This window comes from Cibotium barometz, chromosome 7 (genome assembly GCF_041138505.1).
Source record: "Cibotium barometz isolate CiBa-2024 chromosome 7, ASM4113850v1, whole genome shotgun sequence".
NCBI classification, from domain to species: domain Eukaryota; kingdom Viridiplantae; phylum Streptophyta; class Polypodiopsida; order Cyatheales; family Cibotiaceae; genus Cibotium; species Cibotium barometz.
Window position 1 is genome coordinate 33,069,814 of NC_141052.1, and position 72,089 is coordinate 33,141,902.

Genomic DNA, 72,089 nt, shown 5'->3' on the forward strand with positions numbered 1-72,089 from the left:
TACATGGAAGAAATATATATCAAAAAATATTGAAAAGAATATAGATCTCTGACCTTTCTTTTCCTCTTCCATACTGTTGGAGTTGCCCTGGTGATTCTCCTGCTCTCTCCCAAACTTGAGCTGCAGCCTAGGTAACCTGGAGATCTGGCAGTGGTGGAAGTCTTCAGGCAAGTTGCAGAGTGGATGGAGTGTGTTGGGTAGGAAGTGATCAGAGGGGGAAGGAAAAGGATGATGGGAGGGTGCTGGCAGGGATGGAAGACGAGGAGGAAAGAGTGTTAATGGATCTGATTATGAAATCATGATTGGCACAATTTCCAAGGCAAAAAGTGACTTTCACACATGTCAAATTTCAAATTCCAAAAGATCTAGGTGGGACCCACACGTGTAAAAAAACGACTACATTCCACACGTGTGGTATTTATTAGCTACTTTATTTGTATTTTGCAATAATCTATTCACTCCTGTTTAATCTCTCCTAACTCAGCTCTCTTGCCTCTCTACCTCCCTACTCTACACCATCAGCATCGTGACCAGCAGCAAAGATTCATCCCCAGCACAGGGTACTCATCAGCAGCACAGCACACCTACAGATAGCTTCCAGGTCAGTAAGACACTCTATTTCCTTTTCTTCTTGTTTAATAGTATATTAGGGTAAGGTACTGAGTGATGTGATGTAGCTTAGATATTATGATAAATATTATATGCATTCCTTAGCTTTTTCCACTGCAAAGAGAAGCAGGAAGACTTTTGAATTGGGCTTGTTGAGTGAGAGCTTGATCACTTCTTGCCTTCTATAGACTCAATCCATCTTGCACCAAGTTGGAAACACACTAAAATGACTGAAGGCATGCTCTAGTATGTTGCCTCAAGATCAGGACATCGATACCATTATCAATGGAGTACAGAATATTGATAGTGGAATAAATTTAATCGTAGCCTTACAAATTGATCAAATGGATATTGATGTTGATCGTTTGGCAAGGATGGATCTTATTGAAGATGAGATCGAACCCTAACCAATCTGTCACTGTATCGTTCTAAATCGATGACATTTCTATTGTATGTGTTGTCTTTTAATTATCATCTCATATGCATGATTTATTTTTGAATATATTTCATTGTTGTGAATGCATGTAGTGGGATTGTGTAATGATATATACTGTAATGTACTATGAGATGGTTTAAAGAAAATAGTTCTTAATTTTGTAAAGGAATTCAGTTTTTCTTTGCCAAACGTGTATTAATGCGTGTATGGCAGCGTGTATAGCAGCGCGTATTGATGCGTGTATTATTGCGTGTATTTAAACGCGCTTATACACGTGTTGATAAATGCAAATATACACGCGAATTTAAATGCCAAAATACACGCGCCCAATTCTATTCAAATACATGCGCGACCATACACGTGCTCATAATTTATCGCGTGTATGAGAGCATTGTCTTGTAGTGAGAGATATTTTGAGGTTTTGAAAGTCTCAAGGTTTTGTAGTTTTTCTTTTTTTTGAAAGGTTTCTTCTCTCATTTAAAAAACAGCAAGTGTACGTATTTTAATAATTCCATGTCTACATATATATTTTAATATATAAATACATATACATATATATACATACATGTATATATATATATACATACATACATACTTATATCTATATGTGTATGTGTACATATATATGCACATACACATATAGATATAAATATGTGTGTGTGTGTGTGTGTGTGTGTGTACATATACACAGACACATACACACACACATGTGTGTGTGTGTGTGCGCGTTGTCGTGCCATGGCACGTCTATGATGTGAAATCGTGCATGTGAGGCCATCAAATACACATCCAGATGCACGGGGTTAAGTGCCATGATGAGTCATTATATGATGCCTGAGTATATATGTTCATATTGTAGATAAGGTTCAATAAGATGAGCTGAGGCTGAGCCAGGTTTCGAAGCCTTTGACAGTGTGGTGTGAATTGTGGAGGATTTTTTTTTATGCTTATGGAGAATTTCGGAGCTAGCAGATACCTTGTGCCTTGATAGGACTGTATTATGCTTGTGGTTCGACTGCTTTATTGATTCCATGAGATGGTGAATTGCTCATAAGCTGTGCCTATCATGGAAGAGTTGATATTAGCACTGAGACAGAGGACTTTATGGTACATAATGGTTGGGGTCTTGATCGTATGCTTTAGATGGCAAAATCATATGTGCAATAAGGATGCCAAATGGAGCTTCTTTTGATGAGGCGTGAGAAAAACCCTTAGCAAGGTTATGGTGAAAAGGTGTTTGATTTTATATATATATATATATGGTCAACACTCCAAAATAAAGGAAAAAGGTCAACACTCCAAAATAAAGGAAAAAGGAAATAGTAGGCGCAACGTGGAAATTCAAAATGGAAAAAAACGTATTTTCAGCTGAAAAAGGTGGTGGGGGGGGCGCCGAATTCTCCGCGGGAAAAAGAGAAAAAACCAGAGGCAGACGGTGGCGAGGTTCAGTGGGGAAAAAATTCTGCAGAAAAAAGAGAACAGTGTCCAATCGACCAGTTTTTTTTATTTCAAGAATACAAATACTGTTTGTGCCTTGTAGGTGTTAGAATTAAAGGGTAAATTGAGTACTACATGATGATATACTTTTTGGAAAAACCATTTTCAAAATCGGCGCTGAAGCGATGCTGCTCCCCGCGTTTCTCCTTCGCATAATCAGCATCGAAGCGACTTTTGAGACAAGCAAAAATAAAAAAACAAAGTGCAATTCCACTCATGTATTCAGATAAGTTTTTTCTTACTACTTTATTGGATTTAGGAAAAGGGTAAGATCCATAAATCCTTAAAGGATTTGGAAATGAGAAAAGCTTGGTGAACAAGCTAATGGTTTTTTTTTAGAACTTGATGTTTTGTGGAAAAAGGTATCCTCTTAGCACATTTAAATCACGGGAAATTGGTCTTGCTTCTGCTTGATTGAATTCTGGAAGTCATGAGCATGTTATGCCATCTTTTGCTTGTGAGATGTTAGAATATTAAAGAAGGTTTCCAGGTGACTAAGAGCTTCTTGAAATGATGGTTTTGATGGCACTGGATGTAAAGGATGTAACTGGTCACATGTATATTGGAAAAATTGGAAGGCCTTGTTATACCTACATGTGAATGGTTCAAAGGGTTTCGAGAAAAAAGTCAGTGAGTAAAGGAACAAACACTTGGTAAAGGAACAAACACTTGGTATGCAATTTTGTTCAATCATCAGGATGAATTCAAGGATGTATTGAGGTAAATCGACACATGTAATTGTCATTGGAAATAGTGATGATCAATACTCCTTGGGAAATTTTGTGCGTGAGTTTCCTTGTTAGACTTGACATTCACTCTCACAGCTAGATGTCTCATACTTTCCTGGCTGTACCGCACACATCACGACATCTTTGGTGAACCCGACGTGAAACTGCTGGGGTGAGAGTGTGGTGAAATATACAGGGAAGCTATGGCTGAGAATTCTGAGGGTCAGGGGGTTCATTTTGACCCCGGAGTTATGCAGATGTTTCAGATGTTTACCATGTACATGCAACAGCAACAAGCTGCTGAGAGGGGACAAATTTCCACGACCAAAGCATTACAATCAATTGTGAAAAAGGTGGATCAATTTGATGGGAAGGACATTACAAAGTACCTGCGCAATTATATAAAGGAGATGGAGCTAAACACAGTGACTGAGGAGGATATGGTTCGAAGTTTCGAGCTGGTATGTGTTCCTGAAATAAGAGAGCGCATAAGAGGATTGCAGACAGCACATGGTGGCAGAAATTGGGAGGAGTTCAAGCTTGCTTTAAAGGATGAATATTTTATGGAGGATTCGGAGCGAGTGACCAAACGAACTTTCTTGGAATGGGTCACAAAACCTAAAATGGGAATTTCTGCCACAGAATTGCTAAGAGAGTTTGAGAAGCGCTATTGTAAGATCCCTGTTCCCACCGAGCAACGGATTCGGGGTACTGGCAGCAGAAGTAGCGCTTCTCGCGCGGGATAGGGGTCCCACACTCGGGGCCTCGCCCACGGATATCCGGATAAGAGACTAATCCGTCGGTTGTTCCAAAACCGAACCCGGAAAAACTTTCTTAACCGGAAGCACGGGCGATTCCACCAGGATAACTTTCTACTCTAACGTAGTCAAGATCATTTCTGATCGAGATGATCCATGTAAGATTCCTCCCCCAAACCCCTTTTTGATGTCTAGTATCTTCTTCTATAATCAATCCCTCTTCAAAAATATAAAAGACTTGTTTCTAACTGTTTTAACCTAGAGAGAGAAAATATTCTAGAGAGAGAATATTCAGATTTTTAATATTTTTGGATAGAAAATTATCTCATCTTATTAAAATAAGTTCCCCTAAAACAGAAATTCAAAAAGAACTTTCCAATGTGCAATTGGAATTAATTGGAAATGTGTATAAAGGACCTTAGTCTAAGGGTCTAGATTTTCAGAAATTTTTGGATTATGGTCCAATTAAGGTTCCTATGGGCCAATAGCATCAATCCATGTGTAGGGAGGAGATAAATCCAATTTGAAAAAGAAGATACCCAAAAATGAGTAAATGCTCACATAAGATGAAGAGTTGAAAATGTACAAGGTTTATTAGAAAAAAATTATGAGCAATATTAAAAGTATGACATATGTAAGGAAGAGGAGTTCTTTAAAGGAGGTGCATATTTCACATAAGATGAAGAGTTGAAAATGTACAAGGTTTATTAGTAAAAAATTATGAGCAATATTAAAAGTATGACATATGTAAGGAAGAGGAGTTCTTTAAAGGAGGTGCATATTTCACATAAGATGAAGAGTTGAAAATGTACAAGGTTTATTAGTAAAAAATTATGAGCAATATTAAAAGTATGACATATGTAAGGAAGGGGAGTTCTTTAAAGGAGGTGCATATTTCACATAAGATGAAGAGTTGAAAATGTACAAGGTTTATTAGTAAAAAAACTATGAGCAATATTAAAAATATGACATATGTAAGGAAGGGGAGTTCTTTAAAGGAGGTGCATATTTCACATGCTTGAATGAGTTTTAAACTCATAAAAATTGAGATATTTCATCTCTCCTCTCTTCTCATTTAAGTCTAGTTCCAAAAAGTTAGCTTAACTGACCTAAAAATGATCAAATATTGACCAAACTGATTTAGAAAATTCTAGAATCAGTTTGTTTGGTTAGGAGCTCAAATTTTCCTATAAATAGAAGCCTCCCCCTTGTTGAAAAATATATAGTGTTTATGCATCGTTACTCTACTCCACCTAAGCCAAGAACTGTGAATTCATTTAATAATTCACTAGTTTTTGGAGCTTCCTTCTTTCTTCAATCCCCATTAGTGGCTCCATCAACATACTTAACCAATTGATTGGTTGGGGGCCTCTACCGTGAACAAAGAATCAAGCAATTTGTAAGGTAATTAGTGAATATTGCTCTTTTCTATAATTTCTCAATGTTTCTCTCTTCTCAACCCCTCTCAAGCTTGAGAAGTTTAATTGGTATGGTTTTTTTTAAATGCTATTGAAGTTTGAATAGTAGTGAAGAGTTACATAATTTAATAAATGCTATTGAAGTTAATCTTCATTTATGTTTAAATTCTAATGATTTTTATGTAAATTCTCTCTCTCACTCAAGAAATGGTCATACTCATGACCCGTTCTCAATCCAAATCAAGCTTTTCATAAAGCTTTTCCTTAACCCAAGATTAAGCTATGCTTGAGGCCAAATTAATGGCTTTTTTCTATGCTTTTAGTTTATGCATATTGATGATTCAATCCATTATGGATTAATGATCCAATTAGAGATCATTTTAATTATTTTCTTAATGATAAGCTTTATCCCTTAGAAAAATTGAGATTTATCAGTCATAGCAGCGGAGCTATGGTAAAATTTTTATAAAAATTATGCATAAAATAATTTCATTCAAAGCATAAAAAGAGGACTTCCTACCATATTCTAGGAATTATCATCCTAGACTAATTGAAAGAATTTCATTATAATCATGGAGAAAGTAAATTTTTATATTATGCATAAAGAATAAGTTTTTATATCAAAAGTGTTACTTTTATTATTTTTATTTACTTGCATAGAAGTATACATAATGGATAAATTTTTATATCAAAAGTGTTACTTTTATCATTTTTATTTACATGCATAGAAGTATGCATAATGGATAAATTTTTATATCAAAAGTGTTACTTTTATCATTTTTATTTACATGCATAGAAGTATGCATAATGGATAAATTTTTATATCAAAAGTGTTAATTTTATCATTTTTATTTTCATGCATAGAAGTATGCATAATGGATAAATTTTTATATCAAAAGTGTTACTTTTAGCATAATTGAATTTCATGCATAGAGGTATGCATAAGAGATGAAAATTTTATTATAAAAGTGTTACTTTTAGCATAATTGAATTTCATGCATAGAGGTATGCATAAGAGATGATTATTTTATTATAAAAGTGTTACTTTTAGCATAATTAAATTTCATGCATAGAAGTATGCATAAAAGATATGGGAAGTGATAAGATATGATAAGATGCATATAAGATGAGTTAAGATGTGATAAGATGTGTATGGGATGAGATAAGAAGTGTATGTGATAGGATAAGATGTATATGGGTTGTGATAGGGCGAGAATGGATGTGATGTAAAAGATTAGATGTGAAGGTATATGGGGTTATATAAATGGGAATGTGAAAATGGATGTATGTATGTGGATGTGAATGTAGATGTGGATGTATGTGAATGTGAATGTAGATGTGAATGTGGAATGTGGATGTATAGATGTGGATGTATGGGAATGTGGATGTGGATGTATGTGAATGTGAATGTAGGTGTGGATGTATAGATGTGAATGTGGAATGTGGATGTGGATGTATGTATGTATGTGGATGTAGATGTGGATGTGTATGTATGAATGTGGATATGGGATGTGGATGTATAAATGAGGATGGGAAAATGGAGGTAAGCATGTAGATGTGGATGCATGGATGTGAATGTGGATGTGGATGTGGATGTGGATATGGATGTGTATGTATGAATGTGGATATGAGATGTGGATGTATAAATGAGTATGTGAAAATGGAGATAAGCATGTAGATGTGGATGTATGGATGTGAATGTGGATGTGGATGTGGATGTATGGATGTGGATATGGATGTGAATATATGATATGTGATGTGAAGGAATCTGAAGTGAAGAGATGGAAAATGAGGTGATTGGATGAGTACACATATACATGGAATGTGGAATAAGTAATGTGGATTAATGAGGGATAATGTGGAAAAATGAGAGTTAATATAGAAACTGTATTTGTAAACTGTTTGTAAATGCTGTTTGTAAATGGCTGTTTTATGTCAAGAATGCTGGGGAAGCATTTTGACCGTCTTGTGATTAAGGTCGTGGAGACCTAAATGATAAAGTTGCAACTGCTGACGGAGAGTCAATGGAGGACGTCTCGCGTAGCAAGGTCGACCGAGGTCTTGACCAGCCTCGGTTCGATTAAAATGGTGAGCTTCCGGTACGGTGGATGAGGGACCAAGGAAGCGGCCTATGAGTGAAGCGCTAGGTCACCTGCGAAGGATCCTAGAGGGTGCTGACCATACGGTGCTCGGGCTCTGGGTCGCCTAGGATACCCACGCGTGCGTCAAGGAAGATATTGGAACAAGGAGTAAGAGTTGTTTTGTGAAACCGGGCATGGATCTGGTTGACTGACCTTGCTGGTCCTCAACGGATGAGTCCATGGCTCTTTTATATGGATCTGTTGGTTGATCTTGCTGATCTTCAACGAGAGTCCATCTTGATAAGTGATTATATTGCCGAGTATTATGGGCTAGGAACTATGGAAACGGCCTCTGAGTGGACAGGTGGTGAGCGTTCTAGTTGCCAATGATGCCATAGATACTCTGATGATGAAGGAATGATGGGAAATTTGAGAATCAACCGGATAAATTGGAAGACTGTGATCAGTGGTACTATGGTTTCATTAAAGGATTGTTTTAAAGTTAGCTGATGCTAAGAAAAAGGCAATTTCATATTGGGTGTGTAAGTGGTGTGCCTAATTTTATGTTTGCATGAACTTCCGGCTAGGGGGCCTTGGAACTCTTTTCCTTGGTACCCGGGACAAAACCTAACCAAATTCCAAATTGGATCCCATCACTACAGTGGTTGGGCGGTTGGCTAACCCATGGGATCGGATGGGGTTAGGCTGGACTGATGGATCCGTAAATCGAGATTTAATTTCTATTATTACGATAGATGAAGTAAATTCCGGATAGAAATTGTTCTATGGATAGGAATCAACGGCTGTGCCTCTTGATGGGGAAAAAAGCGTTGATCCCAATGATCCAAGTGCAAGTTTCTTCCTTGATTTGACCAAGTACCGTTAAAGGTGCAGTCAGATCAGTTGATCTGTAATGATCTTGACTACGTTAGAGTAAAGAGTTATCCTGGTGGAATCGCCCGTGCTTTCCGGATAAGGGAAGTTTTTCCGGGTTCGGTTTTGGAAAAACCGACAGACTAGTCTTTTGTCCGGATATCCGTGGACGAGGCCCCGAATGTGGGACCCCTGTCCCGCGCGAGAAGTGCTACTTCTGCTGCTAGTACCCGAATCCGTTGCTCGGTGGGAACAGGGGGACCTCACAGTCCAATTACATCTATAAGATACTTAGTCAGTTCAAGGAAGAAACTTGCACTTGGATCATTGGGATCAACGCTTTTTTCCCCATTCAAGAGGCACAGCCGTTGATTCCTATCCATAGAACAGTTACTGTCCGGGATTTTTTTTTTTCTATCGTAAAAACAAAAGTTTGAGTCTCGATTTACGGATCCATCAGTCCAGCCTAACCCCATCCAATCCCATGGGTTAGCCAACCACCCAACCACTGTAGTGATGGGATCCAATTAAAAATTTGGTTAGGTTTTGTCCCGGGTACCAAGGAAAAGAGTTCCAAGGCCCCCTAGCCGGATGTTCATGCAAAATAAAGCTAGTCACACCACTCACACACCCAATATGAAATTGCCTTTTTCAACCAGATTCAACCAGTTTAAAACAATGCTTTAATAAAACCCTAGTATCATTGATCACCATCTTCCAATTTATCCAATTGATTCTTAATTTCCCATCATTCCTTCATCAGAGTATCTATGGCATCATTGGAAACTAGAACGCTCAGGAGCCGTTTCGATAGTTCCTAGCCCATAATACTTGGCAATATAATCACTTAACAAGATGGACTCTCGTTGAAGATCAGCAAGATCAACCAACAGATCCATATAAGGAGCCATGGACTCATCCATTGAAGACCAGCAAGGTCAATCAACCAGATCCATACTCGATTTCAGAAAACAACTCCAACTCTGTTCCAATATCTTCCTCGACGCACGCGTGGGTATCCTAGGCGACCCAGAGCCCGAGCACCGTATGGTCAGCACTCTCTAGGATCCTTCGCAGGTAACCTAGCGCTTCACGCATAGGCCGCTTCCTTGGCCCCTTATCCACCGTACCGGAAGCTCACCATCTTAATCGCACCGAGGCTGGTCAAGACCTCGGCCGACCTTGCTACGCGAGACGTCCTTCATTGACTCCCTGTCAGCAGTTGCAACTTTCTCATCACGACCTTAATCACAAGACGGTCAAAATGCTCCCCCCAGCATTCTTGACATAAAACAATCATTTACAAACAGCATTTACAAACAGCATTTACAAACAGTTTACAATACAATTTCTATTTTAACTTTCATTTTTCCACATTATCCCTCCTCAATCTACATTACTTATTCCATATTCCATTTATAAGTATTCTCATCCCATCACATCATTTCCATCTCATCACTTCAGATTCCCTCACATCACAATCGTATATTCACATCCATACATCCACAACTATATGCGTACATTCACATCTACATGCATACATCTACATCCCTATGCATACATCCACATCCACATTCACATTCACCTCCATACATCTACATCTACATGCATACATCCACTCCACATTCACATCCACATCTATACATCTACATCTACATGCATACATCCACCTCTACATCCACATCTACGTCTATACACCTACATCTACATGCATACATCCACATCTCCATTCACATCTACATCTATACATCTACATCTACATGTATACATCCACATCTCCATTCCCATCTACATCTATACATCTACATCTACATGTATACATCCACATCTCTATTCACATCTACATCTATACATCTACATCTACATATATACATCCACATCTCCATTCTCATCTACATCTATACATCTACATCTTCATGCATCCACCCACCTCCACATCCACATATACATCTATACATCTACATCTACATGTATACATCCACATCTCTATTCACATCTACATCTATACATCTACATCTACATGCATCCACCCACCTCCACATCCACATCTACATCTATACATCTACATCTACATGCATACATCCACCTCCACATTCACACTCACATCCATACCTCTACATCTACATGCAAACATCCATATCTCCATGCATAATAATATTATTTTAATTAATCTAGGATGATAGTTCCTAGGATATGGTAGGAAGTCATCTTTTTATGCTTTGAATGAATTTATTTTATGCGTGATTTCTATAAAAATTTTGCCATAGCTCCGCTACTATGACTGATAAATCTCAATTTTTTTTCTAAGGGATAAAGCTTATCATTAAGGAAATAATTAGAATGGTCTCTAATTGGATCATCAATCCATAATGGATTGAATCATCAATATGCATAAACTAAAAGCATAGAAAAAAACCATTAATTTGGCCTCAAGCATAGCTTAATTTTGGATTAAGGAAAAGCTTTATGAAAAGCTTTATGAAAAGCTTCATTTGGATTGAGAATGGGTCATGAGTATGGCTATTCCTTGAGTGAGAGAGAGTAATTACATAAAAACCATTAGAATTTAAACACAAATGGAAATTAACTTCAATAGCATTTATTAAATTATGTAAGTCTTCACTACTTTTCACCAATTAACTTCAATAGCATTTAAAAAACCATACCAATTAAACTTCTCAAGCTTGAGAGGGGTTGAGAAGAGAGAATCATTGAGAAATTATAGAAAAGATCAAAATTCAATATACTTACCTTATGATTTGCTTCACGGTAGAGGCCCCCAACCAATCAATTGGTTTAGTATGTTGATGGAGCCACCAATGGGGATTGAAGAAAGAGAGAAGTGTCAAAAACTAGTGAATTATTAAAGAATTCACAGTTCTTGGCTTAGGTGGAGTAACATAGCATAAGACACTATATATTTTGCCTTAGATGGAGTAGAGTAACAAAGCATAAGACACTATCTATTTTGGCTTAGGAGGAGTAGAGTAACAAAGCATAAGATACTATCTATTTTGGCTTAGGAGGAGTAGAGTAACAAAGCATTAGGAGGAGTAGAGTAACAAAGCATAAGACACTCTATATTTTGGCTTAGGTGGAGTAGAGTAACAAGGCATAAGACACTATCTAATTTGGCTTAGGTGGAGTAGAGTAACAAAGCATAAGACACTATCTAATTTGGCTTAGGTGGAGTAGAGTAACAAAGCATTAGGAGGAGTAGAGTAACAAAGCATAAGACACTATATTTTTTTCAACAAGGGAAGGCTTCTATTTATAGGAAAATTTGAGCTCCTAACCAAACAAACTCATTCTAGAATTTTCCAAGTCAGTTTGGTCACTTTTTGACCATTTTTAGGTCAGTTAAGCTAACGTTTTGGAACTAGACTTGAATTAGGAGAGAGGAGAGATAAAATATCTCAATTTTTATGAGTTTAAAACTCATTCAAGCATGTGAAATATGCACCTTCTTTAAAGAATTCCCCTTCCTTACATATGTGTCATAATGGAATCATTTTAATATTGCTCATAGTTTTTTACTAATAAGCCTTGTACATTTTCAACTCCTCATCTTATGTGAGCATTTAAGGGACTCCCTTCCTTACATATGTGTCATAAAAAAATCATTATTCCCAAAATATCTCGTATTTTTAATATTGCTCATAGTTTTTTATTAATAACCCTTGTACATTTTCAACTCTTCATCTTATGTGAAATATGCACCTCCTTTAAAGAACTCTCCTTCCTTACATATGTGTCATAATGGAATCATTTTAATATTGCTCATAGTTTTTTACTAATAAACCTTGTACATTTTCAACTCTTCATCTTATGTGAGCATTTAAGGGACTCCCCTTCCTTACATATGTGTCATAATAAAATCATTATTCCCAAAATATCTCATATTTTTAATATTGCTCATAGTTTTTTACTAATAAACCTTGTACATTTTCAACTCTTCACCTCATGTGAGCATTTACTCATTTTTGGGTATTTTCTTTTTACAATTTGGATTTATCTCCTCCCTACACATGGATTGATGCTATTGGCCCATAGAAACCTTAATTGGACCATAGTCTAAAGATTTCTGAAAATCTAGACCCTTAGGCTAAGGTTCTTTATACCTATTTCCAATTAATTCCAATTGCACATTGGAAAATTCTTTTTAAATTTCTGTTTCAAGGAAACTCATCTGAATTATAAGAGATATTTTTCTATCCAAAAATATTCAAAATCTGAATATTCTCTCTCTAGAATATTTTCTCTCTCTAGGTTAAAACAGCCACAAACAAGATCTCTTATATTTTAGAAAAGGAATTGATTATAGGGGAATATACTAGACATCAAAAAGGGGTTGGGGGAGGAATCTTACATTCTACCCCACTTAAAAAACGCGAGATGTCCTCATCTCGCAACTTGGAATAATTTCGCAAGATGCACGAATATGAGACTTAGAGAAAAATTTTAATCACGATTAACCACCAAGAAAAGTCTTAAAGAGAGCAAGATTCAAAATAAGAACAAGATTTAAACTTTATTCATTCACGGGACTTATACAGTAAAGATAGAAGAACTCTTTACACTTCCATAAGCCCGTCCATCATATGGTCACAAAAGCAGTCCTCACAAGCTGCACAAGTATAGGGTAACTCATCTATGGGAATGATTCTGCTGGTTATTGCCGCACCTATCTCAGTGGTATGAGGTGATCTAACAAAAGGACCTCTGAGAGGCAAGCCAAAAACGGGGTAAAGGCATATCTTCTCATGAGGAAGAAAACATGCCAGTAAGAAGACCCGCTAAGAAAACCCAAGATGCCTTGATCTCATGACACAGTAGTATCGGGGACCCAAACCCAAAGCTTCAATAACCATGGCCAAGCGGACATTGTTATGAAAGTGTTGCTGACCCCAGGGTGTTACCCTAGTTATGTTTTGATAGGTCCGCCATTTGGTCTGCGCTACAGAAGTTCCTAGGTGAGAAAAAAGTGAGCGCTCATACTGTTCTATAAAGTCTTTCTTCACAGACTCTTGCGTCTTGAAGGTGAGAAATCATCAGGGATAAAACTAATTCCTGTTGCCAGGCCGCCATGAAGGAGATTAAGAAAGAAAGGAGATTGATGGGAGTAAGATTACTGTGAGCGACAAGTAAAAGTTATGACTTATATAAAGGAAGGAGCTAGCGTAACCTAGAAGCCAACGGTAACTTGCCACTGAAGTTTTACCGTCTTTCCATGATTTGAGTTTGACACATTTTTCTATAGAAGGCATTAAGAATTTTGAGATGAGGAGATAAAAGAAACTTGTAGGCTAAGTCACCTACTTTCATTGAATTCAGATATAAGGATCACAATATTTGGGGGATAACTTCTTATACTCCTCAAGAGATAAAGAACTTCTTTTGGGCCATACTCGAATGAAAACCAAAACCTTGGTATCCAAAACACCGATTCTCACTTCTAAACTCATTGTTCTAAATCCTTAAAATAGGCGTGACTCCTGAGAAGTATTTTAGGAAAAGGGTATTCCTTTTTTAAACAGAAACTTTCTTTTATTTTAGAGAGGGAATAATTATAAGATCCGAAAGGGATATTCTTACTCCTATATACCTCAAAGGCTGGGGAGGAATCTTACATCCTACCCCACTTAAAAAGTGCGAGATGTCCTCATCTCGCAAGGTAGAGGACAGCTCTTATTCTTAAGATCCAATTTTTATTCTGGGGTTGCTTATATTCTGGTCAACCCAACAGAACACTGGGATAAATATCCCTTATATAGAACTCATCATTAAATAACAATTCATTCAGATTATATCATTCATATCTTTAACATGATAATGGTCCATTAGACCGAAAAGTTTCCTTCGGAACATTCCTCCACACGGAAATTTCAGTCAAGCAAGTTCTCAATTTGACATCCCTTAACTTGATCTACCGGTCAAGTATTAACAGTAGCAATCTGACAGCACAACCCACTAATCTCATAGTGATTTGCTGAATTCGTTATCATCATTCTAGTTATGAATATCATCACAGGGACTCGTCCCATTCCCCCTCATTGTGGTTTCATTATATTTCAACTAATTTTTAAAAATCAACATTTTTCAATCAGCATTTTCAATCAGAATCCAAATCAATTCATTCATTCTCAAACAGAATTAGAAATCATATCAATCACATTCGAAATCATCATCTAGATAGCATTAACGCTTATAATTTCAAGTCTTAGATTTACTCGTATATACTGTCAGTAAAGAGCTGCAGTATACTCTCGGTATATACGGGTAGTCACGGCCCTTGGAATTATAAGGTAAATACTATCATGTCTAGGCCTCAAGCAAGTCAGGGTTTCTATATAATTGCGGTACTTCCATCTGAAGACCCAATTACCAAAATTACGAGTTTCAGTTTGAATATCAAATTGTATGAATTATATCACACAATTATAACCTTTTTGTGTTTCTTGATAAATTTTTGACATATTTGTCTTCTCAGTTGATCTTTATTAACCAAATGCTCTGATACCAACTGTAAGATCCCTGTTCCCACCGAGCAACGGATTCGGGGTACTGGCAGCGGAAGTAGCGCTTCTCGCGCGGGACAGGGGTCCCACACTCGGGGCCTCGCCCACGGATATCCGGATAAGAGACTAATCCGTCGGTTGTTCCAAAACCGAACCCGGAAAAACTTTCTTAACCGGAAGCACGGGCGATTCCACCAGGATAACTTTTTACTCTAACGTAGTCAAGATCATTTCTGATCGAGATGATCCAATTACATCTATAAGATACTTAGTCAGTTCAAAAAAGAAACTTGCACTTGGATCATTGGGATCAACGCTTTTTTCCCCATTCAAGAGGCACAGCCGTTGATTCCTATCCATAGAACAGTTACTGTCCGGGATTTTTTTTTTCTATCGTAAAAACAAAAGTTTGAGTCTCGATTTACGGATCCATCAGTCCAACCTAACCCCATCCAATCCCATGGGTTAGCCAACCACCCAACCACTGTAGTGATGGGATCCAATTAAAAATTTGGTTAGGTTTTGTCCCGGGTACCAAGGAAAAGAGTTCCAAGGCCCCCTAGCCGGATGTTCATGCAAAATAAAGCTAGTCACACCACTCACACACCCAATATGAAATTTCCTTTTTCAACCAGACTCAACCAGTTTAAAACAATCCTTTAATAAAACCCTAGTATCATTGATCACCATCTTCCAATTTATCCAATTGATTCTTAATTTCCCATCATTCCTTCATCAGAGTATCTATGGCATCATTGGCAACTAGAACGCTCAGGAGCCGTTTCGATAGTTCCTAGCCCATAATACTTGGCAATATAATCACTTAACAAGATGGACTCTCGTTGAAGATCAGCAAGATCAACCAACAGATCCATATAAGGAACCATGGACTCATCCATTGAAGACCAGCAAGGTCAATCAGCCAGATCCATACTCGATTTCAGAAAACAACTCCAACTCTGTTCCAATATCTTCCTCGACGCACGCGTGGGTATCCTAGGCGACCCAGAGCCCGAGCACCGTATGGTCAGCACCCTCTAGGATCCTTCGCAGGTAACCTAGCGCTTCACGCATAGGCCGCTTCCTTGGCCCCTCATCCACCGTACCGGAAGCTCACCATTTTAATCGCACCGAGGCTGGTCAAGACCTCGGCCGACCTTGCTACGCGAGACGTCCTTCATTGACTCCCCGTCTGCAGTTGCAACTTTCTCATCACCCTTAATCACAAGACGGTCAAAATGCTCCCCCCAGCATTCTTGACATAAAACAATCATTTACAAAGAGCATTTACAAACAGTTTACAATACAATTTCTATTTTAACTTTCATTTTTCCACATTATCCCTCCTCAATCTACATTACTTATTCCATATTCCATTTATAAGTATTCTCATCCCATCACATCATTTCCATCTCATCACTTCAGATTCCCTCACATCACAATCGTATATTCACATCCATACATCCACAACTATATGCGTACATTCACATCTACATGCATACATCTACATCCCTATGCATACATCCACATCCACATTCACATTCACCTCCATACATCTACATCTACATGCATACATCCACTCCACATTCACATCCACATCTATACATCTACATCTACATGCATACATCCACCTCTACATCCACATCTACGTCTATACACCTACATCTACATGCATACATCCACATCTCCATTCACATCTACATCTATACATCTACATCTACATGTATACATCCACATCTCCATTCCCATCTACATCTATACATCTACATCTACATGTATACATCCACATCTCTATTCACATCTACATCTATACATCTACATCTACATATATACATCCACATCTCCATTCTCATCTACATCTATACATCTACATCTTCATGCATCCACCCACCTCCACATCCACATCTACATCTATACATCTACATCTACATGTATACATCCACATCTCTATTCATATCTACATCTATACATCTACATCTACATGCATCCACCCACCTCCACATCCACATCTACATCTATACATCTACATCTACATGCATACATCCACCTCCACATTCACACTCACATCCATACCTCTACATCTACATGCAAACATCCATATCTCCATGCATAATAATATTCTTTTAATTAATCTAGGATGATAGCTCCTAGGATATGGTAGGAAGTCCTCTTTTTATGCTTTGAATGAATTTATTTTATGCATGATTTCTATAAAAAGTTTGCCATAGCTCCGCTACTATGACTGATAAATCTCAATTTTTTTTCTAAGGGATAAAGCTTGTCATTAAGGAAATAATTAGAATGGTCTCTAATTGGATCATCAATCCATAATGGATTGAATCATCAATATGCATAAACTAAAAGCATAGAAAAAAGCCATTAATTTGGCCTCAAGCATAGCTTAATTTTGGATTAAGGAAAAGCTTTATGAAAAGCTTTATGAAAAGCCTGATTTGGATTGAGAATGGGTCATGAGTATGGCTATTCCTTGAGTGAGAGAGAGTAATTACATAAAAACCATTAGAATTTAAACATAAATGGAAATTAACTTCAATAGCATTTATTAAATTATGTAACTCTTCACTACTTTTCACCAATTAACTTCAATAGCATTTAAAAAACCATACCAATTAAACTTCTCAAGCTTGAGAGGGGTTTAGAAGAGAGAATCATTGAGAAATTATAGAAAAGATCAAAATTCAATATACTTACCTTATGATTTGCTTCACGGTAGAGGCCCCCAACCAATCAATTGGTTTAGTATGTTGATGGAGCAGAAGTGTCAAAAACTAGTGAATTATTAAAGAATTCACAGTTCTTGGCTTAGGTGGAGTAACATAGCATAAGACACTATATATTTTGGCTTAGATGGAGTAGAGTAACAAAGCATAAGACACTATCTATTTTGGCTTAGGAGGAGTAGAGTAACAAAGCATAAGATACTATCTATTTTGGCTTAGGAGGAGTAGAGTAACAAAGCATTAGGAGGAGTAGAGTAACAAAGCATAAGACACTCTATATTTTGGCTTAGGTGGAGTAGAGTAACAAGGCATAAGACACTATCTAATTTGGCTTAGGTGGAGTAGAGTAACAAAGCATAAGACACTATCTAATTTGGCTTAGGTGGAGTAGAGTAACAAAGCATTAGGAGGAGTAGAGTAACAAAGCATAAGACACTATATTTTTTTCAACAAGGGAAGGCTTCTATTTATAGGAAAACTTGAGCTCCTAACCAAACAAACTCATTCTAGAATTTTCCAAGTCAGTTTAGTCACTTTTTGACCATTTTTAGGTCAGTTAAGCTAACGTTTTGGAACTAGACTTGAATTAGGAGAGAGGAGAGATAAAATATCTCAATTTTTATGAGTTTAAAACTCATTCAAGCATGTGAAATATGCACCTTCTTTAAAGAATTCCCCTTCCTTACATATGTGTCATAATGGAATCATTTTAATATTGCTCATAGTTTTTTACTAATAAGCCTTGTACATTTTCAACTCTTCATCTTATGTGAGCATTTAAGGGACTCCCCTTCCTTACATATGTGTCATAAAAAAATCATTATTCCCAAAATATCTCGGATTTTTAATATTGCTCATAGTTTTTTTATTAATAACCCTTGTACATTTTCAACTCTTCATCTTATGTGAAATATGCACCTCCTTTAAAGAACTCTCCTTCCTTACATATGTGTCATAATGGAATCATTTTAATATTGCTCATAGTTTTTTACTAATAAACCTTGTACATTTTCAACTCTTCATCTTATGTGAGCATTTAAGGGACTCCCCTTCCTTACATATGTGTCATAATAAAATCATTATTCCCAAAATATCTCATATTTTTAATATTGCTCATAGTTTTTTACTAATAAACCTTGTACATTTTCAACTCTTCACCTCATGTGAGCATTTACTCATTTTTGGGTATTTTCTTTTTACAATTTGGATTTATCTCCTCCCTACACATGGATAGATGCTATTGGCCCATAGAAACCTTAATTGGACCATAGTCTAAAGATTTCTGAAAATCTAGACCCTTAGGCTAAGGTTCTTTATACCTATTTCCAATTAATTCCAATTGCACATTGGAAAATTCTTTTTAAATTTCTGTTTCAGGGAAACTCATCTGAATTATAAGAGATATTTTTTTATCCAAAAATATTCAAAATCTGAATATTCTCTCTCTAGAATATTTTCTCTCTCTAGGTTAAAACAGCCACAAACAAGATCTCTTATATTTTAGAAAAGGAATTGATTACAGGGGAATATACTAGACATCAAAAAGGGGTTGGGGGAGGAATCTTACAGCTATGCCCAGCTGTCAAGGATAGAGCGTGCAACTTTGGACAGAGAAAAAATAGAGCTCTTCTTACAAGCAGCTGGGAAAGATCTCCATGAAAAATTGGAAATCCTCCTTGAGGATAAGGATACAGAGCAGGGATTAAAGAGTGATTAGAATGATTTTGAGGATGCACTCACTATGTTAGCAAAGCGGCAGCGGAGGAGGGATAAAATGGTGATGGGCTCAGCAACCCCCATAACTGCTGTCACCCGTGAGAATCTATCTAAACCAGCTCCTCCAATTCCCAAGATAGATGGGCCGATGGATGAGCTTATCAAGGGTATGCGTGACTTAAAATTGAAGATGTCCAGAATTGAAGAAAAAGGTCTACCATTGGGGCAGGCTTCTATGCAAAGGCCTCAAAGCAAAGAAGGGTTTACATATAGATGCATATGGTGTGATGACCCAGAGCATGCAAAGAAGGATTGTGCTAGCTATAAAGAAGCTCTTAAAAAGCAACTTGTGTTTTTCAAAGATGGGAAAATCCATCTTACAGAGACTGGTCTTCCATTGAGTATAAACTTTGGGAAAGGAGGGATGAAAAAGCTGGTAGAGGATATGGCTGCTAGTCATGCCATTTCTATGGTTGAGGCAGCAACCTATGGATTAAAGGTTGGTCAACTAAAGCAGGGATTTGAGAATGATGAGGATTATGAGAATGAGGATTTTTGGCCATCAACAATGGAATTAATTGCGTCAAAGAAAGTGTCAAAGCGAGCTTTGCATGAGACAGGTGATTGTATACGTCTTGAGACTCTGGCTGGGAGGAGCCTGTGGATTCTTTATCTATTCATGCCTATATTGCTAAATGCCAAAATAATGAGGCACAGGTAGAGGATAAGCGTAAAAGGGAAAATGAGGAAGGAGGGCCATCAAAAAGAGTTACACGTGGAAGTGAAAAGAAGGATCCTGGGCCATCACATATGCCTCCACAGCATAGCAGACCTCCACAGGATGTTTCAATGGAAGAAGTGCCAGCAAAAATGAAGGAGAAGGGTAAAGGGAAAAGTCCACTCTATAAGCTTCAATCTGATATTGAAGTTGCAACAGATCTCAAAAAGGTACTTGAAGAAAGGATTCTAAACAGCAGGGTGGAATTCACACTAGGGGAAGTCTTGGGGATTGCAAAGAAAGAATTTCATGATGAGATAATTGATATTATACGAAGAAAAAGGCAGTCCATAATTAAATCTATTCCATCACAAGGGGAGGAAAGCACTTCCAATACTCATGGAGTACAGGTACAGAAAAAGGAAGAGAGAGAAAATGTGGTAGAATGTAATCACTCTGCTGATGGGGCACGACAAGTGCGCTTTGTGGAAGAGGATGATGAAAAAGAAGTTCTTACAAAGAGTCATTACTCCAGGAGCCATTGGGCAAGAGCAACCACTAAAACCCTTGTCAAGATAGGTGATTTGGAAGAGCCATATGTCGCTCTAATTGATCATGGGTCTGAAATAAATCTTATGGCTAAAAATCTCTACAACAAATGTAAGTGGCCAATGGATGTGGATCATGGGTGGATGATTAAAGCAGCCAATAACTCATCTGGAGAGCTTTATGCAGCATGTCCAAATGTAAGGGTAACTATAGGGGATGTGAAGGATGATCAGAATTTCTTTGTTCAGGAGATGTCATCGTATTCCCTTATCCTTGGGCAACCCTACATTACAGCTGTAAGGATGGAAACAAAGGTTTTGGATGATGGTTCAGCATATGCAAGAATAAGGAGTAAAGATGGCGAAAAAAACTGTTCAGTTTTTGATAGTTTGCATTAATCATGAAAGGAATCGTGAGTCTCTTCGGTCACAGTCACTCCCAAAGATAAACAGAGAGTTCATGAATTACAAGGAGATGAGGGATTTTGGCCAGGTGCCATTGTAAAGCGGGATTCCAATGGTACAAGGGGAAATGAGTTCTCGCAGGACTCAATCAATGTAAATAGCTTTTCAACAAATTTTCAGGGATTCTCCAGCTATGGGTCACTGGTTTTTGTAAAAAGCAAGGATTTGAAGCGTGGCATGCAAAAACATATACAAAATGAACAAAAAAGTTTTGCGCAGTGTGGTCTTTTGGAGAAGAATGAGTTTATTTCAGGGGTGCTTGATGAGGTGTCATTTGTAGATACTATGGATGTGCTTTTTGATATAGGAAGAGCATGCTTACAGGGTGGAAATGAAATGATAGAGGTGTCATCTGTGGAGATGTATGATATAATCCAGGAATTTGAGGGGGTGGAATGTAAAAACATGAATTGTGAGATGGATGCTCATGTTGATACAAAGTACAAAACGGTTGCAAAGAAGGTGAAACCAGTTGCCTTGCCCTTGCCACCAGGAAGCAAGGAGAAGATAGATGAAGCTTCTATGCAACCAAATCTTAGAGATCCGAAGAAAATTGGGCATAAATTTACTCAAGAAACTCTAAAAGAGCTGAAGATTGGTGAGAAGGATTTTCTGTTGCCAGTTGAAATGGAATGCTTTGAGGAGATGCTTGTAAAACATGGGAAAGCTTTTGCTTTTCAGCCGCATGAGATAGGCTGTGTTGATCCAAGTGTAACAGCACCAATGGTGATCTTTACTGTTCCACATGTGCCCTGGAACCTGCGGTCAATTCCAGTACCAAAGGCTCTCTTGCCAAAGTTGATGGAATTACTAAAGGAAAAGATCAGGATGGGAATCTTGGAGCCTTCATGTGCCCCATATTCCAACAGATGGTTTACTGTACCAAAGAAAAATGGGACATTGCGCTTTATTCAAGACATGCAACTTGTAAACAAAGTCACAATCAGGAATGTGGGAGCAGGTCCAATTGTGGATGAGTTTGCAGAAGCATTTGCAGGGAAAGCTATATACTCTATGGGTGATCTGTATTCGGGATATGATCAGTTCCAGCTGGATATACAAAGCAGGGACTTGACCACAATGAGAACTCCTTTGGGATTAGTAAGGATGTGTACCTTACCACAGGGAGCCACTAACTCAGTGGCACATATGATGAATGGAATGAATAAAGTCTTACGAGACTTCATACCACAAAAGACTATGCCATTTTTGGATGATGTGCCAATAAAGGGCTGTGATGAGAAAGACAAAGATGGGGATTTGGATTCAAAAGGGTGCCGCAAGTTTGTGGCAAATCATATATAGGATTGTGACATGATTCTATCCAGGCTTGAAGAAGTGAATCTTACTTTATCTGGGCTGAAATCAGTGTTTGGAGTTGGTGAAGTGCTAATAGTGGGACATCTTTGTAGTACTAGTGGACGCCGACCTTGTCCAGCCAAAATAGATGCAATACAAAGAATGAAAGAGACATGCATTAATGTTACAGAGCTGAGGAGATTTCTTGGAGCATGTGTCTTTTATGTTATTTGGATCCCACATTATGCACATGTAGGAGATCCTCTTTATCAACTTTTGAGGAAAAATCAAAAATTTCTGTGGAGTGCAGTACATATTAAAGCTATGCGGAAGCTGAAATATTTGCTCCAATCATCACCCACTTTAAGAAAGGCAGAGTATGAGTGTGGCAGGCCTGTGATTGTTACAGTTGATACTAGTCCTACTGGGATAGGATGGGCAGTAGGGCAAGATGATGAGGATAATCATAGGTATGTAATTAGATTTGGAGCAAAGGTATTAAGCTTTCAGCAACGAAAGTATCCACAGATTAACAGGGAATTATGGGGGATAGTCACTGCTCTAAAATGTGAAAAAGAATATCTGATTGCTTGCCACTTCTTGGGATGATAGCAAGTTGTACCACTCCAGATATTGCTATGCTTAGGTGGATTGCTTATATCAAGTCACTAAATCCTGAGTTTGAGCATATTGCGGAAAAAGATAATCCAGTTGCAGATATGCTATCAAGAGCCAGGTATGAAGATGAGAAAGAGATGATTAGTGACATTGATGATGTGGGTACAAAGTTCTATACTACAGCATATGCAAAAGGGGATCATATTTGTCTATCAAATGCACTTGAGTCTTTTATTGAGGAAATATATGAAGGAGATTGGTTGCTTATTGGTCAATATTTGAGTACTCTGACAAGGCAAGAAAATTGGTCTGACTCAGAATTTAAGAGGATCCGCAGAAAAGCATATGGTTATTTCCTAAAGGATGGGTATCTCTGGAAGCATCCTAAGCAGAGGAATGCTATGCCACAGAGAGTCATATGCGATAAAGAGACTCAAGGAAAGCTTGTGAAAGAATTCCATGAGAGTCTCTGGGCTGGGCATAGAAGTGTGTGGGCCACCTTTACCAAAATAAAGGAAAAATATTGGTGGAGAGGAATGTACAAGGATATTTCCCAATATGTGGAAACATGCATAGTATGCCAAATGTACTCAAATGTGCGGCACCGTGATGGCTTGCAACCAATCTACCCACCTGCCATGCACTACAAGTGGGTAGTGGATCTAGTTACAATGCCTTTGGGAATTTGGCAGATGCGGTATATAGCACTTGCAAGAGAAGATTTGACAAATCAGGTAGAAGGGCGTGCTCTTAGAACAAAGAGTACGGAAACAGTATGCAAATTTCTCTTGGAAGATGTGATCTGCCGATATGGTTGTGTTGGGAAAATAACAGCTGATAGGGGTGAGCTAGATGTTGAAGAAGCAAGGGAATTCTTCTCTAGAATTGGTATCAAACTGTCCCTAACATGTGCTTACAATCCTGAGGGCAATGGGAAAAGTGAGCGAGGACATCCTCCAATCATTAAAGCCTTGGCTAAGGCATGCAGAGAAAGAATGCGAGAGTGGCCAAAGCTGCTACCATATGCCTTGTGGGCTGACCTTACAGCTCATAGCTCAGTGAACAGGATACATGCCTGCAGAATTGATGTATGGTCAGAAGCCAGTGATGCCAGTTGAAGAAGTAATTCTAACTTGGAATGTATTGCCCTGGGTGGAAGGATTGAGCAGAGATGACCTCCTTGCTTTACGAATAAGACAGTTGGAGAGGAGGCCTGAAGATGTAGAGCTTGCTAAAGCTCGCTTGAAAGATGCAAGGCTGAAAAATAAAGAAAGATTTGATAGTAGACACAGACTCCGGCCAAAACCTATTGAAGAAGGTGATTGGGTTCTAATGTATGATAGTAGCCTTGACAACCAATTCACTGTTCAAAGGAAATTTGCAAAAAGATGGTTTGGCCCTTACATTGTCAAGCATGCGCATGGAAATGCCACGTATACTTTGTGTGAGCTTGATGGAACAGAAATAAAGAATCTTGTGGCAGGCAAAAGAATCAAGATATTTAAAAGAAGGCATGATAGTGATCCTTTTGATTCACAAGAGGCTCAGGATGAGAGGCTTGATAGTGGTAGTATGGATATGGTTGAAGAGGAAGAGGATGATCTTCCTGACAATGTAGAAGATGAAGATGACATCTAGCTATATGTAGATCTTGATGATGATTTGGCACATACCAGAGGATGTGCAGGTTTAGAGGGGGTGGATGTCGTGCCATGGCACGTCTATGATGTGAAACCGTGCATGTGAGGCCATCAAATACACATCCAGATGCACGGGGTTAAGTGCCATGACGAGTCATTATATGATGCCTGAGTATATATGTTCATATTGTAGATAAGGTTCAATAAGATGAGCTGAGGCTGAGCCAGGTTTCGAAGCCTTTGACAGTGTGGTGTGAATTGTGGAGGATTTTTTTTTATGCTTATGGAGAATTTCGGAGCTAGCAGATACCTTGTGCCTTGATAGGACTGGATTATGCTTGTGGTTCGACTGCTTTATTGATTCCATGAGATGGTGAATTGCTCATAAGCTGTGCCTATCATGGTTGAGTTGATATTAGCACTGAGACAGAGGACTTTATGGTACATAATGGTTGGGGTCTTGATCGTATGCTTTAGATGGCAAAATCATATGTGCAATAAGGATGCCAAATGGAGCTTCTTTTGATGAGGCGTGAGAAAAACCCTTAGCAAGGTTATGGTGAAAAGGAGTTTGATTTTATATATATATATATATGGTCAACACTCCAAAATAAAGGAAAAAGGTCAACACTCCAAAATAAAGGAAAAAGGAAATAGTAGGCGCAGCGTGGAAATTCAAAATGGGAAAAAACGTATTTTCAGCTGAAAAAGGTGGTGGGGGGGGCGCCGAATTCTCCGCGGGAAAAAAAGAAAAAACCAGAGGCAGACGGCAGCGAGGTTCAGTGGGGAAAAAATTCTGCAGAAAAAAGAGAACAGTGTCCAATCGACCAGTTTTTTTTTATTTCAAGAATACAAATACTGTTTGTGCCTTGTAGGTGTTAGAATTAAAGGGTAAATTGAGTACTACATGATGATATACTTTTTGGAAAAACCATTTTCAAAATCGGCGCTGAAGCGATGTTGCTCCCCGCGTTTCTCCTTCGCATAATCAGCATCGAAGCGACTTTTGAGACAAGCAAAAATAAAAAAACAAAGTGTAATTCCACTCATGTATTCAGATAAGTTTTTTCTTACTACTTTATTGGATTTAGGAAAAGGGTAAGATCCATAAATCCTTAAAGGATTTGGAAATGAGAAAAGCTTGGTGAACAAGCTAATGGTTTTTTTTTAGAACTTGATGTTTTGTGGAAAAAGGTATCATCTTAGCACATTTAAATCACGGGAAATTGGTCTTGCTTCTGCTTGATTGAATTCTGGAAGTCATGAGCATGTTATGCCATCTTTTGCTTGTGAGATGTTAGAATATTAAAGCAGGTTTTCAGGTGACTAAGAGCTTCTTGAAATGATGGTTTTGATGGCACTGGATGTAAAGGATGTAACTGGTCACATGTATATTGGAAAAATTGGAAGGCCTTGTTATGCCTACATGTGAATGGTTCAAAGGGTTTTGAGAAAAAATTCAGTGAGTAAAGGAACAAACACTTGGTATGCAATTTTGTTCAATCATCAGGATGAGTTCAAGGATGTATTGAGGTAAATTGACACATGTAATTGTCATTGGAAATAGTGATGATCAATACTCCTTGGGAAATTTTGTGTGTGAGTTTCCTTGTTAGACTTGACATTCACTCTCACAGCTAGATGTCTCGTACTTTCCTGGCTGTACCGCACACATCACGACAGCGTGTGTGTGTGCATACACAAACACACACACACACAGGCACATATATAGATATATATATATATGTGTATATACATATATATATATATATATGTATGTATGTATGTATGTATGTATGTATGTATGTATTTATATATATGTATATATATACATATATATATGTATATATATATGTATATATATATATATATATGTATATATATATGTATGTATGTATGTATGTATGTATGTATGTATTTATATACATATATATATGCACACACACGCATGCACATACATATAGATATAGATATAGATATGTATATGTGTATATGTATGTATACATACACACACACACACACACATGTGTATATATGTGCATGTGTAGGTTTATATCTTGATATGCTACACACACATATATATATATGTATGAATAGGTTTATATCTTGATATGTTACACACACATATATATATATGTATGAATAGGTTTATATCTTGATATGTTACACACACACACACACATATGTGTGTGTGTGTGTGTGTGTGTGTGTGTGTATAGATGTATGTGTGTGTGTGTGTGTGTGTAAACACACATATATTATATCCATTTATATGGTAGCGATGTGTGGACGTAGGCTAATAATGGGCCAGGGGACTTTTTCCCACACTTTAGGATGTCTTTCTTCCGAGAGTAGGTATGCGCTCTTATGAGTGAATGTAAGTGACCTCATCATGTCACATCACTTGTAATTCACCCATTATCATCAATATATTTTGAGTGTTATGCTTCTATTTATCTCTCCTTACTTGTTGCATCTACATGTATGTGGCTACCTTGATCTTCACTCCAACAATCGATCTCATATAGGTTCTCTTGGCTCTAACCCCCTTGTCCACTTCTCCTTGAGCTACTCTTTTAATTATCTTAAATTGAGCTATCCTGCTCTTAGGTGGAGAAGGTATACCTTATAGTATGTCATTGACTATGTTAATAGAGTTTTTAAGTATTTTAGAGCATTTTGAGTGTGTTTTAGCTCATTTGTATGCTATAAGGTTTCTGCAAACATCCCGAGGAAGTATTAGTTGGAATTGTCTTTGTTCATTTTTTGTTTTTGTTTTTGTGGTACAACATTTGTTGTTTAGATAGGATCATCATCATCTTACACATCATATCTTTGAGCTCATCAATAAAGATCTTTAACAACATCGTCAACATTATCATCGATTTTTGCATTTTGGCTGAGTAACTTTTTCACACTTTTTTCACTTTGCAATCTACTAGCACAACCATCTTTGCATTTAGTTGGCATTGAAAATACCTACAAAGTAGTTGGGATTTGTTCATTTTCTGTAGTTACTTGTGTAAATAAGGGATCTCATTACACTTATTGATTGGAGTACATATAGCTTGTACTCATTAGCATGAAGCTCATAGAAATTAGCCACTTAAACATGAAAAGACTGCCAGGTGGAAGCATGTTAACTTGTTACACTTTAGTTGTTACTTAGCATGAATTTTCTAGCAAAAAATGTAAGCACTATAAATTGATATAAAGTTTTATATATTGATATAAATTGATTAAAAAAGGTCTTTTATTTCCCACATACATTCTCATAACCATCCCATCACACATACATTCTATCCACTATATATCACATCACTTCTATCCACACTATATCTTATTCATACACATCCATCCATTGTTCACCTATACGACTACCCACATCTATTCATACATTCCTATCTATCACTTCACATCCACATATTTCATGTCACATCACTTCATTTTTCATCGCATCACATTCCTTCGCATACACATCCACATCACATTCTTTTACATACATTCACATTCATTCTTTCACATACATCCACTCACATCCCATGTCATTCATTTACATCCTAATTCACATGACATCACATCTCTTTACCCCTATTCTCATTACATCTATCCATTCCTTCATTCACATCTATCTGATTCACATCACACATCTCATCACATCTATTTACCTCACATCTCATCACCTCTATTCACATCACATCTATTCATCCCTTCATTCACACCTATGTGATTCTCATCACACATCTCTTCACATCTATTTACCTCAAATCTCATCACCTCTATTCACATCACATCTATTCATCCCTTCATTCACATCTATTTGATTCTCATCACACACCTCTTCACATCTATTTACCTCACATCTCATCACCTCTATTCACATCTATTTACCTCACATCTTATCACCTCTATTCACATCACATCTATTCATCCCTTCATTCACATCTATCTGATTGTCATCACACATCTATTTACCTCACATCTCATCACCTCTATTCACATCACATCTATGCGTCCCTTCATTCACATCTATCTGATTCACATCACACATGTCATCACTTCTATTTACTTCACATCTCTTTTTCTTCTTGAGTTATCTTTCTTGAAAAGGGGGTGATATTTCAATTAGTAGTTTATTGAATTTCATTCATTGAATATTTACTTAATTGATTTTTAAATTAATCACAAATTCTAATAAGTAATAAATTAATCATTTATCTGAATATTTTGACTTCGATAGATTTCTTGAATTTTCTCTTTACAAATCGAGTGAATATGAAACGATAGAATTTTCCCTCTCAGAGTATTCACTTATTCATTTATCAAATATTCATGAAAATTAAACATATAATTAAAGAGAATCTAATTTTGATATAAAAATTCTTTATGCATCTATTTTTGCATAAAATCAATTTAATAGGAATAAAAAACAGTTAGGCAGAAGCTTCGCAGGATGGGACAAGAACAAATGCATGCCCTGAGAGAGGAAGTTGATAAGTTGTTGAGTGCAGGTTTCATTACACAAGTGGACACAGCTGAGTGGGTAAGTCCTACAGTGGTGAGTCCAAAGAAGGATGGCAGGTGGTGTATATGTGTGGATTTCAAGCCTTTGAATGCTGCTACAAAAAAGGATTCTTACCCCCTACCCTTTTTAGATGAGATTTTGGATACTGTAGCTGGATATGAAAGGTACAGTGTTTGTGATGGGTATTCAGGTTATTTTCAGTTAAAGATTGCAGAAGAAGATCAGTGCAAGATGACTTTCATTACACCTTGGGGGTGTTTCTGCTACAAAGTCCTTCCTTTTGGATTGACGAATGGGCCAGCCTATTATCAAAAAAGGGCAAATTGGGTATTATCTCCTTTTTTAAACAAGTTTGTCAAGGATTTCATTGATGATTTTTGTATATACAGCTCTAGGCAAGAGCATTGTGATAGGCTGGCTATAATTTTTCAGCGTTATGATGAGTGTGGTGGTCAATTAAATCCAAAAAAGTGTTTTTTGGCTCAACCGAGGGTGAAGATCTTGGGCCATGTTGTTTCAGAGAATGGTATTGATCCAGATCCTGATAAAGTCAAGTCTCTTCTTCTTCTTCCTACACCAATGAATACAAGGCAACTGACTGCTTTTGTGCAAAAGGTGAAGTATATGGCTCGATTCATCTCTCTATCTTCACAGTTGTTATATCCTTTACAGCAAGCAGCAAAGCATGATCCTTTACATTGGTCGAAGGATTGTGAGGTAGTTTTCCAAAAATGAAAGAGGTGTTGGGTGCTATTTCTACAATGCAAGCACCAAACTGGGAACATGTATTTTATGTCAAGCCTTCAGTATAGGTGAAGATGCTATTGGAACTATGTTGTTATAGAAGGGGAAAGAATCACATTATATGCAACCAGTCTACTATGCTAGCAGAGTAAAACTTGCTAGAGAAAGGTTGTTATCAGAGGTGGAACTTGTTATGGTTAGTGAGATGTATGCATGTAGGCGGTTCCGCCATTACTTGCTGTCTCGCCCCTTTGTGTTTGACGAGCTACACTTTTTTTGCCTTAGTTGATAAATGGCACAAATTTATCTAAAGCTATGATGAAGTGGGTGATTGAGTTGCAGGAGTTTACTTTCTCATTCTTGGTGGAAGAGAGTACCAGGGCTACCTTAGCTAATCTATTGACATATAAGGAGAGTCCTCTTCTTATAAGGAGAGTCCTCTTCTTATAAAGGAGGAGACCATCAAGAAGCCAGTTGAGGATGCAGCTGATGGTTCCTACAAGAAAAGCCATGATGCAGCCTCAGGAGGTTTGGTGCTTTATGATCCACATGGTTACCTTATTTTTAAGAAGGGTGTTAAGGTGGATGCACATAGCAACAATGAAGCGGAGTATCTGACTTTGGAAGTTGGATTGCAAATATGTTTGAGGCATGGTATACACAGGATTCGCATTCGAGGAGATGCATTGCTTGTGATAAAACAGGTGTTGGGAGTTTGGAAGTCAAAGAATATGTCACTCAAAGAGGTGTTTCAAAATTAAAGGGTTGTTGAAGGAATTTGAAGCTTGGAGTCTTAAGCATGTGGATTGAGGCCATAATGAGGAGGCTCATGAAGCAGCCCAGGGAATGTTTGGTGACGTTTTTGTTCTTAAAGCTCATGCACCATTTTATTGTCGCAGGGAGAAATTACAGGATGTTGAGGAGTTTTTGTTAACAGGGATGATTCCTGGTGGTATTGAAAAATAAAAAAAATATGGTTTCATCAGGAAAGCTGCAAGGAATGTGATGGTTGGTGATGCTTTGTATTTGAAGGGAATTGACTTGATAATGCGACGGGTACCTTGGAAGGAAGAAATCTACAAGATTCTTAAGGAAAACCATGAAGGAGCATGCGGTGGACATTTTGCCTCAAAGATTACCTTGCATAAAGTATTGCAAGAAGGTTATGTATGGAAGACAATTCTTGCTTATTATGTTTTTGAAAAATGGGGAATTGATGCTGTGGGACCGTTGCCTATTACCAGCCGAGGGAAGTGCTACATCTTGACTGCAGTTGATTACCTTTCTAGATGGGCGGAAGCAAAGGCAGTGAAACAAATTACTGCTAAGGAGGTGGCAAAGTTTGTATATCAGGATATTTGTTGTAAGTTTGGTGTGCCATTGGAATTGCTTTCTGATCAAGGTCAAGGTTTCAGAGCAGAGCTTATGGATTATTTGTGTACAAAGATGAAGATCAGTCGCAGTTTTACCACACCTTACTATCCATAGTAATGGCTTGAATGAGCATTTCAATGGTGAATTGATCAAGATTTTATCTAAGGTGACAGAGCGACAAGGCAAGAATTGGGATCTGGAGTTACTTTGCTGCCTTGTGGGCATACAAGACAACAATTAAGACTGGTACTGGTTTCACTCCATTTCATCTTGTTTATGGGAAAGAAGCCTTATTGCCTATTGAGGTGGAGATACCAGCTGTTAAAATGTTGGAAAAGCTTTTGGAAGAGCCTAAAGATGCCCTTAAAGAGCAACTGTTATATTTACAAGAAGCACAGCTGAACAGGGATAATGCTTTGAAGCATTATGAAGATATGCAGACAAGGTCATTGGAGAAGATCAACAAGAAGATTAAAATCAAAGGAATTATGAAGGATGACTTGGTATTACGTTATAATAGCAGGCTGGATAATTCCTTTCATAAGAAGTTCCAAATTAAGTGGGAAGGACCTTTCTCGGTGATGCAAGGATTTGTAAATGGTACCTATCAATTGGCAGATTTAGATGGGACTTTACATGCTTCCAGGGTAAATGGATATAGGTTGAAGAAGTATTATGCACGTTTGATGGTGATTGTACAGGATGCAGTATTTGAAGATGTGATTTCAAATGAAGGGCAGTTTTTGGATATGGATTTAGGTCTTGAAATGCTTTTTACTGCTGATCATGAATGATTCAGCAGGCTGGGGGTTGGGCAAAGTATGTCAGGCAAAATTCTGTAAAGGTGTTTTGAGTCTGTGTACATATGGGATGCATGGTATGCAATAAAACTTTGCCCTGAATGCCCTGGCAAATGTACAGACTGAATGGCTTTGCACTGAGTTAGTACATGCATTTTTCTTTGCAGCAGCTGTTTGAGACTTGAAGCTTTTATTATGTGAGCTTTCCATTTGTCAAGAGGGTGTCTTGGATGTACTGTGTAGACTTGGAATGGCCGTATGTCTCCACATCGCAGGGGGTTTGGGCATGATAGGCATGGTGATGAGACGTAGTATGTGTGTGGATTCCAATGTTCAAAAGATCTTGATGAAGGCCTAGAAAGGCATGACAATGTGGCATGGAACCACCTTTAAAATTATATATATATATAAAACACCACCAAGTGGCAAGTAACAAAGGAGCCACCTGGCGCTTCCTTTGGCTGCCAGCTTGTCCGCCAACGCGACCTTCATGAAGGTTGGTGAAAGGAAGGAGGACGGTTGCCGCTTAGACGGAGGAGACTTCGGGAGAGAGAGCTAATAGGGAGGTTAAGGTGTATGAGAGCATGTGTGGGCGTAGAGAGCCAGCATGGAGAAGGGTGTAGCCGCTCGTTGATGTGACAGCTGCTGCTGGTGACTCTGCAGAGCCGTTGAGGGTTCTCGCCGTGTGCTACGAGGCTTGAAAGGCTGCTAGAGGTGCTGTGCAGAACCAGAGGTGAGAAGATGCCTAGTGTGAGGGTTCGCGGGTGATCATAGCAGCAGGGAGCCGCCTCTGGAGGGCCGGGTAGATGAAGTGATCGCACTGCAGTGGCTAGAGAGGGCTCGTGGAGAGCAACCTGGCAGAGAGCGCTGAAGAGTTGCACACCAAGCTGAAGGAGAACGCCATGGTGGACATCGTGGGGACAGAGGAATAGCAGAGAGAGCTTGTGGAGATCATAGAAGCGTTGGGAAGCTCGTGAGCAGAGCTTTCGTGTGAGGAGCCACCGCCATAGCTCGCGGAGAGTGTGGGTTGGGCGTCCAAGAGACACAAGTTCTTACACAGCGACCGAGCGGACCAAGCTCATGCAAACACAGCTCGTGAAGGGCCCAGAGGAGGAGCAAACCAGGCTCGTGGAGAGTGCGTGGGGGACCTGAAGCGAAGGGATGCTGCAGTCGTCGACAGTAATACTCGCACTTCAGAAGAATAGCAACCGAAAGAAAGAAGCTGAAGAATAAGGAGAAGAAGACTGGGGATAGAGTGCCGAGCAGACTGTCTTGGTTGCCGGCAGGAATAGCTGGTCACCAACCAGCAGTGTGTGTGAGTTGTGTGCTGTGAGTGTGTGATAAAAGGAGAGTGCAAGGAAGAGTGGGTTGAAGCTTGTCAATTGATAAAATCTATGTGTGACCCCTTGCCAATGGACAAATAGGGTTTGTGTTGATGATATATGGATGGCTTAGCCTTGTTGACAAATAAAAGGCCTTGATAATGAGATGTGTAAGCCGTTTGAAGCTGTCTTTGTTTGGTCTCTGTGTGGTGGTTTGAGAGATTTCTGTTTCCAGCATCATGCTAGTGGTGCCCCTTGAGTTTGTTGTGTCTTCCAAGGCTGCTGGGTAGGTAGCTATAGAGGCATTTCTTCTTTTCCCAGCCTCCCGACACCGGTAGCTATCGGCATACTTAGGTGTGGCAGTTGGCATGCATTAGGAGCTCCCGGTGCATGTGGCAGCAACAACTACCAGCATATTTAGGTAGCATCTGGCATGCATTGTGAAAGATACCCGCTTGCCTAGGTAGCACCCGCATTGGGTGCTTCTACTTCATGCCAGTAGCTCTCGATGTCAAAAATTATCAACATGTATTGGAAGCTATTGGCATGCATTCAGTGCATGCTGATAGCTACAGGCATACTTAGGTAGCACGCGGCATGCGTTGGGAGCTCCCAGTGCATGTCAAGAATTAGTGGCATACATTGGAAGCTACTGTCATGCCTAGGTAATACCCATCATGCATTGGGTGCTCTTGGTGCATGCCGATAGCTACCAGCATACTTAGGTAGCACCCAACATGCATTGGGTTCTCAAGTGCCTACTCCCGCATGCATGTTGGTAGTTATTAGTATGCATTGAAAGCTACCCCCATGCCTAGGTAGCACCCGCATTGCCCGGTATGCATTGCTTTCTCCCGGTGCATGTCGGCAGCTATTGGCATACTCAAGTAGCACCCCGCATGCATTGGGAGCTCCCAGCTTGTCAATAATTAATGGCATGAATTAGAAGCTATCAGCATGCCTAGGTAGCACCCACCAGCATGCATGGGAGTTCCCAGCTTGTCAATAATTAATGGCATGAATTAGAAGCTATCAGCATGCCTAGGTGCTACGAGTCCATACCGGTAGCTCCTAGTGCATGTCAATAGTTATCAGTATGCCTAGGTAGCACCCGTTGGGAGTTCCCGATGCATGTCTACGGCTACCAGCATATTTAGGTAGCATCCACCATGCATTTGAAGATACTTGCTTGCCTAGATAGCACTCGTGGGTGCTCCCAGTGCATGCTAGTAGCTACCGGCATACTTAGGTAGCACCCGGCATGCATTGGGTCCTTTTGGTTTATGCCGGTAGCTCTCGGTGCATGTCGGTAGCTTTTGGGATGCATTCCGTGCTCTCGGTGCATGCGGTAGCTACCTGCATACTTAGGTGTGGCACTCAACATGCATTGGGAGCTACCGGTTCATGGCATCAACTACCGGCTTATTTAGGTAGCATCTAGCGTGCATTTAAAGATACCTGCATTCCTAGGTAGACTCGACATGCATTGGTTGCTCCCGGTGCATGCCAATAGCTACCGACATTCTTAGGTCGCACTCGCGGCATGCATTGGGTGCTTTTGCTTTGTGCTGGTAGCTCCCAGTGCATGTTAGTAATTATCAACAAAATGTATTGGAAGCTATCGACATGCACTCGCACTCGGTGCTCTCGGTGCATGCCGGTAGCTACCGGCAAACTTAGGTAGCACCCGACATGCATTGGGAAACTCCCCATGCATGTCTGGAATTATTGGCATTGGAAGCTACCGGAATGCCTAGGTAACACCCATCATGCATTGGGTACTCCCGGTGCATGCCATTGGCATACTTAGGTAGCACCGACATACATTGGGTGCTGCGGGTGCATGTTGGTATTTATCAATATGCATTGGAAGCTCCCCCCATGCCTAGGTAGCACACAACATGCATTGGTTGCTCTTGGTGTATGGCGGCAACTACCGGCATACTCAGGTAGCACCGGCGGGCATGCATTGGGAGCTCCCAACATGTCACTAATTAATGGCATGCATTAGAAGCTAGGAGCATGCCTAGGTAACACCCAGTATGCATTGGGCTACCGGTCCATACCGGTAGCTCCCAGTGCATGTAGGTAGTTATCGGCATATGCATTGGATGCCATCGGCATGCCAAAGTAGCACCCGACATGCATTGGGAGTTCCCGGTGCATTTCGACGGCTACTAGCATATTTAGGTAGAATCTCGCACGCATTTGAAGATACCCGCTTGCCTAGGTAGCACTCGGCATGCATTGGGAGTTCCCGATGCATGTCGACATCTACTGGCATATTTAGGTAGCATCCTTGAAGAAACCCGCTTGCCTAGGTAGAGCCTGGCATGCATTGGTGGGTGCTCCCGGTACATCCTGGTACTACTGGCATACTAAGGTAGCACCCGGCATGCATTGCATTTTTTGGGTTTATGCCGGTAGCTCCTGGTTCATGTTCGTAGTTATTAGCATGCATTGGAAGGTTCCTGCAGGCCTAGGTAGCACCCACCATGCATTGGGTGCTCCCGATGCGGAAGGTACCGCCATACTCACGTAGCACCCGGCATGGGAACTCCCAGCATGTCGGTAGTCATCTCACATCACAGGGCTCTTGCACATATGTTCACTCACCATTATATATAGACTAACTCACCTATTTCATGCTATGTTGTTTTGCTTTGATCTCAATGTAGGGCAGGAAGTAGGATTACACCTGAGTTTCAAGGACCAGACTCGGGAGAAATGTCAATGTAAAAGAGTGGTTCATCGTTGTCCTTGCTAGCTTCTTGTAGTTCCTCTTCTCTTAGGTCTAGTCCAAGTGGTATAGGGAAAGTTGACGTACCAAGCTCAGTTACCTGCTCAATATGCCAAACTCAGGTAGGTCTTTGTCCCCCTCCTCCTTGTCTTCCTCCTCCCATTCCTCATTCCCGCCGGTGCATGCCGGTAGATTCTGATGCATGTCGATAGTTATCGAGATGCATTGGAAGCTACCCGCATGCATTCGGTGCTCTTGGTGCATGTGAGTAGCTACCGGCATACTTAGGTAGCACCCGGCATGCATTGGGAGCTCCCGGTACATGCCCCCAACTACCAGCATATTATGGTAGCATTTGGCATGCATTTAAACATACATGCTTTCCTAGGTAGCACTCAGCATGCATTGGGTGCTCTTGGTTCATGCCGGTAGCTACCAGCATACCCAGGTACCTCTCGGCATGCATTGGGTGCTCCGAGTACATGCTGGTAGCTTGCACTATATGTCAGTAGTTATCGGCATGCATTGGAAGCTCCGCGCCTGCATTCGTCGGTGCTCCTAGTGCATGTTGGTAGCTACCCGCATAATTAGGTAGCACACCCGACATGCATTGGGAGCTCCCGCCGATGCATGCCACTAGCTACCGACATATTTAGCTAGCTGTCGGTGCAAGCATTTAATGATACCCGCTTGTTGCCACAGTAGCACCTAGCGGTATGCTGGACTGGGACAATGCTTGGAGAGTAAATTTTGGGAGGCAAGGTACTTAAAATGAAATCAAGCAACTAATAGAAAATACACGTGCTCTTAAATTAACCCAATATAACTTAAATTAATATAGATTAATCTAATTAATAAAAATTAATCAAAAATATGATGAAATGATAAACACATGATCTTTCCATACTTAGAGTGATCCAATTTATTTTTCCATAGATGCACCATTACAAGTACACTAGTCCCTATAGGTTTTAGATGATTCACATCAAAAATGTAATTTTACTAATTAGATTATTAATATTTACAGGCCTTCTGATAGTCTGGAAGAATTTTGAAAAAGAGATCATTAAAAATCCAACCATTGAATTTGTAATTTTTACTAACCACCACATTCTACTAATGTCTCAGTATGTACCCACTCTTTTGATTTACAAGATTAAGGATTTTAAGTGGTAGTTATTGTGGGTACAAAAAGTGGCGTATATTATAACACTTTAAAGACCTTGAAATATTTAAAAAAAATAGACAAATATCTTAAAATTTTCTTGAAAAAACAAGTTAAGCTTTATATTATGTGAAGATCTAAGGTACAAAGTGGGAATCTCATATGAGTTTATATGTAAAAGATATTAGCATTTTATGCAATCAGTTTAAATTTGGGACAGGGTGTACACATTGACTTTGTACCTAAGAAAATGAGGACTTTTGACTATCTAATGCTTAATCAAATTATGCAACTATATTTCTAACTTTGAATATGATGTTCCAACAAAAGAACTTGAAACGAAATTCCTTCATTTACTAGGAGAGATTAGCCACTAAAGGTAAACAAATGCCTGTTTTTTTACTGTTTACAGGGTGCCTGGGTGGACAAAACTGAGCACCCTGATCTTGCAACCACCCTATAACTCCAATCCAATAGCATGTAGCTATAGTGTGAAATGGTAGAAGAGTAGATATGAACCTCTACACAAGAGACCATAACATAGCCTTGGCCTCCTGGAGCCTAAACCTCCAAGCCCCCTTGAGTGTGCCCCATGCCCCTATTATATAGGAGGGTCCTAAGTGACTCTTGACTTTCCATTCCTCATGTGTGACCCTTGGATGCCTGACCCTAACCTTAACCCTTAAGGTTAGTCCTAACCCATGCTCCACTAGAGCTTGTTCCCATGCTCCCATGCTCACAAGCCTAATGTGGGTTAGCCTCCTAGTATATGCATACATAATGTGTATATAACATAGCACACATAATGTATATATAACATACTTCCCCTCTCTCAAAACATTGCACTCTTGCAATGAAAAGAAGGAGAACTGCGCTGAACAATCTCAACCGACTCCTAAGTCAAATCCTCAATTTCCCTACCTTTCTCCCTAATTTTAACCTCAGGGATTAGTCAACTACAAAGTTTCCTTTCCCTGAATTCAAGTACCTTATCAGGTTCATGTGGAACATAGGATAATTCATCGACTTCAAAGAGTTCTTGAGGAGTAACTATGTTATCCTCACCTCCCAGTTTTCCTTTCAATCTATCGATATGAAAGACTGGATGAACTCTAACAATTGGAGATAGTTTTAGTTCATACGCAACCGTGCCAATCCGATGTATAACTCGAAATGGACCACAATATCTAGGAGATAAATTCGAGCATTTTCCCATTGACAAAGTCTGAGAATCTTTAAGAACATTAAAATAAACCAACGCTCCTGGTTCAAAAGACCGAGATGAGCGTCTCCTATCAGCATAAAACCGTGCCCTATCATGAGCACTCCTGATAGAATCCCGAGCTTCGGTCAGCATTTCCTACATATCTTGCAAGAAATCCCTCGATGCATCAAGCTCGATGTCCTTAAGACCGACATCAATAGGTGCCTTGGGTTAATAACCATACAGAAGTATGCACAGACTAAAAAATAATAGCCGTAAATTTAAAACTGTTATAGGCAAATTCCATCATTGGAAGATATTTTTTTAATATGATGATTTTCTAGAGACATATGCACAAAGCATATACACTATAATCTGATTCATATGTACTCTGTTTGCCTATCAGACTACTATGGATGATCAGAGCAATTCACATTCAAAGTAACTTCCTTGTTGTAAACCATTCGGAATAAAGTAGGAAAACATGGCATTATAACAGCAGAAACTAGGGATTCATCGGTGCCCCGACATACCCACATCTGCATATGGAATAATCGACGTCTCGAGTTACCCATATCAACATAGAGAGTCTCCATGAGACACATATGTCCATCCGTAAACCTATCAGGTTGATTGTGTAAATCGCCTAAAGTACGGAACTAGAGAAAGAAATACCAGCAAAAGAAGAATCCAAATTTCCTTATCCGAACACAACAAGATAAACTTGTTTGAACTCTAAAGAAAGAGATTTCAACAAGTGAAAATGCCGACGAGATTACCCTCATCAAAACATGCAGGCTATAGATAAAAGAAGTTTATCTAGAGAATGCCCACACTATAACTTCTAGTGAATTTAGAAAATAAGATTGTCTTTGAATGTTGAGGTCAACATGCTAAGTGATGTAAGCAAAGCAACAATCTTGAGCCCAAATTATCCCATAAGATAATATATGTGAGGGATCACTAGCATCCCATACCACCATGATACCACCCATACATACCTTAACAATTTGAAACTCCCTAGTATGCCGTCTAGGAAAATATGAATAAAATCCTGTGTAAAAGGAATAAGATGGCCTTATCCAGACTTTCACATACTAAACCTGTCTCTATATACTTGAGACTACATCAAGGAATAAATCCTTCTGAGTACATCATTAGAAAAGAAATTGAATTATTGGTGCTTTTCTAATGATAACTACCCAAAACACAATAAAGTTAGGGTAGAAAAATAACTCACCTAGATAAATAAGCAACTAGGTATCCGAGTTGGAATATGTACAAGAGTGCAAGAAATATACTCCAAAATTACGTGCAAAAAACGAAGGCAAATGCTACCTTCAAAGAACATGTAATTATTCAAAAGATCAAAAGATCCTTATAAAACCATGGATAAAAGCATAGAAGCTCCTTAAATCCATAAAAACCATAGTTGATCATAAAAATCAATGCATACGATCTAATGGACATAAATCATGCCAAAAGAAGCATTAAAATTGGTGGCCAACTCATCAATCCGGAGTATATGAACATTGTGTTGTTCAAATAAAACTCCAAAGTAAGAAAGTGAAACATATGTGTGTAGCACTCTCAATAAGAAAACCCTAGACATAAGTGATCTAGGCAGAACCTGATGAGTCCATATAAAACTTGGAAAATATCCAATAAAAATCCACCAAAACAAACCGATCAACTAACCCATGATAGACGTTCTCTTAGGCTTAAGAAATTAAGCACAATCCACACTTTAATAAGTGCAAAATAAATTATCATGGAAAAGTGTCAAAGGTGAAACACACTTTGAACGTAAATTATAGCCATCAAAAGAAATTAAGGAACATGTCCAAAAAGAATGGCTAAACAATGGTAAAAAATCATGAATACATCGTTTAGAATCAATCCAAACATAAATATCCATTAATACGAGGTATAATCGTATTAATAAAACATGCGAATAACCCGCATCTATCTAATGTTAGCAAGAGAAAACGTACTTCAACATTAAATAACCCTTGCAAATATTAAATTCTCGAGAAAAAGAATTATCATGATTTTTTCCAAATTTTCTCTAATTTTATAGGGCCTCAAAATATAATAATTTTGAATTCCACCAAACCTATCTCATGGCATTCCAAACCTATATTTTTCCAGCAAATTTTTAGCAATTAAATTTTCCAAAATACCATTGATATTTTAAAAATACCAATTTTTAGGATTTCTAAAAATAATTTCTAGAAATTTCCTAATTTTTCCTGAGAATCCCATCGTTCACGAAATTTCCAATTCCGCCCGACAATTTTCAAATCCAATGAAAATTTATAATTTTAATGGATTTTTCTAATTTTTTGGGTCAAAAAATATATATTTTAAAGGAATTTGAATGGTCACGGGCGCCCGAATGGACACACCACATGTCAAACACCAACCCCACATTTTCTCGAAATTTAAAATAACCTTTGTCTAATTTTCAAGAATTTTTTGAAATTTTTAAATTACCCCGAACGCATTTAGAATACGAACGGTCAAAAAATTTCGGAATTCCAACGGTTTTCTCGGAATATGGAAAGCCAAAAGTTTTGGGAAAATGAAAAGACAAAAAAAAAATTCAGAATGTAAAAGGTCAAAGGTTTCCGGAATACGGAAGGTCAAAAGTTTTTCCGGAATTCGGAAAGCCAAAAGGTTTCGGGAAAACGGAAAGCCAAAGGTTTTCTGGAAGATGAAAAACCAAAATTTTTCAATAAAAATTTTCCAGGAATTTTCAGAGTTTTTTTAACTCAAATCTAGTAATTTTCAGTAATTTCCAGGCTTTTTCCAAGCTTTTTTTTGAAATGAATTCAAAAGCTTTTTTTAATAAAAAAAACTTTATTTTAAAAAAAAATAAAAAAAATTAAAAGCTTTAATAAGGTTTTGATTTTTTCAGGGGGGGCGATTTTTTTCGCTTGGCTACAGCGCAGCGCAACCCCCGCCCCCCGCCTGTGCGCAGAATCGTGGAGGGAGGGAGAAAAACTCCCTGCTCTCCTCCTTCTCCCTACTTTCCTCTCCCTCTTCTTCCTTCCAATCTCTTTCCTCCTCCCTTCTCTGTTAATCAAAGATTAACTTAATCTTTTGATTAACTTTTTAATTAACATATCTTAATCATAATGTTAATTATGATTAATGTTAAAAAAATCATTTTAAAGAGATTTTCTCTCGGAAAAGAGAAAGAAAAATCAGATTTGAGAGGCGGAGAGAACCCCACGCACACGAGAGAGCAATTCATGCATCAACACGCTGTCCCCTACTGAATTTCAGTAGAAATTGACAGAAACTTGATCGCATTCCCGCGGAAAAAACCCGCAAAAATGTATAAAAATACATTTTTAATCATAAAAATGCTCAAAATTTCCAAAAAAATTAGAAAAAAAATTCTAAAAATTTAGGGAATCCATTCTACAAAAATATCCACCATAAACTCTATGGTATTTTTGTAAAAAATTCCATTAATGCTCGATTTTAACCATTAAAAATAGAGAAAAAAAGCATTAACTCACGAAATTTCCCCGCAACGTCGATTCGTCCATTGAATTGTAGTTACACACGTTCCAATCACCAAATCGATGATCCACGTGCAATTCATCAACACAAATCAAAAAATAATAATATTTTATTAGTAAATATTAAAATTTACTAAAAAAAATCAACAACAATTAAATAGAGATTGCTCTGATACCACTGTTAAAACCCTAAGATCTCTCTAGATAATTGTTATGCATAAACATGCATAAATCAGGCATAAACTCAACCACCCAACCACCCCCGAGCCCAAGGGATGCACACATGAATAATAAATGAAATACATCATACCTCTACCTTGATGTCCCATACCATCAAGAGGTATAACTCCAATCCAATAGCATGTAGCTATAGTGTGAAATGGTAGAAGAGTAGATATGAACCTCTACACAAGAGACCATAACATAGCCTTGGCCTCCTTGAGCCTAAACCTCCAAGCCCCCTTGAGTGTGCCCCATGCCCCTATTATATAGGAGGGCCCTCAAGTGACTCTTGACTTTCCATTCCTCATGTGTGACCCTTGGATGCCTGACCCTAACCTTAACCCTTAAGGTTAGTCCTAACCCATACTCCACTACTAGAGCTTGTTCCCATGCTCCCATGCTCACAAGCCTAATGTGGGTTAGTCTCCTAGTATATGCATACATAATGTGTATATAACATAGCACACATAATGTATATATAACATACCCCCATGCATTTGGAAGATACTCGCTTGCCTCCGTAGCACCTGGCATACTTAGGCACCTGACATGCATTAGGTGCTCGGAGTGCATGTCAAAAGTTATCAGCATGCATTGGGAGCTACCTGCATGCATTAGGTGCTCTCGGTGCATGCCGGTAGGTACCGGCATACTTAGGTAGCACTCAGCATACATGGGAGCTCTCGGTGCATGCTGGCAGCTACCGCCATATTTAGGTAGCATTCACATGCATTTAAAGATACTTGCTTGCCTAGGTAGCACCCCACATGCATTGGTGGGTGCGTTACGGTAGCTATTGGTGTACTTAGGTAGCACCACCTAGCATTCGGTGCTTCTGGTGAATATCGATAGCTTTCGATATGTTGGTAGTTATTGGCATCCATTGGAAGCTACCCGCATGCATTCGTCGGTGCTCTCGGTGCATGCCGGTAGCTATCGGCATACTTAGGTAGCACCCGACATGCATTGGGAGCTCCCAATGCATGGCAGTAGCTACCGACATATTTTGGTAGCATCTGGTATTTAAAGATACCATGTTGCCTAGGTAGCACTCGGCAGGGTGCTCCTGGTGTATGCCGGTAGCTACCGGCATACTTAGGTAGCACCCGGCCTGCATTGGCCGGCCTGCATTGGGTGTTCCGGGTGCATGTGCTGGTAGATTCTGGTCCATGCATTGGATGCTTCTGGTGCATGCCCATAGTTAGCGGCATGCAGAAGCTTCCCGAATGCATTCGCTGCTCTCCGTGCATCGTGGTAGCTATTCACATAGTTAGGTAGCACACCCGGCATGCATTGGGAGAGCTACTGGTGCATACTGGCAGTTACCGGCCTATTTAGGTAATATCCTTCATGTATTTAGAGACGCCGCTTGCCTAGGTAGCACCTGGTATGCATTGGGTGCTCTCGGTGCATGCCGATAGGTACCAGCATACTTAGGTAGCACCCACCGACATGCATTGGGGGTACTTCTGGTGCATGCTGATAGTTTTCGGTGCATGTCGATAGTTATCAGCATGCGTTGGAATCTACCCATATGCATTCGGTGCTCTCGATGCATGCCGGTAGCTAGCGGCATACTTAGGTAGCACCCTACATACATTGGGAACTCCCGGTACATGCCAACAACTACTGGCATATTTACCGCCCCGGTATGCATTGAAAGATACCCCTTTCCTAGGTAGTACTACCCGCCGGCATGCATTGGGTACTTCTGGTGCATGCCGGTAGCTTCCGGTGCGTGTCGATAGCTATTAGCATGCATTGGAATCTACCCACATGCATTCGGTGCTCTCGATGCATGCTGGTAGCTAGAGGCATACTTAGGCTCCCGGTACATGCTAACAACTACTAGCATATTTACCGGTATGCATTGAAAGATACCCCCTTTCCTAGGTAGTACCTGGTGGCATGCATTGAGTGGTCCCGGTGCATGCCCATAGCTACCGGCATACTTAGGTAGCACCTAGCATTTATTGGGTGCCTTTGGTGCATGCCAGTAGCTCCCGGTGCACGTCGGTAGTTATCGGCATGCATTGGAAGCTACCCGTATCCATTGAGTGCTCTTAGTGCATGCCGTTAGCTTTAGGTACCCGACATGCATTGGGAGATCCCGGTGTATGCCGGCAGCTTACGGACATATTTATGTAGCATCTCGCATGCATTTGAAGATATCCCCTTGTCTAGGTAGCACCATGCATTGGGTGCTCTTGGTGCACGCCGATAGCTACCAGCATACTTACATAGCACCAGGCATGCATTGGGTGCTTGTGGTGCATGCCATTAGCTCCCAATGCATGTCGGTAGTTATTGGCATGCATTGGAAGCTACCCGCATGCATTCGGTGCTCTCGGTGCATGCAAGTAGCTACCGCCATACTTAGGTAGCACCCCGCATGCATTGGGAGCTCCTGGTGCATGCCGACAGCTATCGGCATATCTAGGTAGCATCCTGCATGCATTTAAAGATGCCTGCCTAGGTACATTGGGTGCACCCGCCGATGCGTACTAGTAGCTACCGGCATACTTAGATAGCACCCGGCATGCATGGTGGTAGCTCCCGATGCATTGGGTGCTTTTGGTGCATGGTGGTAGCTCCCGATGCATGTCGGTAGTTATCGGCATGCGTTGGAAGCTATTGGCATGCATTCCATGCTCTTGGTGCATGCCGGTAGCTACTGACATATTTAGGTGTTGGCAGTCGAAATGCATTGGGAGCTCTTGGTACATGGCAGCAACTACCGGCATATTTAGGTGGCATCCATCTGGCATGCATTGAAAGATATCCGCTTGCCTAGGTAGAACTTGGCATGCATTGGGTGCTTCTGCTTCATGCCGGTAGCTCTCGGTGCATGTCAGTAATTATCAGCGTGTATTGGAAGCTATCGATGTAAGATTCCTCCTAAGCTTGAATAATGAATAAGCTTTTATCTCAATCCCCTATAATCATTCCCTATTTTAGAATACAGGAAAATATTATTTTTCCTTGTTTTTCCCTAGAGAGAAAAAAAATTCTAGAGAGAGGTAATTCAATATTGAGACATTTTTAGATATAAAAATTCTCCTAATATCTAAAATATATTTTCTTGAAATAGAAGTTCAAAATAAATTCTCCAATGTAAATTAGGAATCAATTAAAAATGATATAAGGGGGACCTTAGCCTAAAGGACCTAGATTTTCAGAAATTTTTGGATTATGGTTCAATTAAGGTTCCTATGGGCCAATAGAATTAATCCAAGTGTTGGGATGAGATAAATCCAATGAATAAAAGAAAATACCCAAAAATGAGTAAATACTCACATAAGATGAAGAGTTGTCTAAGTACAAGGTTTATTAGCTAAAAATTAAGAGATATTACTAAAAAAATTAGATATTTTGGAGAAATGATAAATTTTTGACACCTTGGTAAGGAGAGGGGGAGCTTTGAGGTAGGTGCCTCCTTCACATGTGTGGAAGGGTTTTTAATTTAAAAAAATTGTGATATTTCTATCTCTCCTCTCTCCTGGATCAAACTGGATCAAAAGGGGAGCCAAACTGGTCCAAATCCTGTCCACCAAATTCAGTCAAACTGAAGCTAAAAAATTCTAGAACCTGATTGGACTCAGTTAGTGGCCTCCCGCACCTATAAATAGACCCTCATTCTTTCGTATTCTCATCTGTGAGCTATACCATGCTAGTATTACAAAATAAAATAATCATATTTTTTATTTTCCTTAAAAATCCTCTACTTTTGGGGAGCTTGGAGCTTTTCTCTCTCTTCAACAACTCTTGGAGCTCTCTTATCCACTTGCTAAACCAATTGATTTGTTGAGGGCTTCACTTCTAAGAAAGGAAGCAAGCTAGTCCTTGAGGTAAGAATGAATTTTATGGTTTTTTGTTAAACTTTCTCAAATGACTTCTCTTCTCAACCCCTCTCAAGCTTGAGAAGTTAAAAGATATTTTTTATATTAAAAGTGTGATTTTCATCATAAATGATTTTTATGCATAAAAGATATTTTTTTATATTACTCTTTTGAATTAAAAAAAATTTTCTTTATGCATCTCTCTATGCATAAAATAAAAATTGATAAAAATAACTCTTTTGAATTAAAAATAATTTCTTTATGCATATGCATAAAATCAAAATTGATGAAAATAACTCTTTTGAATTAAAAATAAATTTCTTTATGCATCTTGCTATGCATAAAGTAAAAATTGATGAAAATAACTCTTTTGAAATAAAAATAAATTTCTTTATGCATCTTTCTATGCATAAAATAAAAATTACACTTTTAGAATACACAATTGGTAGGGATTACTCTTTTTGGATAATAAAAGATAAAACTTATTTCACCAAATTTTAGAAACTTTTGCCATAACTTCCTTTGTATGGCTGACCATTTTTTAATTTTTCCTAACTTAAAATTACTTAAAAATTATCCCCAAATGATTTTAAGCACTCTAAACTAATCAATTTTCACTTTTAAAAGAGAAACAATATGAAAAGATTAATTCCAACAATTAGATTACTTAACTAGGATAAAGAAGGGCTGAATTTAAGAAGAAGAGAGGGGGAAAGCCTTTCCAACAAGGCATAGTATCTGTTTTTTATTTTAAGATAACAAAAAATTAGAAAACCATTAAAAGAATAAAGAAAAAGTGAGATTTCTAACTTACATGAAATTTTGGGAGCTTTCCTTTGGCTTGATGGTTTGAGGGATCTACTCTTGTTTGCAACAAGAGTGGCCACCAATTCTTTAGAAGAGGCAATAATCAAAACTTAATGAAATATTAAGAAATTCATAGTTCTTGACTCTGGGGTGGAGTAGAGTAACAGTGCATAAAACACTATTAACAATTTACAAAGGGGGAGGCTTCATTCATAGGAAAAAGTGAGCCTCTAACCAAGCAAACTAATTCTAGAATTTTCCAGATCAGTTTGGTCAATTTTTGACCATTTTAGGTCAGTTTAGCTCACTTTTTGGATCTAGTTGAAGCATGAGAGAGAAGAGATGAAAGTATCTCATTATTTGTGAGTTTAAAACTCACCCACACATGTGAAATAGGTGCCTCCTTGATGAGGGAAATTTCCCCACACTGAGGTTTCAAAAATGCATTATTTCACTAAATATCTCTTCTTTTTTAACTATTATCCTTGTGCTTCCTTAGTCAACTCTTCATCTTATTTGAGTATTTACTCATTTTGGGGGAGATTTTCTTTATTTCTTCATTTATCTCCTCCATACATTTGGATGAATCTGATTGGCTCCTCATCAGAACCTTAATTTAAAATTTTTTAAAAATATGAATCCCCAGGATAAGGCCTTTTGAATAGATTATAATTGATTTCCAATGCACCTTCTGAAAATCTTTTTGAACTTCTATTTTGGGGGAATTTATTTTAATAAGAAGAGATATTTTTCCATCCAAAATTATCCAAAATCTAAATAACCTCCCTCTAGAATATTTTCTCTCTCTAAGCCAAAATAGGTAGAAACAAGATCTTTCTTTTTTGAAGAGGGATTTGATTACAGGGGAAGATACTGGACATCCAGAGAGATTGGGGAGAAATATTACAATCACATTCGTTCATTCTTCATACCCACCACATACATTCTCATAACCATCCCATCACATACATTCTATCCACATTATATTACATTACTTCTATCCACATCATATCTCATTCATACACATCCATCCAATCGTTCACAGGTATGACTTCTCACATCTATCTATACATTCATATCTATCACTTCACATCCACATATATTCATGACACATCACATCTCTTTACGTCACATCACATTCTTTCACATACACATCTATATCCATTCTTTCACATACATCCACATCCACATCCACATCCATTCTTTCACATATACATTCACATCCATTCTTCACATATACATATACATTCACATCCATTCTTCGCTTAAACATTCACATCTATTCTTCACTTATACATTTACATCCATTTTCATCACATATCAGCCACTCATATCTCATATCATTCATCCTGATTCATCACATCTCATCACATCTATTCACCTCACATCTCATCACCACTGTTCACATCACATCCATCCATCCATTCACATCCTTCCATCCATTCACATCTATCTGATTCACATCACAACACCATATTAGTGAATTTGGGAATTTCCCAATTCCCATTTTTGGATACTTAAAAAAGGGGGACATGGATAACATGTTTGTAAGTTTCTCAAAACCCTATCATATGACCTATCGTTGGAAAGCGCTTGAAAAATGGAATCTAAAGAGCTATAAAGCGCTCATTTTGGATTAGTGGTGTTCAAGTTATGGTTAATCCAAACTTTTCCCATATTCCCCAATATGGTGTTTCACATCTTATCACATCTATTCACATCACATCCATCCATCCATTCACATCTATCTGATTCACATCACATCTATTCACCTCACATCTCATCACCTCTATTCACATCACATCCATCCATCCATTCACATCTATCTGATTCACATCACATCCATCCATTCACATCTATCTAATTCACACCACATCTCATCACCTCTATTCATATCACATCCATCCATCCATTCACATCTATCTGATTCACATCACATCTATTCACCTCTATTCATATCACATCCATCCATTCACATCTAGCTGATTCACCTCACATCACATCTAGCTGATTCACCTCACATCACATCTATTCACCTCACATCTCATCACCTCTATTCACATCACATCTATCCATCCATTCACATCTATCTGATTCACATCACATCTATTCTGATAGAATTTAAATTCTGATTGAATTTAAATATAGAATTTAAGGGAGTTCTAATTTTGATATAAAGATTCTTTACGCATCTATTTATGCATAAAAATCAACTTCAGTGGAAATAACACTTTTATAAAAATCCTTTTATGCATCTATTTATGCATAAATTTAATTTTAATGACAATAACACTTTTGAAATAAAAATAAATCTTTTATGCATCTTTCTATGCATAAAATCAATTTTAATGAGAATAACACTTCTGAAATAAAAATAAATCTTTTATGCATCTTTCTATGCACAAAATCAATTTGAATGAAAATAACACTTTTGAAAGAAAAATAAATCCTTTATGCATCGTTCTATGCTTAAAATTAATTTTATTGAAAATAACACTTTTGAAAGAAAAATAAATCCTTTATGCATCTTTCTGTGCCTAAAATCAGTTTTAATGAGAATAACACTTTTGAAATAAAAATAAATCTTTTATTCATCTTTCTATGCAAAAACTCAATTTTAATGAGAATAACACTTTTCAAATAAAAATAAATCTTGTATGCATCTTTCTATGCATAAAATCAATTTTAATGAGAATAACACTTTTGAAATAAAAATATTTTTTGAGTTTAAAACTCCACACATGTGAAATAGGTGCCTCCTTCATGAGGGGAGATCCCCACACTGAGGTGTCAAAAATGCATCATTTCCTCCAAATATCTCTTCTTTTTTAACTAATAAACCTTGGCCTTAGTCAACTCTTCATCTTATGTGAGTATTTACTCATTTTTGGGAGATTTTCTTTTATTCTTAAATTTATCTCCTCCTTACATTTGGATTAATCTTATTGGTCCACCATATGAACCTGAATTGGAGCATAATTCAATTTTTTTTGAAAATCTTGACCCTTAGACTAAGGTCCTTTTTACCTATTTTCAATTAATTCCAATTGCACATTGGAAATTTCTTTTTGAATTTCTTTCAATGAAAACCATTTTAGACACTAGGAGGATTTTTATATCTAAAGATATCTCAATTTTGAATTACCTCCCTCTAGACATTTTCTCTCTAGGCCAAAACAGGATAATTTTTATTATTATTATTTTAGAGAGGGGAATAATTATAAGATCAGAAGGGGAGGTTCTTACACCTGCACACCTTAAAAGCTGGAGGGAGGAATCCTACATCCTACCCCACTTAAAAAACGTGAGATGCCCTCATCTTGCAAAATTAGAGGAGAACTCTTTCCTTTAAGATCCAACTGATTCTAGGGATGTCTGGTGAACCCAACAGAATCCTGGATAAAGATCCCTTATATAGAACTCATTATTAAACAACAATTCACTCAGATCATATCATTCAAATCCTTATCACAATAATGGTCCATTAGACCAAAATTTCTATCTGAACAGTCCTCCATGGGAATTTTCAATTATACAAATTTTTAATTTGACATCCCTTAACTTGATCCACTGGGTCAAGTGAACAGCAATAACAATCTGTCAGCACAATCCACTAATCTCATAGTGATTTTCTAAAGTTATTAACGTCATTTGAGTTATGAACATCATCATCCCATTCATTCTCATTGTGGTTTTTCTGATCTTATAACATTTCAACCAAAATTCAGGAATCATCATTTTTCAATCAAAATTCAAATCAACTCATTAGTTCTCAACCAGAATTTAAAAATCATATCAACCACATTCAATTTCATCATCTAGATAGCATTTACACTTAAAATTTTAAGTCTTAGATTTACTCGTATGTACTGCTAGTAAAGAGCTGCAGCTATGTCCTCGGTATATACGGGTAGTCACGGTCCTTGGAATTATAAGGTAAATACTATCATGTCTAGGTCTCAAGCAAGTTAAGGATTCCATGTAATTGCGGTACTTCCATCTAAAGACTCAATTACTAATTTATGAATTTCAGTCTAATGATCAATTTGTATGAGTTTCATCACACAATTAAAAGCTTTTACTGCTTCTTCATAAACTTCTGGCATTTTTGGCTTCTCGGTTGATACACATTAGCCAATTTGCTCTGATACGAGCTGTGGCATCCCTGTCCCCACCACGTGACAAAATTCAGGAGTGCTAGCATAGCGGAAGTAGCACTACTTATGCGGGGAAGGGTCCCTCTCTCGGGGCCTTGCCCACGGATATCCGGACAAGAAACTAATCCCTCGGTTCTTCCAAAACCGATCCCGAAAAAACTTCCCTCGCCTAGAAAGCACCATAGATTCCTCTAGGATAATTTTACTCTAACGTGGTCAAAGCCTTAACTAACTAAACTGATCTAACTGACCCCGTAAGTCCCATAGTCAAATCAAGTAAAAGATTACACTTGGATCATAGAGACCAACGCTTTTTTCCTCATTGAGGCAGAGCCATTGATTCTTTTCCATAGAACAATTTTTATCCGAGATTGATTTCATCTATCGTACTCTAACAGAATTGAGTCTCAATTTTAGGGATCCATCAGTCCAGCCTAACCCCATCCATGGGATCCAATTTAGAATTTGGTTAGGTTTTATCTCAGGTACCAGGGAAAAGAGTTCCCAGGCTCCCTAACCGGATAATCATGCAAACCTAAAATTAGTCACACCACTTACACACCTAATATGAAATTGCCTTTTTCATAGAATCAGCTATCTTTCAATTATACATTTAATGAAACCATAGTGTCACTGATCATAATCCTCCAAAATATCCGGTTGAATCCTATTTTTTATTTTTTTTCTTTATCGCTGTACCTATGTCATCATTGGCAACCAGAACACTCACCACGTGTCCACTCAAGGGCCTTTTCGATAGTTCCTAGCTCATAGTAACCGGTTATATATTCACATATCAAAATGGAATCTCCGTTGAAGATTAGCAAGATAAACCAACGGATCCATATAAAAGAGCCATGGACTCATCCGTTGAGGACCAGCAAGGTCAATTAACCAGATCCATGCTCGAATTTAGAAAACAGCTCTTACTCCCTTGTTCCAATATCTTCCTCGACGCACGTGTGGGTATCTTCGGCGACCCAAAGCCCGAGCATCGTATGGTCAGCACCCTCTAGGATCCTTTGCAGGTGACCTAGCGCTTCACTCATAGGCCGCTTCCTTGGTCCCTCATCCACTGTACCGGAAGCTCACCGTTTTAATCGAATCGAGGCTGGCTCTCGTCCGACCTTGCTCATGAGACGTCTTTCATTAACACTCCCTGTGAGCTGTTGCAACTTTATCAGATTAAGTCTCCACGACCTCATTCACAAGACGATCAAAATGCTTCCCCAGCATTCTTGACATAAAACAGTCATTTTAAAAACAGGTCATAAATACACTTTCTATAGCAAACTCTCGTCTTTCCACATTGTTCCACATCAATCCTCATTTATTTCATCTGTATTCCCATTTTCATCACATCATAGTCATTCACATCACATAACACATCTATCCCAATTTCCATCACATCTCCTTCATTCACATCCCGATTCACATGACATCACATCAATTCACGTCCATCACATTCATTTACATCACATCCATTTACACCCATCACATCACATTTATGCATATCCATCACATTCGTTTATTTATACCCACCACATACATTCTCATAACCATCCTATCACATAGATTCTATCCACATTATATCACATCACTTCTATCCACATCATATCTCATTCATACACATCCATCCAATCGTTCACAGGAGGTATGACTTCTCACATCTATCTATACATTCATATCTATCACTTCACATCCACATATATTCATGACACATCACATCAATTTACATCAAACATTAGGGGAAGGTTGAGGTCTATAGGGGCCCTTTCAGCATTTTGTACTCCTGTAAGATCTCTGTCCCCACAGCGTAACGAATTTAGGGGTGCTAGCAGCAAAAATAGCACTTCTTGTGCGAGGTAGGGTCCCACACTCGGGGCCTTTCCCACGGATATCTGGACAAGAGACTAATCCATCGGTTCTTCCAAAACCGAACCCGGAAAAACTTCCCTTGCTTGGAAAGCACGGGCGATTCTTCCAAGATAAAATTTTCTCTAATATAGTCAAAAGCCTTAACTAACTGAACTGATCTGACCAAACCCATAGTATCAAAATCAGATGAAGGAAAAGATTGCACTTGGATCATAGAGACCAACGCTTTTTTTCTCATCAAGAGGCACAACTGTTGATTCTTTTTCATAGAACAAATTTTATCCGGGATTTACTTCATCTATCGTACCATAATAAAATTGAGTCTCATTTTAGGGATCCATCAGTCCACGTGGGTTAGCCAACCGCCCAACCACTGTAGTGGTGGGATCCAATTTAGAATTTGGTTAGAGTTCCCAGGCCCCCTAGCCGGATATTCATGCAAATTTAAAACTAGTCACACCACTTACACACCCAATATGAAATTGCCTTTTTCACAGAATTAGCATCTTCTAAATACAATCTTTTAATAAAACCATTGTGTCACTGATCATAATCCTCAAAATCTCCGGTTGAATCCTTATTTCAAATCATTCCTTCATTGGTGTACGTGTGGCATCATTGGCAACCAGAACGCTCACCACCTCTCCACTCATCAAGTTTCTAGCTCATAGTAACCAGCAATATATTCACATATCAAAATGGAATCTCCGTTGAAGATCAGCAAGATCAACCAACGGATCCATATAAAAGAGCCATGGACTCATCCATTGAGGACGAGCAAGGTCAATCAACCAGATCCATGCTTGAATTCAGAAAACAACTCTTACTCCTTGTTCTAATATCTTCCCCGACGTACGTGTGGGTATCTTTGGCAACCGAGAGCCCGACCACCATATGGTCAACACCCTCTAGGATCCTTCGCAGGTCACCTAGCGCTTCACTCATAGGCCGCCGCTTCCTTGGTCCCTCATCCACTGTATCGGAAGCTCACCATTTACATCAAACGAAGGCTAGTCAAGACCTCGGCCGACCTTGCTACGCGAGACGTTCTTTGTTGACTCTCCGTCTCAGCAGTTGCAACTTGAACAGATAGGTCTCCGTGACCTCATTCACAAGATGGTCAAAATGCTTCCCCAGCATTCTTGTTGACATAAAACAATCATTTAAAAACAGATTTCAGATACAAATACAGTTCCAACAATATTTCCATTTTTTCTCATCACTCCACATCCTTTCACATTAGTCCCCATCTTTTCTCATTAGTCCCCATCTTTTCTCATCTTCTCACAATTTTTTTTCTTCATCGATCCCTATCACATCACATCATTCCCACATCAAATCACATCCAATCGCATCATCCACACATCAATCCACATCATCCATACATCCATCCACATCATCCACACCAATCCACATCATCCATACATCAATCCACATTATCCACACATCCATCCACATCTTCCATACATCCATCCACATCAATCCACACGTCAATCCACATCATCCATACATCCATCCACATCAATCCACACATCAATCCACATCATCCATACATCCATCCATATAGTCCACATCAATCCTCATTATCCACTCATCCATCCACATCAATCCACACGTCAATCCACACGTCAATCCACATTACCCACCCACCATCAATCCACATCATCCATACATCCATCCACATCATCCACACCAATCCACATTATCCACTCATCCATCCACATCAATCCACACGTCAATCCACATTACCCACACATCAATCCATACAGCCATCCACATCAATCCACATTACCCACACATCAATCCACATCATTCCTTCATCCATCCACATCATCCACATCAATCCACATTATCCACTCATCCATCCACATCCATCCACATCCATCCACATCAATCCACATTACCCACACATCCATCCACATCAATCCACATTCATTTCATAAGTATTCCGATTCTCATCTAATCACATCTTTTTCTATCTCATCACTTATTTCCTCATTTATCCTCAGATCACATCTACTTGCATCTACCCATACATCTCATCACTTCACATACATTAACATCTATCCAGTTGACATTGCATCTTATCACATCCATTTCACATCACATCTCATTCATTCACATCATGATTCACATGCTAACACATTTATTCACGTCCCTTATCGTTCATTCACATCCCAATTCACATGTTATCACATTCATTCACATCCTATATCATTCATTTACATCGTGATTCACATGACATAACATCTCATCTATTCATTCACATTTATCTGATTCGCATCACATATCATCATATCTATTTACCTTTCATTCTCATCACTTCTATTCTCATCACATCCATCCATTCTTTTCCATCTATCTGATTTGCATTACATCTCATCACATCTATTCACCTCACATTCTCGTCACTCCTATTCTCATCGCATCCATCCATCCATTCATTCCCATCTATCTGATTCGCATCACATATCATCATATCTATTTATCTTTCATTCTCATCACATCCATACATCCATTCTTTTCCATCTATCTCATTCGCATTACATCTCATCACATCTATTCACCTCACATTCTTAATACTCCTATTCTCATCGCATTTATCCATCCATTCATTCCCATCTATCTGATTCCCATCACATATCATCACATCTATTTACCTTTCATTCTCATCACTTCTATTCTCATCACATCCATCCATCCATTCATTCCCATCTATCTGATTCATATCACATCTTATCACATCTATTTATAGAATGTAAGAGAATTCTTATTTTTGATATAAAGATTCTTTACGCATCTATTTATGCATAAGAACAACTTCAGTGGGAAATAAGACTTTTATAAAATTCTGTTTATGCATCTATTTATGCATAAATTTAATTTTAAGGAGAATAACACTTTCAAAATAAAAGTAAATTTCTTTATGCATCTTTCTATGCATAAAATCAAAATTGATGAGAATAACTCTTTTGAAATAAAAATAAATTTCTTTATGCATCTTTCTATATGCATAAAATCAAAATTGATGAGAATAACTCTTTTGAAATAAAAATAAATTTCTTTATGCATCTTTCTATGCATAAAATCAAAATTTGATGAAACTAACGCTTTTATTTAAAAAAATATATTTTATGCATCTATTTATGCATAATTTAAATTTTAATGAAAGTAACACTTTTATTAATAAATTTTTTTAATGCAACTATTTATGCATAAAAATTAATTTTGATGAAAGTAACACTTTTATAATCAAAATATTCCCAATATGCATCCTTCTATATGCATTGAAATTAATTCTAATGAAAATAACACTTATATTATAAAAATATTTCTAATATGCATTTTTCTATGCATAGAATAAAAATAACACTTTTAGAATACACAAGCGGTGGGGATTACTCTTTTTGAATAATAAAAGATAAAACTTATTTCTCAAAATTTAAGAAAATTTTTCCATAACCTCCTTTGTATGGCTGACCATTTTTCAAATTTTTTCATTCTCAAGCTACTTAGAAATTATCCCAAATGGTTTAAAGCATTCTAAACTAATCAAATTCCACTTTTTAAGAGAAACAATATGAAAAGTTTAATTCCAACAATTTGATTACACATCTAGGATAAAGAAAGGCTGAATTCAAGAATGAAGAGAGGGGGAAAGCCTTTCCAACAAGGCATAGTACCATTTTTCATTTTAAAGAAAATAAAAATTAGAAAACCATTAAATGGAATGAAGAAAAAGTAGGATTTCTAGCTTACATGAATTTTTGTGAGCTTTCCTTTGGCTTGATGGTTTGTGGGATCTACTCCTGTTTACAACAAGAGTGGCCACCAATTCTTTTGAAGAGGAAATGGTCAAAAACTAATGAATTATCAATAAATTCATTGCTTTTGGCTCTGGGGAGGAGTAGAGTAACAGTGCATAAAACACTATTAACCATTCACAAAGAGGGAGGCTTCATTTATAGGAAAAAGTGAGCCTTTAACCAAGCAAACTGATTCTAGAATTTTCCAGATCAGTTTGGTCAATTTTTGACCATTTTTAGGTCAGTTTAGCTTACTTTTTGGATCTAGTTGAAGCAGGAGAGAGGAGAGATGAAAATATCTCATTATTTGTGAGTTTAAAACTCAACCACATATGTGAAATAGGCATCTCCTTCTTGAAGGGAATTCCCCCACACTCAGGTGTCAAAAATGCATCATTTCTTCCTAAATGTCTCTTTTTTTTTAAAGTAATAACCTTGTCCTTAGTCAACTCTTCATCTTATGTGAGTATTTACTCATTTTTGGGGGGATTTCCTTTTATTCTTCAATTTATCTCCTCCTTGCATTTGGATTAATCTAATTGGTCCAGAGGAACCTTAATTCTAAAATTTGAGAAAATCTTGACCCTTAGGCTAAGGTCCTTTTTACCTGATTTTTTAATTTATTCCAATTGTACATTGGAAATTTCTTTTTGAATATCTGTTTCAGGGGAAACCATTTTAGACACCAGGAGGATTTTTATATCTTAAAATATCTCAATTTTGAATTACCTCTCTCTAGACATTTTATCTCTCTAGACCAAAACAGGGAAAAACAGGATCTTTCTTTTATTTCAGAGAGGGGAATAATTATAAGATCAGAAGGGGAGGTTTTTACACCCACACACCTCAAAAGCCGGAGGGAGGAATCTTACATCCTACCCCACTTAAAAAACGCAAGATGTTCTCATCTCGCAAAATTAGAGGAGAACTTTTTTCCTTAAGATCCAACTGATTCTGGGGTTCCTTATAGTCTCGTGAACCCAATAGAATCCTGGGATAAAGATCCCTTATAAAAAACTCATCATTAGATAATAATTCACTCAGATCGTATCATTCAAATCCTTATCACAATAATGGTCCATTAGACCAAATTTTCTATCTGAATAGTCCATGGAAATTTTCAATTATACAGATTTTTAATTTGACATCCCTTAGCTTGATCCACTAGGTCAAGTGTTAACAGTAGCAAATCTGTCAGCACAATCCACTAATCTCATATTGATTTGCTGAAGTCATTAACGTCATTTGAGTTATGAACATCATCAGAGGGACTCCTCCCATTCATCCTCCTCATTATGGTTTTGCTTAGTTTAATACATTTCAACCAAAATTGATGAATCTTCATTTTTCAATCATAATCCGAATCAACTCATCAGTTCTCAACCAGAATTTAAAATCATATCAACCACATTCGCATTCATCATCTAGATAGTATTAATGCTTATAATTTCAAGTCTTAGATTTACGAAATCATGAGACATGCAAACCATGGTAGATAGCGAGATCCTCTCACAGATGAGGAAGAGATTGACCCCGATGTTCGCAAAGCCCTTCACATATCTCAGCCAGGTCCCATTTAGGGTGAAGGGAAAAACTTGGGTGAGGCTGTGGAAAAGTGGATCACAACAATGGAAGAATACTTCAATGTCACTGGATATAATGAGAAAAGTAAAGTGGCTCTTGCAAGGCTGAAGATAGTAGAAATAGCAAGAGTAGCATGGAGAAACCACTGTGAGACAAACCATCTGGATTATAACACCCAGACATAGAATGATCTCAAGACATACCTAAGGAAGAGATTATGTCCTCCTGACTTCTTGGAAAGTAAGATGAATGAATTCTTGGAGTTAACCTAGGGGAGCAAAACTATTGAAGAGTATCACCAAGCGTTCGCTCTCCTCCTTAAATACTCGCCAACCCATAGTTGCATGAAGAACAGCCGATGGCCAGGTTCATTCGGGGAATGAACAAACCTTTGGATACCCTGGTAAAGAATGCCAAGCCAGTTTCCATGGGGCTGAAGTCGTATGGGTGGCAAAGGACTTCGCCAAGGCCTTTGTTGTTAAGGTCCCACCACCAAAGCCAGCTCCCTCATCCTTCAAAAGGTTCCAAACACCGGGAAGTACTTCCAACCTTTCGCCTCTAAAAAGAAACCAAGGTCCTAATCAGAACCAGGAGACGAGAAGCTTCAAAATGGAAGGAATGCCTTTTCGTGGAAGATCTTTTCAAGAACTTTGGCTCTTTCCATAATGGTGAAGGAAGAGCTTCGAAGTGATATCAGATGTTTTGGTTATCAAGGTTTTGAGGATTGCCCAACTCCTTCTATGTCAATGGGCCAAAGAAGCCAAGGTCAGAGACCGACTCCTTCGTATTAGTTCAATCAGGGTCCCACTTGCCAAAATCAAGGCAACCCTAGGAGAGTGCCAGCGCAACCTGCAGCCTTAATGCAAAGTAGTCTTAGAACTCCTTCCCGAAATTGGGGAAACCAAAGAGAGAGAGTTCCACCTCAAACTACTGTAGCAGCTAAAGCTGTCACAATAGCTGAGGAAGTGGAGGAAGAAAGAGGACAGATTTATGCCGCCATTGAACATCAAGGGAAGAATCGTCAGTTCTCAATCCTTTAGACTCCAACAAATCTCCATTTTGTAAAAATTTTCATACTTAATAGAAGTCTCCTTTCTAAAAAAAATATGTCGTTAGCTGCTCGCATGCACCTGTAGCTCCCAATGCATGCGGGGGCTACCTAAGTATGTCGATAACTACTGGTATGCATGGAGAGCATCGAAGGCATGCGTGTAGCTCCCAATGCATGCGAGGGCTACCTAAGTATGGCGATAACTACTCGTATGCATGGAGAGCATCGAAGGCATGCGTGTTCCCAATGCATGCCGATAACTACCGACAGTCATTGAGAGCTACTGGAGCACCCAATGGGTGTTACCTAAGTATGCTAGTAGCTGCCAGCACGTAGTGGGAGCACCCACCAGTGCATGCCACGTGCTACCTAGTGAAGTGGGTATCTTAAAATGCATGCCAGATGCTATCTAAATATGTCAATAGCTGCTGGCATGCATCGGGAGCTCCCAATGCATGCTAGGCGCTATCTAAGTATGCCAGTAGCTCAGGCATGCAATGAGAGCACCGAGAATGCATGCATATTACTAAAAAAATGGGATATTTTAGAATAATGATGCATTTTTGACACCTTGGTAATAAAAGGGGGACTCTTGAGGTAAGCGCCTCTTTCACATGTGTGGAAGGTTTTTTAATTTAAAAAAAATTATGATATTTTTATCTCTCCTCTCTCTTGGATCAAACCAAATAAAAAAGGGAGCCAAATTGGTCCAAATCTTGTCCAAATTGAGTCAACAAAACTGAACCTGGGAATTCTAGAACCCAAATGGACTTGGTTAGTGGCCTCCCTCACCTATAAACAGACCCTCAATCATTTGTAATAAAATATTTGAGCTATACTATGCCAGTATTATATTAAAATAATTATATTTTCTATTATCCTTTTAATTGTCCTCTCTCTTGGGAGCTTGGAGTTCTCTCTCTCTCAACAAAAGCTCTTGGAGTTGCTCTTCTCCTCTTGGTGGACCAATTGATTGGTCGGGGGCTTCACTGCTAATAGAGAATCGAGCCAAACTTAGAGGTAAAATCAATTTTTATGGTTTTTTCCAATTTATCTCAATGACTTTCTTCTTCTCAACCTCTCTCAAGCTTGAGAAGCTTTCTAAATAATTGTTTTAATTCAAATCAAGCTTTCCCTTAAATTATTAATGCTTAATTAAGTGAAAGTTAGTCTTTATGCTTATTTATAATGCTTTCTTTTTAAGTAAATCTCTCTCTCTAAAAGAATAGCCATCTTTATGGCTAAATCTCTTGAAAAAGGATTCTTCTCAATGATAGTCTCTTAATTCAAAGCTAAACTCTAGGCTTGTAAAACTAAAGATTAAGAAAATGATATTTTTATGATTTTGTGTTAACAAAATAATGGTTATTTCTTTTAGATTATTTATAAGTAGTTAAAAACTACTTTGATTGATTCTAAATGAGAAATAGATTATCTTATCAATTTGAAAAAAGAGACTTGAAGGGACCGGGTTGGGATCGGTGCAGGGCTTTAAGTACGTCCGGATCTGACTCTTCATCATCGGTAAGAGGATCCAATTACCTACCTTGGCCTGGGCGCCTTATGATTCTGACAAAACAAGATTTTTTTCAACTTGGCTTTGTCATCAGATTTATAACTATTTAATTTTTTGAGATTTATTTCTTAAACAAATAAATATTCCATCACAATTCTTTAAAACAAGATTCACTCTGATAATTTAATTAACCAATATTCACAACCATGAAACAATTTGGAATCTTTTTCAAAACATCATTTATTATCAAAAGTTTTTGATATATACGTAGAGCATCTCGGCTCCAAAAGTCACTACCTCAATCGTGTACGCATAAAAAGGCGATACTGCGATGGAGACATGCTATGATATACACGATTTATCACTGATAATGGTGCTTTAATTATTCTTCTAGGAATAAAGTGGCTAAGAAGTCTAAAAATACGACAAGAATTTCTAAAACTCTGGGGTGAATGATTATAGAGATGAACATAATGAATAACTCCTAGCCTTATCAAGATCATGGCTAGCAAGATATTTTGTCTGTCTCTGTCAATAATTGGTATTGACGCGAATACTTTGCCCTCCAGAGAACCACATATGCTGACGTCGCTCTACTGGATCAGGAAAGTATAGACCCTCAAAGTGACGAGCGAGTCTCACTCTGCTTTCTTGGTTGTAGCGGAGTTGATGAGATTCTCGAAGGCAAAGGCGATCATATCCCGACTCTGGGAGAGTCCATGAATGCTAGACAGATTTGGGGTATCCATCTAAAAATCCACTTCAATTTATGAGTTTTCAATTTATGAAGTTAATTTCAAACATAATCTTAACAAGTGAAAACATTATTTCCTAGATTTACTTTAAAATTTAAAATTTTAAGCAATTTTTACTGTTTTATAAGTTTACAACAGTGCTCTGATACCAGTTGTGAAGCCCCTCTGTCCCCTCCGTGCAGCGGTAGCTTCCTCTTGCGCGGGGTAGGGTTTCCCACTCGGGGTCTCGCCCTCGAATGTCCGGACACGAGACTAATGTGGTGGTCATTCCGAAACCGAATCCGGGAAAATTTCCCTTGCTCGAAAAATGGGGACGATTCCACCTTTTTTATTTTAACGGGGCAAGAGACTAAACTATCCTTCACTTGATTAAACCAGATAGAAGGAAAACTATCACCTACCTAATTTGAAGAAATCAACACTTTTTTCCTAACCAAAATCAGGCAACAGCGCGGTTGATCTAATCATTGAGAAAATCAATGTTTTTTTCTTAACCAAAGTTAGGCAAAGCCATTGATCTACTCATTTGAGAAATTCTTTAGGTTTTTATTTAACTACTCGAATTCTAAGCGTATTCTTTTCCAATTTAATTATTAAAACTCCACTGATTCCACCCCATCCGGCCCACGGGTTAGCCAACCATTGGAATCGGTAGAACCAGACAATTACTCACCCACCCATAATTGAATGCCTTTCTTAACTTTTTCTTTTGAATACAAATACGCACACACTCCTCTTTAAAACTTTAACATATAAAAGAGTCCATTGACAAACAGTTATTAGTTATAGATGTTATAACTCAAAATTTCCATCTCGTCAACAACGAGATCTAGTAACAGATTACAATAATCATATCGTCCATCATACATATCTTCCTCGACATACGCATGGGTGCCCTCCTAGGCACCGCGAGCTTGTGCGTCGCCTGGTCAGAACCCTCCAGGATCCTCCTTAGGTGTCCTGGAACTTCACTCAGGGATCGCTTCATTGTCCCTCATCCATTGTACCGGAAGCGCACCATTTTAACTGTACCGAGGCTCGTCAAGACCTGGGCTTTATCGCGTAAGCTGTCCTTAGAACACTCCTAGCTACTGTCGCAACCAAACTTCCCTTAGGAAAACATATACCAAATGCTCCCTCCACAGCATTCTGGTGTAAGATAGTCCTTTAAGAAAACGGGGTTTCTATGCAAGTTTTCAGTTTGTTGATTTTCTTTTGAATACAAGGAGTATTTCTTGAATCAGTATCCCCAAAACTTCTTGATCGGCATTTTGAATTTCATACGAGAACTCCTCGAATTCTATAACCTTTATCCACAGATCAATTCAAAGGGTCTCAAACTTAGTTTCAGATTTGGTGGGAGTTTTGAGTGTTTTTCTAAATTGGTCACACCTTTCCTCGAAATTGACGAAATAGTTTGCTCTTGGTCATAGTTTGATTCAAGGTTCGAGTTGGATAAGATTTTTCTAGAACTATCTTTCTCTAAAAGGTTTGATAATTCAGTTACTATTTTATTGAATTTCTTTCTTTGATTATTCACTTAACTAATTTCTAAATTAGTTACGAATTTCAATGAGAAATAAATTAATCATTTATCTGAATATTTTGATCTCAATAGATTTCTTGAATTTTCTTTTTACAATTCGTGTGAATATAAAACGATAGAAATTTCTCTCTTATAGTATTTAATTATTCATTTATCAAATACTCATAGAATTTAAACATAGAATTTAAGAGAAATCTAACTTTGATATAAAAATTCTATATGCATCTATTTATGCGTAAAAATCAACTTCAATGGGAATAACACTTTTATTAAAAAAATCCTTCTATGCATCTATTTATGCATAAAATCAAATTTAATAGGAATAATACTTTTAAAATAAAAAGAATTTCTTTATGCATCTATTTATGCATAAAAATTAATTTTTATAAGAATAACGCTTATATAATAAAAATTTTGTTTATGCATCTTTCTATGCATAAAAAATAAAATTTAATAAGAATAACACTTTTGTAATAAAAATTTTCCTTTATGCTTCTTTCTATGCATAAAAATTAATTTAATAGGAATAATACTTTTGTAATAAAAGGTTTCCTTTATGCTACTTTTTATGCATAAAAATCAATTCAATAAGAATAACACTTTTATAATTAAAAAAAATTCCATTAGGCATCTTTCTATGCATAAAATCAAATTTAATAAGAATAACACTTTTATAATAAAAAAATTTCCATTATGCATATTTCTATGCATAGAAATTAAATTTAATAAGAATAACACTTTTATAATAAAAATTTTCTTTATGCATCTTTCTATGCATAAAATCAAATTTATTAAGAAAAATAATTTTATAATAAAAAAATTTTCCATTATGCATCTTTCTATGCATAAAAACCAAATTTATTGAGAATACCACTTTTTTAATAAAAAAATTTCCATTATGCATCTTTCTATGCATAAAAATCAAATTTAATGAGAATAACACTTTTATAATAATAAAAATTTCCATTATGCATCTTTCGATGCATAGAAATTAAATTTAATAAGAATAACCCTTTTATAATTAAAAAAATTCCTTTATGCATCTTTCTATGCATAAAAATCAAATTTAATAATTAATATCAGTGATATCCATGCATATTCCTAGGTGAATATGTACATGGAGTAATTAGAATATTTCTTTTAGATGCAAAAATGGTGGGAATTGCTCTTTTGGAATAACATAAAAACAAACTTTCTTTTCAACAAAATTCTCAAAAAATTTACCATAACCTCTTTTGTATGGCTGACTATTTTTCATTTTTATCTTCCTTTATTCAACTTAAATTAACCCAATTAGATTTATAAAACTCTAATATACACAATTTTCTAAATTCAAGAGAGTAAACAATAAGAAGAGTTTAATTAATCCCTTAGTTAATCTTTATAGGATTGAGAAACGTTGGAATGTAAAGAAGAGAAGGGGGTGGCCTTTTTATCAAAGGCATAGCATTTGAATTTAATTTAAACATTTACAAAACATAAAAATCAAGAAAACCATAGATTTTTCATTAAACAAAGTAGAAAATTAGCTTACATGGAGTTTGTAAGCTCTCCTTTGGCTTGAGGGATTGAGGGTTCTACTCTTCTTTGAAGCAAGAGTGGCCACCAATTCACTTTGGAAAGAATTAGGCCAAAAACAGTTGAATAATTAAAAAATTCAATGTAGATGGCTCAAGGCAGGAGTAGAGTACAGTGCATAAACACCATTAAGCTTTTACAAAGGGGGAGGCTTCTATTTAGAGGGAAAAGTGAGCCTCAAACCAAGCAAACTGATTCTAGAATTTTCCAAATCAGTTTGGTCAATTTTTGACCATTTTTGGGTGAGTTCAGCTTACTTTTTGGAACTAGACTTGAAATAGGAGAGAGGAGAGATGAAAATATCTCATTTTATTGATTAAAAATTAGGAGTAATGATGAGAAAAAGGTGCCTACTTCATGAGGGGAGATCCCCACTCTGAGGTGTTAAAATTTAGTTTTTTAATTGTTTTCTTTGGTCCTTAGTTCACTCTTCATTTTATGTGAGCATTTACTCATTTTTGGGGGTTTTCCTTTTATTCTTCAATTTATCTCCTCCCTACATTTGGATTAATCTTATTGGTCCATAAGAACCTTAATCCAAAATTTTCAAAAAATCTAGACCCTTAGGCTAAGGTCTTTTGTGCATATTATAATTTATTTCTAATGCATCTTAGGAATTTCTTTTTAAACTTCTATTTCAGGGAAATTTATTTTAATAAGAAGGGATATTTTTTCATCCAAAGATATCTAAAAACTGAATTATCTCTCTGTATAACATTTTCTCTCTCTCTAGGCCAAAACATGTAGAAACAAGATCTTTTATTATTCTGAATAGGGGATTGATTACAGGGGAAGAAACTGGACATCTTGAGGGGTTGGGGAGGTATCTTACATCCTCTCCCACTTGAAAAATGTGAAGATGTCCTCATCTTGCAAACTGGGGGTAATCCCAAATCAGTTTCGCTTCTTTCTCCCAGGAGGCGTCTTCAAAAGGATAGAACCTCCATTTGACTAATAATTCTCTCAGAATTCTGTTCCTGAGAACCTTCTCTCGAACATCAAGGATTTCTTCATGTTGGAGTTCCATCTGCCCTTGGGTTGAAGAAGATAAGAGTTCCTCATTAAGGACATGATTCGGGCTCGGTACATACTTCTTAAGTAGGCTGACATGAAATACATTATGTACTTTAAGATGAGGAGGTAGAAGAAGTTCATAGGCTAAGTCACCTACTTTCTTTGTAATCAGATATGGCCCACAGTATCTGGGGGATAACTTCTTGTACTTCCCAATATATAGAGAATTTCTTTTAGGGCATACTTGAATGAAGACCATATCTGCTTCTTCGAATTTTTTGTTTAACGTCTTCTTATCTACATACTGCTTCTGTCTATCCTGGTGGGCAGCTTTTATATCCTTGTGGATTGACTGCATCTGCTGCTCCATGTTGTCAAGGACATCTCAACCCTAATCAGTGGGTTGGACCAAGTTAATGGTGTTAGGCAGTCTTGTCCATATAGAGCTTTGAAAGGGCTCATCCCGATACTTCGGTGATAAGAAGCATTGTAGGCGAATTCGACTAGGTGCAGATAGCTTAGCCACTTCTTGGGTTCCCTACCACAGCATGACCAAAGTATATCTTTGATTACTTGGTTCACCCTTTCTGTTTGACCACCATTGGTCTCGGGGTGGTAAGCTCTGCTGAGATCCAAGAAAGTTCCTATTGCTTCAAAGAATAAAATCCAAAAGCTTGACGTGAATTTGGGATCTCGATCACTTACTATTCTCTTGGGTAGGCTAGGTAATCTAAAGATTTCCTTGAGGAGAACAATTTGTCCACATCCACTGCAGCAGTGTAGGTTTCTTTTACTGGAATCAGATGGGCAGCTTTGGTTAGTCTGTCAACTACCACGAAGATGGATTTGTAACCTGATTGCACTGAAGGTAGTCCAGTAATAAAATCCATACTGATACATTCCCACTTCATTTTGGGGGATGTCTAATGGATGTATTTGGGGGATGTCTAATGGAGTTGTAACCTGATTGCACTAAAGGTAGTCCAGTAATAAAATCCATACTGATACATTCCCACTTCATTTGGGGGATGTCTAATGGATGTAACTTCCCAAGCATTTTTTCTCTCTCTACTTTGACTTTCTGACATATCAAGCATTGACATACATGATTAAGTACATCCGATTTTTAGTCCAGGCCAAAAGAAGCTTCTCTTTAGAGACATGTAGGTCTTGTGATGAAACCTGAATGTCCTGCTATATGGCTATCATGGGCTTCATTCAGAATTTGACCCTTAGTTCCCTCATCATTGGGAATGCATAGCCTACTATTATAATCCATAATTTCTTTATCCAACTATACCCTTAAACTCGGTTCCACTCCTGAGGAGTTTTTCTTTCTCGCATAAGTAGGGTAGCAATAGGGCTAAATAATCTATCCTGCATGATCTTCTCTCCTGCTTCATTAATCAATGGATTTCATACCACTGTGATTGCAAGCAAGGAGGCTTTTCTACTGAGGACATCTGCTACCACATTTTCTTTACCTGGGCAGTACTTGATTTCCAAATCAAATTCCTGTAGGGTTTGCATCAACCTTCTTTGGCACATGTTGAGATCCTTCTAAGTAAAGATCCACTTTAAGCTCTAATGATCTGTCATCAAAGTGAATCTTTTACCCAATAGGTAATGTCTCCACACAACTTCAGGGCATAGACTACTGAAAGTAGCTCCAGGTCGTGGACAGCATAATTTCTCTCATGCGCTCTGAGTTTTTGGAATTCATAGGCCACTGCATGACCTTCCTGCATGAGCGCACCTCCCAGGGCAAAACCATTGGCATCAGTTTTACTACTTCAAAGGAGGGTACAGATAAATTTGGCAACTTTCAAATGAGATTGGTTACCAAGGCATTCTTCAACTTATCAAAAGCGCTCTGACACCTGGTAGACCATTGAAACAGGATATTATTCATGAAGATTAGTCAGGGGGAAGCTATGAGAGCATACTTAGGTATAAAAATTCTATACCAACTAGTTAATCCCAAGAATCCCTTGACTTCTTTCAATGTCTTTGTTTCAGGCCAATCTATGATTGTTTGGACTTTTGTGAAATCAGGAGAAATTACGTCTTTGGATACCAAAAAGCCCAAGTATTCAACATGGTCGCAATAGAGAAAGTGCATTTTCTCTTTTTTGCAAAGAGTTGGTACTTCCTTAGAATCTCAAGAACTTTACAGACGTGAGCTTTATGGTCAGCTGCATTCTTTGAGTAAATTAGAATATCATCAAAGAAAACAAGAACAAAATCATCCAAGTATTCTTTAAGAATGTCCCACATTAGGCGATTGAATGTAGCTGGGGCATTTGTCAATCCAAACGGCATGAATGTAAATTCATAGTGCCCATAGCGAGTATTGATGGTTGTCTTCGGGATTCTTGATTACTAATCCTGATCTGGTAATACCCTAATTTGAGATCTATCTTTGTGAAGATCTGGGCTCCATTTAGCTTGTCTAGAAACTCATCAATTTTGGGGATAGGATACTTATTCTTAACTGTCAGCAGAGCAGCAACTGATTGAGACCTCTATAATCCACATAGAGTCTTAACATTCCATCCTTCTTTTTCTGAAAGAGAACTGGCGCTCCCCACAGCGATGTTAAAATTATAGCAATGTGATGAGCTATGGTGGATCAAATGCTAGAATCAACATCATTAACAAAGATATTAGACTATAATTAAGATGTGATTAGTGAGCAATTAACTGATAGCTTAATGTAGGCATGGATAATCAAAAACCAGCAAATTCTCATTAGGCCAATGCCTCAATTTATAGGGTTTACATCCAATCCCATTGATTTCTCCTTGATTCACTCCACCTCTTTTGCTTGATTCTCTCCACCTCTCTCAGAATATCCCCACACCTCCTAAATCTCCTCATGCTACCCTTTATTCTCTCCTAGTAAATTCTTCTCACCTTTTCACAGGTTCTCTCACACTTAAAGATTCTCTTTTACAGCCTCTAGCCAAGGGCTTGTTCTCGCACACACCCTGTTCACTTGTATATTTCAACACCTCCCCTCAAGTGAATACTCCTAGCACACTTGGACCCTATACCAAGTTTCCCTCTTACTTGATAGTCCGCGACCAGTGCCTCAAGTCCCTAAACTCATAGTCCTTGACACACTCTCTCTCTATGTGTCCAAGGCTACTACAAGTGCCCGTGACCTTGACTAAAGTGCTCACACATACATCTACCACATGGCCTACATCATCGGTGTCTCTCACAGGTGGTTTTACTCTATTGGGGTAGGTTACATTGGGTTGTGGGGTTTCTCTCTCTCTCTCTCTCTCTCAGAAAAGATGATCTGACTCCACTTCCTTAGGAGCCTCCATGAAGTTTGCTGATGTCATTCCTTCTCCACCACTGGGTTTGTTGTAGCACTCTCTTGCCATGTGTCCTGGCTTTCCATAGTTGTGGCAAGTGAAGGTCCTCCTCCTACTCTGCTTCTTCCTCATCCTCGTCCTCAAGGGAATCATCCTCGGATGAAGAATGCTTTTTCTTCTCTTGTTGTCTAGTCGAGCCATTTCTTCTCTTTGCCTCTTCTCTATTGCTCTAGTAGAGCTCCTTCTATCTCGTGTAGCTTCAGTTCAGGTGCATTCTTTAGTGTTGCTATAATGTTTTCATATTCACCTTTGTCCACACTCTTCAGAAGCACTGCTAGTGCCTCATCATCTTCTACCTTTTTGCCAATAGCTACCAGTTGTTGCTTAATGCTTTTATATCTATTCAAGTGTGTGATTAAAGGTTTTCTTCCCTTCATATCCAATTTGTAGAATTGCATTAACAGTATTATCTTTGAATTTTTAGCTTGTGTGCCAAATAATTTATTGAGCTCATCCCATGCATCTTTTGCCCATTGTATCCTTGTGATGTAATGAATGATTTCATCATTTAAACTGAGTGCAATAAGTCCCAATGCTTTTGCATTCCTGCTCTTCCACTCATTTTCCTCTCTCACCTCTAGCCATTTATCTCTTCCCTCAACTAGCCCCCACAGATTTTTCCTCATCAGCAAAAACATGGTTTTTGTCTGCCATGTGTAAAACTGCTCCCCATTAAATTTGGCTATTTCTTGGACAAAACCCTGACACCCAAAACACCTGTTCTCACTTCTAAGCTCATCCCTCTGAATCCTTCAAAAAGGTGGGGCTCCTGAGAAAGTGTTCTGAGGGAAGGGTCTTCCTTCACTTTTGAATCTCCTAGCATCTTGATTCTGATTAGGGCCTTGCTACCTCTTTAGGGGTGGAAAGTTTGAAGCACTTCTCGGGTTTGGAACCTTTTAAAGTTTGAGGGTACAGGCTTCGACGGAACCTTAACAACAAATGCTTTGGCAAAGTCCTTTGCCATTCTGACAGCTTCTGCCATTGAGACTAGTTTGGCATTTTTCACTAAAGTGTCTAATGGCTCGTTCATGCCTCGAGTGAATCTCGCCATCAGTTGCTCTTCATCAAAAAGTGGAGAATATTTGAGGAGAAGGGCAAATGCCTGATGGTATTCTTCAATCGTTCGGCTATCCTGCTTCAATTCCAGGAACTCATTCATTTTGGTTTCTAGGAAGCCCAGAGGACACAACCTCTTCCTGAGGTAAGCTTTAAGACCTAGACAGGTCTAGGTGTTTCGGTCGAGATGCTTTGTCTCGCAATGGTTCCTTCATGCGACCCTAGCCGTTTCCATAATTTTCAATCTGGCGAGAGCCATCTTGCTCCTCTCATTATAACCAGTTACATCAAAATACTCTTCCATTGCCTCGATCCGTTTTTCCACTACTTCTCCTAACTGTTCCCCTTCACCATTGAAGGGACCAGGTTGGGATCGGTGCAAGGCTTTACGAACGTCCGGATCTAACTCTTCATAATCGGTAAGAGGATCCGATTGCCTACCACGGCCCACGTGCCTTATGATTCTGACAAAATGAGATTTTTGTCAACTTAGCTTTGTCACTCATCAGATTTATGACTATTTAATTTTTTAATATTTATTTCTTAAACAAATAAATATTCCATCACAATCCTTTAAAACAAGATTCACTCTCATAATTTTATTAACCAATATTCACAACCACAAAAACAATTCAGAATCTTTTACAAAACATCATTTATTATCAAAAGTTTTTGATATATACGTAGAGCGTCTCGGCTCCAAAAGTCACTACCTTAATCGCGTACGCATAAAAAGGCGATACTACGATGGAGACATGCTATGATATACATGATTCATCCTGATAATGGTGCTGTAATTCTTCTCCTAGGAATAAAGTGGCTAAGAAGTATAAAAATACGGCAAGATTTTCTAAAACTCTGGGGTGAATGATTATAGAGATGAACATAATGAATAACTCTGGGTTGAATGATTATAGAGATGAACATAACGAATAACTCCTAGCCTTATCAAGATCATGGGTAGCGAGATATTCTGTCTGAGTCTCTGTGGTTGATTGGTATTGACGCGCATATTTCGCCCTCCAAAGAACCACATATGCTGACATGGCTCTACTGGATCAGGAAAGTATAGACCCTCAAAGTGATGAGCGAGTCTCACTTTGCTTTCTTGGGTTGTAGCGGAGTTGATGAGATTCTCAAAGGCAAAGGCGATCATATCCTGACTCTGGGAGAGTCCAGGAATGCTAGGACAGATTTGGGGTATCCATCTAAAAATCTAGTTCAGTTTATGAGTTTTCAATTTATGAAGTTCATTTCAAACATAATCTTAACAAGTGAAAACATTAATTCCCAGATTTACTTTAAAATTTAGGCAAATTTTGCTGTTTCATAAGTTTACAACAGCGCTTTGATACCAGCTCGTGAGACCCCTCTATCCCCTCCGTGCAGTGGATTCCCGGATGCAGCAGAGCAGAAGTAGATTCCTCTTGCGAGGGGCAGGGTTTCCCACTCGCGGCCTCGCCCTTGAATGCCCGGACACGAGACTAATCTGGTGGTCATTCTAAAACCGAAACCGGGAAAATTTCCCTTGCCCGAAAAATGGGGACGATTCCAACTTTTTGATTTTCTTAACAAATTTTCTAACGGGGCAAGAGACTAAATTATCCTTCACCTGATTAAACCAGATAGAAGGAGAACTATCACTAACTTAATTTGAAGAAATCAACACTTTTTTTCTAACCAAAATCAGGCACAGTCGTTGATCTAATCATTGAGAAAATCAATGCTTTTTTCTTAACCAAAGTTAGGCACAGCCATTTATCCACTCATTTGAGAAATTCTTCAGGTTTTTATTTAACTACTCGAATTCTAAGCGTATTTTTA